Source organism: Lactuca saligna, chromosome 4, assembly GCF_052625555.1.
Source record: "Lactuca saligna cultivar CGN05327 chromosome 4, ASM5262555v1, whole genome shotgun sequence".
NCBI lineage: Eukaryota > Viridiplantae > Streptophyta > Magnoliopsida > Asterales > Asteraceae > Lactuca > Lactuca saligna.
The window spans coordinates 51,290,375-51,362,463 of NC_136420.1; the positions used below are offsets into that span (position 1 = coordinate 51,290,375).

General features: G+C 36.1%; 1 protein-coding gene and 4 pseudogenes across 1 annotated transcript; all 5 read left to right on the forward strand.

Annotated features, from left to right (window-relative positions):
• The first annotated feature begins 20,395 nt into the window (after positions 1-20,395).
• On the forward strand, positions 20,396-20,851 carry LOC145039599 (uncharacterized). The gene has a single exon (XM_078987635.1). It carries the CDS (start codon positions 20,396-20,398, stop codon positions 20,849-20,851), a length of 456 nt encoding a protein of 151 aa, XP_078843761.1.
• Positions 20,852-28,172: 7,321 nt separating this feature from the next.
• LOC145039600 (kiwellin-1-like) lies at positions 28,173-47,484 on the forward strand (annotated as a pseudogene).
• Positions 47,485-56,430: 8,946 nt separating this feature from the next.
• On the forward strand, positions 56,431-56,982 carry LOC145038482 (kiwellin-1 pseudogene; annotated as a pseudogene).
• A 5,928-nt stretch (positions 56,983-62,910) lies between these two features.
• LOC145038484 (kiwellin-1 pseudogene) lies at positions 62,911-63,462 on the forward strand (annotated as a pseudogene).
• A 5,657-nt stretch (positions 63,463-69,119) lies between these two features.
• On the forward strand, positions 69,120-69,668 carry LOC145038485 (kiwellin-1 pseudogene; annotated as a pseudogene).
• The last annotated feature ends 2,421 nt before the right edge of the window (positions 69,669-72,089 follow it).

Consider the following 72,089-nt stretch of genomic DNA (forward strand, 5'->3'; position numbering starts at 1 on the left):
AATATATACCAGCCATGATGTTCAATGTCGATAGGGCATCCTCTGCTATCAGCTGAAATGCTCTCCTTCAAGACCTCGGAGCCTCGCCCTTCCCCTGCCGACCATCAATAATATGCAAAGGAGTTGGAGTAGGAGCCTGAAACTATCCTCAATAGAATGTAAGGAAAATCGAACCTTAAATGACCTGTCTAGTTGAAATTAAAGAAAACCCAAAATCCCTAGGAGCAATCCTTTTCCATATGCCCCTCCTTGCCACAAGGTCCCTGGCCGACAAGGTCCTTCATGCCCATTCTTCCACTTGCTGTAAATCCAACCCTTCTAGACTCCAGTTCTCGAGTCTCTGGGGTTGAGTCGATCAGTTTCCTATTGCAACAACATTGGCCTCATATCTCTCCCCTGAGCCCCCCTCTCCTCTCTCACCTGAGTCTCCATCTCAATCTCCCTCCTCAAGAATTGTTTAGCAACTCAACCGATGTCTGATATGAAGTGTTCTCCACGAACTCATGGATATCCTTCCTTAGAATACTTAGATGTCGACTCATACGTGCCTTCTCTGAAGACACATGCTCAAGACAAAACAAGTTCCTTTCATGGAGCATCATGGTGATCTCAGTCACCATCTGTGTCTTCTACTTGAGAGACAGGAACTCCTAGTCCAACCTCTCTCTCTCTCTCTCTCTCTCTCTTTCTTTCTCTCTCACTCTCAGCCACTAGCATAAATTCATAACTGAACATCTCAGTAAATCTCTCCCATGTCATCACATAATGCTCCACAAGAGAATAGTCATCCATCACAAACTTCCACCAATCCTTCATTCCCAAGCTAAGTAGATTCAGATCAAAACAAACCCTCACATTCTCGAGACATTAGCAAGTATTGAAACAACCCCTACATCATAAATCCATTGTATTACCACAATCAAGTCCTGGGTCCATCAACCTCTGGTGGTTTCTTGTTGTTGAACTCCCGATACTACAACAAAACACCCATGTGGTCTCGCAATAACAATTATGGTAGTTGCGACCGTAATAGCCTCAGTGACAACAACATAGAGCACGTCGAAAGTCTCGATCAGTTTTTTTGAATAGATCTGAATATCTCTTGTATGGCCTCTCTAATCGTCGTAGCCACCTTGGCAACAATGATCCGACATGATCTCATCATCACTAGCACTCGGCCTCTCGGGGTCACTGGAGCCTGAACCTTTGGTAACCACATTATTGAAATACACAAGAAAGCTATCAGGAACAGACTAACGTGCATACACAAACACTTACACACTCCTTCAAGTTCCTCAGTACCCAAAGATTCCTTCTTGATTCACGTACAAATCTGGTGTTTTCAGTAGTACTGGCCCAATACTACATCCAACACCAATCCATTTTTTCCTCAAGTTGTCCTTTCAAGACTGTAAGTCACAAGATCCCTATTTCTCAAGGATATATCTAGACCCACCCTACAAGTTCCTCAGAACCACTAATAAGCATCTAGATATTCATCCTAGACTACTTCCCCACACCACTATGCCTTGCAAAGATCTACGTTATCCTTACCATTTTCTTACACATGCCAATCATACACAAGATAGGAATCGATAGAAAATCGAATAAATGATTCTACCTCAGGTCCACTACCAAAAAAGATACAAGAAGAATGGCTAAATCATGCATTCTAAAGCTATAAAATCCTAATTATGTATAATTATGCAACATACACTAAGAAAATATCAAAGACATGTTCAATCTTATGAAAGCAACCTACTAAGCTAAAGGCATGAAAAATCAGGAAAACCTAACACACTCTTCCTAAAGGATCCTTAGCCTATCACCTAGCATGAAGTTCTTGATGGGTTTTGTACAAACAATCCTATGTGTGCATGCAACCTTAGATTTGGATCTATGTTTTCTCTATTAGATATACAAGTTTATGAACACAATAAGAACCCTAGCTAGCAAGCATATATTTCAAAAAATTTATAGATGAGTAGATCACATACCTCTTGTTGTTATATTGCAATAACAACACTAATCTCCAATCTCTTATTCTTGAAAGCAAGTACCACAAGTGTAGTACCTCTAATGGCTCACAAACACCACAAGCAATTGGAGAGGCAAGAGAGAGAGAGAGAGAGAGAGAGAGAGAGAGAATAGAGGCTAGAAATCGGCTCCAGCAACCTTAGGGAATCAAGTGGCTGATTTCCTTAGGCTTAGGAGTCTTTATATAGGGTACAGATTAGGGTTTCAGTCCTTATCCTTATCTAGTTGCTTGCCCACCAAGTAACCATAAGATAAGCCTTGAAAGCCCTTATCCTTGGATGATTTCAAGGGCCTTATCCCCTTGAATTCATCCACCTCTCCCATAGGGCATCCATTACCCTAATTTGCAACTATCACGTAATTACAATTCAGCCCCTACAGTTTAATTAATTACATTTGATCACAAAATTAATTCTTAATTAATTATTGACAAATATTAATTAAAGAAATATGATTTCTCCAATTAATATATTATTCCTATAATATATTAATAAATCATAATAACCTCTTTCTCTATCATGTCTCCAATCAAGTTGCTTTGGTGAAGGCAACCCAAAAGGACCATGCACAACTTGGTCAAGTACTTACCAAATATCGTTAGGGGCTTAAACACTAATCCAAAAGTCTCCCACTTGGATAAGTCCAGTAACCACAAATGTAAGTATAACTCGATTAGCAATCATAGCTCTCAAAGACGTTGTCGAATTCTGATTTTATCAGTAACCTATCCTTTAGATAAGGCATCGTATAGTCCTCTGTTTTAGATATCGTGCGGACAATCTTATGGAACATAATCATACTTATTGTCCAGCAACTAGTTTCTCGATCTCAGATTCATTTGACATAGAACTTAATTGAACACATCAATTCAGTCCTGACCGGGCCCGAAAGATAAGTCAAATTAAAATCATTGAGGGGCCCTGATATTGCTTTTATCCTCCAAGGATAAAAGAAACAGATAAACTTTGACTTATATGCATTTACTACTCACTAATCAATTATACACAACAATGTGTTTTATGACATTATTTTACCGATGCGGTTTTGCATTATCAATGTACAATCAATTAGCAACCAATAAACCATATATCTTGGTTTTAAGACCATATGATATTATGTATAAGCACTCATGAATGTTGTAACAGACCTTTGTTATGTCTAATATCATTCAGACAATCTACACACCAATTCATGACAGTCTTCATTCATACCTACTTCCAACAGATGAACGACTGTGGATTGTTTGAATAATTCGATTATTCTTAATTAACTCAATTATTCAGGAAGTCAAAACATGCAAAGCAAAATAATAGTCAACCAATTAACATAAGACAGTAGCTATACTTATAAATAACACTCCTTTATTTAATCATTAATTGTCGATTACAATTATCTATTACTCAATTCTAAACTATCTAATCCAAACTAGCATCATCTTGCAGCCCAATGCTCCTAGCGTGATGCAAATGCTTAACCCTACTCAGTCCCTTCGTAAGCAGATATGTTGGGTTCTCCTCTGATCATATCCTCTTCACTACGAGGATTCCTTCTTCTACTCGATGTCTAATAAAGTGATATTTTCTGTCAATATGTCGAGATCTACCATGATCCCTCGGTTCCTTGGTCAAGGCAGCCGCTCCTTCATTATCACAAAAAATTTCCATAGGCTTCGTTATGGTAGGTACAACTCCAAGGTCTCCACTAAAGTTCTTCAGCCATATTGCCTCCTTTGATGCTTCACTCGCTGCAATGTACTCTGATTCGCACGTTGAATCAGCTATGGCTTCTTTCTTGGAACTTTTCCAAGTCACTGCTCCTCCATTAAGGGTAATGACCCAGCTCGATTGCGAACGGTAGTTGTCCCTGTCGGTTTGGAAACAGGCATCACTATACCCTCGCACCTTTAAGTCATCACTCCCTCTGATAAACAGAAACCATTCCTTGGTCCTCCGAAGGTACTTAAGGATATTCTTGACTGCAGTCCAATGTGCTATGTCGGGGTTCCCTTGATATCTACTAACCATGCTCAAAGCGCAGGCCACATCAGGGCGAGTACAAGTCATAGAATACATGATTGAGCCAACTGCGGAAGCGTAAGTTACTTGGCTCATCTCTGCTATCTCGGCTTTGGTACTCGGACTTTGAGTCTTACTTAACTTGGCAGTACTTTGGATTGGTAAATCTCCATTCTTCGAGTTCTCCATACTAAAAGGTTTTAGTACCTTATCTGAGTAAGTATTTTGACTAAGTCCTATTAGTCTCTTACTTTGGTCTCTCACTATCCTTATTCCTAAAATATAGGAAGCCTCTTCGAGGTATTTCATAGCAAAACACTTCCCGAGCTAGGACTTAACTTCCTGCAGTGTCGGGATGTCGTTTCCTATGAGTAATATGTCATCAACATATAACACGAGAAAGCTAACTATACTCCTACTGGCTTTAACATATACACATGATGCATCTTCGCTTCGTACAAATCCAAACTCTTTGACTTTCTCATCAAAGCAAAGATTCCATCTGCGAGATGCTTGTTTAAGTCCATAAATGGACTTCTCAAGCTTGTACACTCTATTGGGATGCTTCGCATTGACAATACCCTCTGGCTGAGCCATGTACACATCCTCAGCCAACTTCCCATTAAGGAAAGCAGTTTTGGCATCCATTTCCCATATTTCATAATCATGAAATATAGCAATGGCTAGCATCACCCTAATAGACTTAATTTTAGCAACTGGTGAGAAGGTCTCGTCATAGTCAACTCCGGGAGTTTGAGTAAAGCCCTTCGCAATCAATCGTGACTTATACGTATGCACATTCCCATCCATGTCCGTCTTCTTCTTGAAGATCCACTTGCACCCAACCGTCTTACGTCCGGGCACATTGTCAACCAAATTCCAAACTTGGTTGTCATACATGGACTGAATCTCTCTGTCCATCGCCTCTTTCCATTTCGCAGACTCCGGGCCTGCCATGGCTTCCTTATAGTTGTTAGCTTCATCTAGATTTACTAGTTTACTATCACTAATATACGTGTCCCCTTCAGTAGTAATATGAAAACCATACAACATGGGTTGAACTCTAACTCTTTCGGAACGTCTAAGAGGTAAGGATTCGTCAATCGGTTCAACCGAAGTTTCCTACTTGGGTTGAGCGCCAGCGTTAGAGGTTCCTTCATTACTCGACTCTTGAATCTCTTCAAGATCGATTTGCCTCCCACTATCTCCTTGGTCTATGAGTTCTCGCTCTCGGAAACCCCTCTCCTCGCAACAAAGACAACATTGTCACTCGGTCTATAGAAGAGATACCCAAAGGATTTATGTGGGTAGCCGATGAAAATACATTGCTCAATATGAGGTTGGAGCTTGTTGTGAGTCTCTCGTCTTATGAAAGCCTCACAACCCCAAACCTTGATATGTGCCAATGAGGGATCTTTCCATATCCACATCTCGTGAGGTGTTTTGGTAACCTTCTTTGTAGGGACTAAGTTAAGGATATGGGCGACAGTCTCTAAGGCATACCCCCATAATGAGATAGGTAATGAAGCACGACTCGTCATGGAACGAACCATATCCAACAAGGTTCGATTACGCCTCTCAGCCACACCATTCAACTGCGGTGTCCTATGCGGCGTCAATTGCGAAACTATTCCACATTCCTTGAGATAGCCGTGGAATTCAAGACTTAGGTACTCTCCTCCTCGATCGGATCAAAGCATATTTATTTTCCTGCCCAATTGATTCTCCACTTCTTGTTTAAACTCTTTGAACTTTTCAAATCTTTCCGACTTGTGCTTGATTACGTAAATATACCCATATCTACTATAATCATTGGTGAAAGTTAGATAGAAGCGGTTCCCGTCCCTTGTGGTGGATCTAAAGGGTCCACATACATTGGTATGTATGAGATCCAATAAACCCTCACCCCTTTCACAAGTTCCAGTGAAGGGTGACTTCATCATCTTTCCAAGTAAACAAGACTCGCACACGTCATCGTACCTAAGGTCGAATGACTCCAACACTCCATCCTTTTGGAGTTGGGATATGCGTTTCTTGTTGACATATCCAAGATGACAATGCCACAAGCTGCTTTATCCAAACCATTGGAAGAATCCACACACAACACATCATTTCATAAGTTATCTACAACCATAACAATTTCATAAATTCCATTACAAGGCAACACTTCAAAATATAAGACACCATTTAGATAAGCATAAATTGAACCTTTCTTATTATCAAACGAATATCTAAATCCCTTTCTAAATAAACCATGAAATGAAATGATGATTCTTGTCATATCTAGCGAATAACAACAATTATCTATATCTAAACCTAATCCATTACTAAGCGCTAAAGAAAACACTCCAATCTTGGTGACAAGTGATGATCTTCTCTTTCCCATGATTAGATTTATTCTTCCACACTCCACCTCTCTATTTCTTCTTAGTCCCTACAAATCAGAACATATGTGAAAACCACATCCTGTATCAAGAACCCAAGAAATAGTACGTGATGGATCATTAGATTTAATTGTCTAGATACCTGCGAAAAATGGCTTGATCTTCCCATCCTTGATGGCTTGCAGATATTCTAGGCAGCTTCTCTTCCAGTGCCCTATTTTGTGGCAGTGGTGACATTCTACCTCCTTAGGGTTTGATTTGGGCTTAGCGGGACCGACTTTCGTTCCACTAGTAGAGGAACCATCTTGGGGCTTTCCCTTGTGGTGGCTCTTTGAAGGAGCCTTCCTCTTTTTGCCCTTCCCTTGCCCAATGGCCAAAACAGATGCAGCGGGTGGAGTGGAGTTGGTGCAACAGATTTATCCTTGAGGTTACTCTCAGTAGTGCTTAGGAGTCCTTGGAGTTTGCTTAGGGTGACTTCTTCTTTGTTCATGTGGTAGGTCATCCTAAATTGGTTGTAGCAAGAGGGCAAAGACTGGAGAATGATCTTGATAGCCAAGTCTTCCCCAAAGTTAACATTTAACTTGCAAAGACGATCAACATACCTTTTCATCTTTTGTAAACACGAGGTTAAGTATTCTCCATTTCCCATCTTAGCGGTGATCATGTTGGTGATGATCTCATAGCGCTCTTGCCTTGCGCTTTGGTGTACCTCTCCAGCAAATCTTGGTGCATTTCATAGGGATACATGTCCTCATAGGACTTTTGGAGTTCAAGATTCATAGTGGCCAGCATAATGCAATGGACTTTCGTTGCATCACGCTCATGGGTTTCAAAGACAGCCATTTCTTCGAGAGTAGCGATTTCCGGATTGATCTTTTCAAGCTTCTCGTTGGGGACATATTATTTGTCCTCATAGTGGGCAATCATGCGAATGTATCTTATCCATTCGTTGAAATTCGATCCGTCGAATGTCACCTTTTGAAATAGGCTCATTAGCGAGAATGAACCAACAACAGTGTTGTTTGCGTTTGCGTTAGACATCTGCAAATAGAAAGGAAAAAAGTTTTATTAGAATTGAATCCCTAATTAAACACCCAAAATGAGAAATTAGGGCTAGGATCCAACAACATTATTTACACATTAGAAAAGGGATGTCGTAATCCAACATGCAAATGATTTGGAGGTAACTGAATGACGATTCACTAATTCTTCACCATGAAAAACATAAGTCTTAGGTTTTAAATGTATTGAGAATTCCTAGATTTCTTGAGATTCATTGAAGTTTTCAATGGCATGTTTAAATCTCGATATGCCCCTCTTGTTTGTGACTGGGATGCCGAGGATCACAAAGCGGGTGTGAATAACCATGCAAATATACATGATTCCCTCATTGTTACAGTCACCTATTCGATGTGTCGGTTAGCCACAGATGCTCAATCGGACTATGACAAACAATGAGTCACCCTTTGCCACCATTGCTTAGAACCAATTAGTGTGCCGGTTAACCACACACGCTCTACCAACTTCTTAGCAAGGGTGCAAAGTGTAATTTCATGGGATTGCATCAATTCACTTTTGCTTGAAGTAATTAGGATAGGGAATTTTGTAAAAAAACGTTTAGTTACTTTATATATATTTTCATTATACTTATTAATGAAGAGAGGATTGCTCTATCCTACCCGTTCAGCTAACAACCCTCCACCAATCAAGGAAACGGTGGGTAACAGTGGATACCCATTAAACGACCATTTTATAGGCCATAACCTTATACCCCACTTATAGATCGGCTTCATGAATGAGGCCTACTAACGTTAAGACTAGAATTTTAGTTATACATACATACATATATACATATATATATATATATATATATATATATATATATATATATATATATATATATATATTAATCTTGTAATAATATAATAGTATAGGGTGTATTTAAAACATTTTAAAAATACTAGGGTTTTAATCTCAATTTAAAATTTTCAAAATTTATAACTTTTAAATTAAAATTTTAAATATTAAAACTCTTGATTTATTAATTATCTAAATTAATCAATTAATTTTAATTACTAAATCATAAAGGATTATTATAAATTAAACAATTAAATTTATCCTAATCCCTTATATCTTTCTAAATTTCGAAAATTATGGAGGGATAATTCAAAATCTTTAATTACCATATTTAACAATTAAAAGATAATTACAAGATATTTGATTATCCAAATCCTTAGATTTTAGGAACTTATCTTGGGGAGGAGGAAAATTTCGAAAAACAAGGGTTTGCAAACCCTAGATCTCAAAATCTTGGGCAACAAGGAAAGGGTTTGAAAAACCCTTCAAAATTTCGAACACAAGGGTTCAAGAACCCTAAAATCGAAATCCTAGTATCCTAGGGTTTATTGGTCATAAACCCTAAAGTGTCAAATTCATACAATTATATAATACTAATTGAAAACAATTCAACCAAAGGCTCTGATACCACTGATGGGTTTTGTACAAAAATTCCTATGTGTGTATGCAACCCTAGATTTAGATCTATGTTTTCTCTATTAGATACACAACTTTATGAACACAATAAGAACCCTAGCTAGCAGGTATATATTTCGAAATTTGTATATATGAGTAGATCACACACCTCTTGTTGTTATATTGCAATAACAACACTAATCTTCAATCTCTTAGTCTTGAAAGCAAGTACCACAAGTGTAGTACCTTTAATGGCTCACAAACACCATAAGCAATTGGAGAGGCAAGAGAAAGAGAGAGAGAGAGAGAGAGAGAGAATAGAGGCTAGAAATCGGCTCTAGCAACCTTAGGGAATCAAGTGGCTGATTTCCTTAGGCTTAGGGGTCTTTATATAGGGTACAAATTAGGGTTTTAGTCCTTATCCTTATCTAGTTGCTTGCCCACCAAGTAACCATAAGATAAGCCTTGAAAGCTCTTATCCTTGGAAGATTTCAAGGGCCTTATCCCCTTTAATTCGTCCACCTCTCCCATAGGGTATCCATTACCCTAATTTGCAACTATCACATAATTACAATTCAGCCCCTGCAGTTTAATTAATTATATTTGATCACAAAATTAATTATTAATTAATTATTCACCAAAATTAATTAAACAAATATGATTTCTCCTATTAATATATTATTCATATAATATATTAATAAATCATAATAACCTCTTTCTCTATTATTTCTCCAAAAGGACCATGCACAATCGGGTCATGTATTTACCAAATATGGTTACGAGCTTAGACACTAATCCAAAAGTTCTAACAATTAATAAGACAGCAGCTCAACACCACACATAAAATATGTAACATCCTAAGTTTTGTCATTTGAAGTCCCTGGGGATGGAAAGGTAAAACGATGAAGAGCCTAAGGGCTAAATTGTAATTTTGGGAATAGGAGGAGTATGTTGTGCGTACATAAGGGTACGCTGAGCGTACTAGGGCATGCCCCAGTACATTGGGCGTACACTTGTGTATGCTGGGCGTACTCATAAATGATGAAAACCGTAATATCTCGGGTCGGGGGCTATGTAAACATCCTTATGGCTCATTATCTCTCCTCCTTCTCATCCTCCATCTTCTAGAAACGTTCCCAAACCCTAGTTCTTGTGTGTGAGAGTGAGTTGGTGGGTATTTTGAGCTCTTGAAGGTGAAGCCATTGCAACAAATAGTTGAAGAAGGAAATTTGCTTGTAGATATGAGGTTGTGTTGTGCCCTAGAAGCTCCAAGAGGTAAAAAGCTTCAAACTTTCTGCTTGTAGGTCATAGATCTAGCCTTTCTAGCATTATGGAACTATTTCTTGTCCCAAAAACCCCAATATGCTGCATGGTGCATTTTGGACGAGATAAGTTGTCCTTTCTGGACCTTGAAGAGGTCTCAAGTGATAAAAATAATGTCCCAATGGCTTATGATGTCCCATACATGATGTATAAGGGTCTTAATGGATTAACATCTTTATTGTAACGACGTAAATCTTAAAACCAATTTTTCATTTTTTTCTGCAAACATCAAAACATCGATTAATATTTTAAATTCAACGTAAACAATATTGTCACAACCGAATACATCACAAAGACCATAAAATAGTTTTTCCGGATAATGTGTACGATCACGCCGGCGCCTTCCCCATTCCTCTCTAGTACCTGAAATACATAACACAACAACTGTAAGCATAAATGCTTAGTGAGTTCCCCAAAATACAACCTACGCACATACGCCTTTCCAGGCCCTGACCTTCCGGTCCGTGTGTCTCAGGGGACTTCCGTCCCGACTGGGTAAACCTTCCGGTCCTACCCACGTCAACCTTACGGTCCATATTACAACGCCTTCCGGCCCATAACATATTCTCCTTCCGGCCCATAACCTAATGCCTTCCGGCCCATATCAAGCATATCATACATGGCACATATAACGATTAACTTATCACACATAATGCATATATTTCATATCCTATTCGACCTTCCGGTCACACAGTCAAACCCTTCCGGGTACAGTATAGTGAGAAGACTCACCTCGTATATCTCGATAACTCACGAATCCTGGAAATCACTCGTGCTCGAATCCCCGAGCTATAATCCTCCTATAACATCATATATCTCTAATTAATACTTTTACCACTAAGGTTGACTACCCCTATCAAGTCAACACTGGTCAACTCTGGTCAACGGTCAACGGTCAATTTGACCAGACTCGGCGAGTGCACTAGAGTGACTCGGCGAGTCTAAGAGTTTTCACCAACTCTCTAGGATTCTCTTTTGACGCGTCGAGTACTCCCCTGACTCGACGAGTTCCACCTGGTCATGAATCGCAGGGCCACCGCGACTCAACTGCCGAGTCACAAGGACAACTCGGCGAGTTCCAGCTCGACTCAGTCCACCTGTCAATCCCTCTCTAACTCTCCGTGACTCACTAAGTCAACCATAACTCGGCAGGACCACGCACTGAGTGATTAAGGACAAACTTCATGCTACTCGCCGAGTCTGTTCTTTACACTCGGCGAGTCCATGCCATGCATCAACTCAATCTTGCTTCTGAGGTCAGATCCGCTCCATACACTCATAGATCTGGCCCTCCTAAGCTTATTTATCACGTAAAGTCACAGTCTTGCCTACCATGAAACACCCACAAGGATCTTTTTGGAGAAATGACCTCTAAGATGGCAACCCTAGTCTCCAACCCAAAAGGAAGGACATTAAACATAGCATTTGGGACTTTCTGGACCTGCTAAGGTCCAAATCTAGGTACCATATCTCCATGGGACCTCTCACACTTCAACTACAAAGCAAACAAGGCAAGAAGAAACCCTAGATTTGACCATATCAACAAAAACACGGAAATAAGCTCTGAAAGATACCTCAAGAAGCTTCCCCTGGCGAAATGGAAGTAGATCCAAGCTCCCTAACTCTTCTAGCTTGACTTTCCCCTTCCTTTCTTGCAAATACCCACAACTTTGGTGAACAATGGCCTCTTATCTCACTCACAGGAACCCTTAGCTGCTTTGGTGCTCTCCAGGATCTCACTAACCGCAATGAAGGGTGATAAGGTCCTTTAAATAGAGCTTAGGATCGGGAAATTAGGGTTTCATTAAACAGCGCAGACTCGCTGAGTCCATTCCTTGGACTCGCCGAGTCTAGGCGCGAACCCGCGTCTAGAACCGCAATCCTACTCGGCGAGTTTGAGCTCCAACTCGCCGAGTCCCCTCATAAAACACCAAAAATATATGAATAAAAGATACCTGGAAATCCGGGCTGTTACATTTATGGACGTCCAAAGTGATAAAGTTTGAGACTTTATGAGTCCTAGGCACATTTGGTCATTGGATATGGAGTTTGGGCTTATGTTCTTTAGCCATTAAGCACTTATTAAGGTTTTGGTGAAACCTTGTGTACGCCCAGCGTAAGGTTTTTTACACCCTGTGTACTAAGTCAATGGCCCTTTTTCCAGTCAATGTGAGACTCGCGTACGCCCGCGTAACCTTAGGGTACGCCCAACGTAGGTCTTCTGTAGACTTTTGGTGATTTGGGATTTGGGTTTGGGCTACTTTTTGGGCTAGTAAGGTTCGGTCCTTGCTGGACTTTCTAAGTAGATTGTATTGGGGCAGTTATAGTGATAGTGAATCATGGGGTTAAGCCTAATAAGGAAGTTGGGCCCAATTTAGTAAATTGGGCTAATAATGGGCATTGCATAAAGACTATCAAGGTTATGGACTTGGAATTGGGCCTTGGCCCATTAAAAGGGAATGAACATGATGGATTGAGTGGAACCTTTTGCCAATATTGTTATGTTGTGTAATGATTTGGTATTTATTATGTGATAGTTCGGGATTTCCAGTGAGATAGCGGTTTAGGAGTTCGTTTCTTCAGTTCAGATCGGCATTGTGAGGTGAGTTATCCTCACTATATCAATAGGGTCTAAGGCACCAAGGCCAACCTTTTCTTAGATTGTATACTGGTTTTGTTTGATATGCGTATTGGTCTATTAGATCTGCATCATGTTAGTTAGGATGGTATATTCTTACTGACCGGTTAGGTCGGTATCCCGGTTAGGATGTTGCTATGCTATATGATCTGTAAGATCGGTTTGTTTATCTATGGATTGTTATGTGATTACTTGTTATATGTGCACATGGTTGTTTGTTAGGGTTGGGTTGAGGCGGGTCCTGCTTTGTGCTGTATGCCAACATACCCAGGGCGGACCGGATAGACTTTAGACCCGGTAGGGAACATAGTCAGGTCGAAGGCCCAACGAGCGGTCAGATAGGCTGAAGGCCTCAAGAGGGCCGTCCAGAAGTTCCGAGCCTCGGAGAGTGGGCCAGACAGACTGAACACCTGGTGCGGGTGGTCCAATCATACTAAAGGCTCAGAGAGTGGACCAGGTGGACAAAAGGCCCAATGCGGGCGGACCAGTCACACTGTAGACTCGAGATGCATGGGTGTTCTGTATTTGTTGATATCATATGGTTATGGTATTGTTGAGGTTGGTATTTTAGGGGTAAATCACTAAGCTTTTGGGCTTCAGTTTCAGTTTATTGTTTCAGGTTCATAGGATGACTGTAGGAAGGCAAAGGCGTGACCGTACACTTCCTCGATTGATGATTATGACTTTTGGGAAATCTTATGTCTAAACTATTTTGAAAATAAATTTGTAATAACTGAATGGTTTTGTATGAATTAAAAAGTTTTAAATTGACACCACTTTTATGGATGTTATAAAATAAATAGATATATCTTGGGAAACTACAGCTCGAGCTCTGGCTGATTGTATACTTTGCTTCATCTGATTTTCTCCTTTGAAATTCTTCCTTTCTTTTAAAAAGTTTTATGAAAATCCTCAGATCCTTATTTTTTGTTTGGAATCCGCATGAGTGTTCATCCAAATCCCTCAAACCAAGGCTATAATACCAACTTGTAACATCCAAACTTTAAAAACAAAATTTTCATTTTTAAATTCATATAAAAACATTGTTCATAAAAACCATATCAAGAAAATCAAATTGTCAAATACAAATCATCATCAAAATATCAAAATCCAACAAAATACCTGGTATCATAAACTGCAGGCGGATGTATACAACCAAACCTTCGCTTTCCTGTGATCCTTAGAAGTGCCTGAAAGGCAATTAATCAACAGCTGTAAGCACGAAGCTTAGTGAGTTTTCAATAATATCACATATAACACAACACAAAATAAACAGCGATGGGTTATCACTAACACTAGAGACTACCTAAAGTCTCAGTGGGTAAACAAACACCTTGTGGGTTATTAGCAACCCTGGAGACAACCCGAAGTCTCAGCACAAACAGTAACATATATCACAGTAATAGCAAATAGACCCAGTTGGTCAACGCATAAATTCTACCACATAGGTAAGAATAGTGAGGAGACACACCTCGTACAGATGACTGATAGAACTCACACCAGAACTACAAGAACTAGACTCCGTCAAATAATTACACCAATTAACCCTTATTAATAATTAAGGTAATTTTTCGTACTCCACTAACCCCAAGACAAGTCTAATCCTCAATTAGGGCAAAATATCGTTTTCCTTTTAAAATACCCCACAAATCCTCATAAGGAACACTTGGTCAAAAGTCAATGAAAGTCAAAGTTGGTCGTACGTGCGGCGTATACAAATCTATGATGTGCATAGAGTGTAAAGAAGGAGGAATCAGGTACGCAACTGGCTATGCCATACATAGCCAGGATTACACTCAGCGTGCATGACGTTGACATAAATCCAAATTTTAAATGTCTTAGTCATTAAGAGATTTATTCCAACCTCTCATATGACCCTTAAATCATATCCTAATCCATAAAATATCCTACTTTATGCCTTTGCATGGCTAAAGACTTCTTGATCCCAAAACATTAACACTTCACATCACCAAAATCTCCATAACTCACGTATGGAAGAAAGGAAAGGACCAAGCTAACATTTTTATGATGCTAAACACCCTAAAAGGTCTGAAAGGACAACTCTTATGCTCTAGAGTATTCCATAGTGACAAAGATCAATGTTTATGAACACATTGAACTTAAATCCAAGTATAAACAAGATCTACCAAAACAAACTCCAAGGTTTGAAATTTAAAGCTTGAAAAGGTGAACAAGGAGTTGTATATTTTGGATCTGAAAGCTAGAATGCACCACCACCTCATGAATGATCTTCCTTCTCTAACAAGAACAACAAAGAAAACTATCAAGCTTTAAATCTCACTTACAAAGGCTAGGGTTTCAATTTTAGGGTTTGGAAGAAATGGAGGTTGGTCATGAGGAGGTCCAAGGGAATTAAGAAGCTTAAATATGGGACATAACCTAAATTTTAGGGTTTTAGAAGCTGAATGAGTACGCCCGACATACCCATATGTACGGCAAATGTACTCCTCCACCACCTCGATCCTTATCCTAGCTTACGCCCGACGTACAGCCTAACGTAAGGGCTTAAATGCTAAAATTAAAAAAATGCTAAGGGGTAAAAAGGAAATACTTGGAAATTGGTGTTACAACAGGGGGCTAGAGGACATGAACATTTAGCAAAACAATAGTATAATGTCCAAAAAATAAGACCCGGAAATTCTTCATTTTTGACTTAATAAAACAACAACCCAATACATTGTTATAAAACCAGGACTATCAAATGTATCAATGCATCCTCAATATCATAGTAAATCACAATGATGCGCAAAGGAGTGGTGTGTGCTCTACAATCATTCCGAGCTCCTCCATTTCGAACTAGAAGTACCTGAAACATAAACTAAAAACCGTAAGAACAAAGCTTAGTGATTTCTACAAGATATCACATACCATACATATTAAACACATAACAGGCCCCATCCGGCATCGGGCCCTACCCCACATCGGGCCATGCTCGGTATACAGATCGGGCATCGCCCGACATACAAATAAACATATAACATATAAACACATACACATGCCGTAATAAAAAATATACATAGCATACGAAATGGTCATCGGGACCTGCCTGGTAAGCATAAGAGTACATAACACATGAAAGAGACACGAAGACATCTAACATCCTAACGTAACAAAACCATGGCTTGTATTGGTGCCTTCGACCCGCTAAAAACAGTGAGGAAACTCATCCCACACTGTCGAATCTCAGAGAAAGGATCTCTAGTTGTTGGCCTTCTAAAATCCCCAGGCTATCAATTACAAAATAATATTCCAATCATTCATTGCATCCCAACTCACACAAAGAGTCTAAACTAGGGTAAAAGACATTTTTACCCTTCCTTATGTTTGGCCTAAGGACAAAGCCTAAATTTTCCAAAAGCCTAAAATTTCAAAATAATCATTCCAAGACCAATTATGGCCTAATTTTCCAAATTGGGCCCAAATCTCTTTCATGGGACTTTTCCAAGCAAACACAAAACAAGTATCATCCCAAAAACCTGATGGCCCAACAAGGACCTAAGTATCCAAGCCCAAAAATGGCCCAAACCAAAGCCCAAACATCTAAAGCGCAATCTGTTGAGTATGTGGGGTGTACTTAGCACGTACGCGCAACGTACTTACTTTAGGCATGTGCGCTAAGCGTACCTACTTGCACGCTCAATGTACTCCCCCATTTGTTCAACTTCCATTTTTCCAGTTCTTAGTTGATTAACACCTCCATCCAAACTCATATCTGACTTCCTTAAGATAGTTTATCACGTAAACTTGCCAAATTTACATGCATGCATGGATTAATGAGGCTCTTAGAGCTCTAAAGAGCTTAATAAATGACTTAATGCATGCATGAGACCATAAACACCATAAATTTTGCACATTTAAGCATAAGGAACCCTCGAAACTTCTAGATCTACAATATTTAGCTTCTAAAACGACCTAAACCCATAAAGACCAATCAAAAAGGAACAAAGAAGCATAAAATCATAACATGAAGAGATCTAAGCAAAGAGTAGACAAGGTATAAGCTTTATACCTCAAAAGACATACAAAATGAGTGACGATTTTGGATCAGTAATCTTCATAGTATGCAATGTACCTTCAACCTTCTGATATCCCTTCAAAATGAGCTAATAAGCACCAACTTCTTCTCAAGAGCTCAAAGACAAAAATGATGGCTAAGGGTCAACATTTAGGGTTTAGAAGGTATGCAAGCTTTTAAAGAGGCCAACCCTAGGGACTCAAGGAGTTTATATATAGTGAAACCCCTAAAATTAGGGTTTCATTAAACCATCGTACGCCCGGCGTACGAGGCTTCGGTCCTGCGATCAACTCTACTTAGTACGCTAAGCGTATCATGTGGTACACCCCATGTAGTAGCTTCTCATCTAGTTCAATAAGTGTAGCTAATGGTACGCCCCACGTACTAACCCCAAGGATGAAATTGCAATAATTAAATACAAAGGGGCTAAAAAGGAATATACTCAAATTGAAGTATTAAAATTCTCCCCCACTTGAATCAGACTTCGTCCTCAAAGGCCGCTGGCCTAAATAACTCCAGATAGTGCTCTCTCATCTTATCTTTTGGCTCCAAATTCCACTTAGAACCCTTTTGGTGCTGCGGGAATGAAATATTTTCTTCCAAAAATCTCAAGACTATATATAGAATTTTGAGCCATAACGATTAATTTGTTGCATTTCCAACTAGAGAAAATCCATTTCTCTCTCACGGATCTTCGGGTTTTCATCCCAAATCGAGAGCACCTTTCTCTAGTTGTATTATATGGCTTATAATGTGCTTAATAACATCAATTTCATAACAAAACAACTAGATTCGGGAGTTTACCGCCCAAGAACACCTTGGGGAGTAAAGTCCTAAAAAGATGCCTAGTTCTTCCCCCGTGATTTGTAACTACCTTACGCTTGTATGCTAGTGTGTATATGACTTGAAATCACCCCAAGAACACCAAAGTTTAAGAGTTCCTGGCCTAAGAAGTTCTTGGACCGTGAACTCCAAAAAAGGACCAAAGAGTGCTTTTAACACTCCTAAAGCCTTGGACAGTTACCTATATTTACTCCTAGTTAATTTAAGCTCTTTAAAACATCAAAAACCCCTCCCAAAGTGAGATTACGGCCCTAATATGGTTCTTGGGTCGTGAACATCAAACAAGGGCACCAAAGTGTGCCTATGGCCTTCATTAGCCTTATGTAATTGTCTAGAACCTATCCTACATGATCTTGGGACTTGAAAGCATAAAAACACCCCTTCCATGTGAGTTTACGGCAGTAAACTCAAAAGGAATTGGCCTTGGGGCTGTAAACTCCTCAAAGGAGGTTATTAGTGCCCTATACCCTTCCAAGAATTAATCCACCAAGTTGGAATGCTTTTAGGGATAATTTAGAACCTCAAAACACAAAATAACACCAAGCTTGGGAGTTCACTGCCGTAAACACAAGGGTTTACGACCGTAAACTCCTTGTGTGATGTTTATGGGATAGTAAACTCATGTATAAGGTCCTTTGGAACCCTTAACCCAATTGTCTTGTCCCACAACAACTTAGATGCAATCCATAGGGCTTATAACACTTATATAAAGTGTTTATTATGTTCTAGGACGTCTTAAAATTTACAATTAGTAGTTTATGACTAATTGGGTGCATATATGTGTGATTATATGTTCATTAGGATCATAGTGTGTGTACAAGTCCTCACTTGACACCTAACAATCCGACACCGTTCAGTACATCCAAACCACCATCTACAGGTGAGTTCATACCCCTTAATCAATGTTTTAAATAATTTTAAATGCTTTAATCAGGGGGGGGGGGGGAATACAAGTAGAAAACAACATGTTATTAAATCACTCATATGTATTTTATAACTAGGTTTCCATCCAGCAGATTTCACATACTACAAAATGTGATGCATGAAATGGTTTTCTATCTTAAAAATACTTTGTTATCAAATGTATTACTTTTGAAATGCTTATTTAAAATGACATCAAGTCACTCTTTATTATTGTTCAAAACTCTTAGATGTCTTACAAAACCATTATTACCTTCTTGAACAAAACTATACTTATACACATATATTCTTATATATGTATTGAGGTTATAGTTTTCATCCTTCATTCAGTATTCCCACACTCTTGTGTAGAAAGGGTGTATTAACCAACTTGAACAACCAATTACCTTCCAATTAATTATCATAGGGATATTTAGAAGATACAAAACATTATTCCTATTACAAGGAATCACACAAGAGTTAGTTCATTCATGAGTCTATAACAGTACATTACATGATACACAAGTACATTTACGTATGCTTACATGATACATGAGTACGTTTACATATGCTTACATGATACATGGGTACGTTTACATATGCTTACATGATACATGAATACCTTACATGAATACTTGTATCTCGATTCACGAGGATGATTTATTAGTACCTTCTGTGTAAATTGTCCTGCTTATCCCAGTTCAACGGGATATTTAGACGGGACTAACCATTCCGAATCCCAGCTGATTAGCACCAGTGGTTGATGAACATCTACGGATGCCTATGGTTATTACTTATACTAGGAGTACCTATACTGGACTAACCATTCCTTGGGCCTTCTGTTCGCTATAGAGGTTGATGAACATCTACGGATGCCTACGGTTAATACTTATATTAGGAACATCGGTTACGAGACTAACCCTTCCTACCCCCTGCTGCTGCTACAGAGGAAAATTGGACAATCTTCGGATGTTCATTAGGTTATACATTTTGCTTACCTCGATGTTGTGTTAGTCCTAGTACCAAAGGATAACACTTACATTAGTACATTTTCCTATTTACTTTATTTTGTGATACATTCACATAAACGAGGAGTTAGACTAAGTACTTTTAGTACTAGTCAATAGAAAGGAAAAACTATCATTTTACGTACAAAACATTCGGGTCTTGGTACAAGACTACATTTCATACTAATAGGAAACAAGGGATTTTCTAGGGCTTTTCATACTTATATCAACTGTTTTACATAAAATATTTACATGGCATTCATAATAGCTTTTCAAAACAAGACAATGACACTTAAATACTTATGAATTCACCAGCTTTAGGGTGATACTCGCGTTCAAAATAACTTGTATTCTCAGGTCACCAGTAGACATGTATGATGGCCAGCTTTTAAGAAGACGGAGCACAGACAAGACTCATCTTTTATTTTGATTGTATATTTTGGTGTCTTATTACAATGAAAGAACACATATGTATTAAAACTTTACTTTTAATGCAATGGATGATGTTGTTGCTTGTTTACTACTTTACACTATTGTGATACTGTACACGACGTCCTCCACCCCGAAACATTTCCGCCGTTCTTAGTTTTTGGGTGTAATAATATTGGTGCAAGAAACCATAAGACTACAAAGACTAATATGATTCATTTTGAGGTTAAAAATCTTCAATACAGTTACGTATGCAACTTACAGAGTATCGGGATTGATTTAGTGAAACACACACCCAGTTACTATAATACATGGGTGCTTTGAGTCCTTGTGATTCATTTTCACAATTTGACAAATCAAAGTTGTTGAATTTGGCTAAGTTATACAAGTATGACTTTGATGATTTGGATATGATAGACCTTGAAGAACAACTTAAGATATTTTTTCACTCTTGCATCAAAGATGAGTGTTTCACTAGTTTGAAAGGAATTTCTGACCTTTCTCGTCTAATGGTTAGTACGAAGAAGCATCCGTCTTATCATTTGGCTTATAAGCTTTTAAAGTTGTCTTTGATATTACCTGTAGCGACCGCAAGTGTAGAAAGATGTTTTTTAAAGATGAAGCTCTTGAAGACCAATTTGTGTAACAAAATTGGCAATGAATTTTCGAATGACACATTGCTTTGTAATGTCGAGACTGAAGCACTTGCGAAAGTTGAAAATGACAAAGTAATGGAGCGGTTTCAAAAGATGTCTCCTCAAATATGACAAATTTAAATTGTACACTACTAGAATAACAGCCTTTTACGGCATGCAATGCGTGTTGTAAACCCTCAGACGACGCGCAAATGCATGTCAAGGAAGGCCCTGTCATAACAAGAGACGACACGCTTTTGCGCGTCGTCTATTTACGATGTGCATTTACGACACGCATTTTTGACACACATTTACGACGCGCAGTTATGACACACAATGCGTATCAAGGAAGGCCCTGTCATAAAGGAAGACAACACACATTTGTGTGTTGTAACCTTACGACGTGCGTGTTTATGACACGCAATGCGTATCAAGAAAGCCCCTGTCATAAATGAAGATGACACGCATTTGCGTGTCATAAAGTAACCATTTACGATATGCATTTGCGATGCATCTTTACCATACTCATTTACACATAATACAAAAATATGTAAGCTACCAAAACAATTAGTTTCATCCAATAACATCATGTCAAAAAATTGTAACACATTGATACTAAGGGGATCTAATTGTACATTGTTATTAAGAGGTTTTCCCTAACTATATAACCTAATACTACATTGATATTAAGGGACACCTTCTGCAATGTAATGCTATACAAACTAAAAAGATATACACAAAGATGATAAACATCAAATTCCAACTAAGTAGAGTTGCATCTTGTCTTTCAGAATTCTTTAAGACTAATATTGAACCCCTACTCTGATAATTCTTGTGACCTGATCAAATATAAGTCAAAAAATTAATATGCTAATATAATTATTACAAGAATCAAACATGGAATGTTAGTTATAAAAGACAAAATTACCCTTTTCTCCATCCAAAGAATGTGGGATTTGGAATAAATACACTACATTATGAAATACATGATATCAACAATGACAAGAATTTCCCCATACAAATGGTAAATATTACTTGGAAAGCTATCAACCATGACAATCCTTGATCCTATGAACTAGAGAGTATATCATCACAATTCCATCTAACACCACCCATGAGAACCCGTAAAGCTACTCAACCAACATATCATGTCATGTAATGTATTTTTTGTCAGTATTTTTTCGCGAAGAAAAAAATTGAAATAAATAAAAATAACAACGTTCTCATTTACTAAAATTGGATACTGTACAAATTTAGGGGAGACATTTTCAAGAATTACCATCCCTATTTACCTGAAATCATTCATGCGATTTTAACTAAAATAATTTATTTTTAGTAAAAAAAAATAAATATATATAATTAGAGTGTTTTGATTATATAATATATACTCATATGTCACTGACCTCTTTTCTTTGTTTTCGCATTGCAACATTGTGATAGAGCCTTCGATCATCCTCACGTTTAACAGCTACAATTGCAGCTCTTAAAGCTTTTCATAAAAACAAATAAAAAATAAAATTAATATAACATAAACATAGTTATGATTACAGTAAGAAATAAATATTTATAATTATAGTGTTTTGATGATAACTAGAATGAGAAGGGTCTCTAAGTATCCGAATTAAAGAATTTATAGCAACATGCAAAAGTAATAAATACAAATTAGACTAAAGGAGTAAAGGTACGACTTCTTTTTGTTTTTACTTTTTGATAAATAAAAAAAACTTAAAGTGGAGAAATAATCTTCTGATGTTGCAAATGATGGCCAAAATCCATTGGCAACTCATCACTAGAGTGGATATGTGGGCCCGCATCATTGGTTGTACGGGTCCCATCACCAAGAGGTCCTTGCAAGCTTTGTTGATTATGTTTATGAGCATGAGGATCCAAAGCACCCATTATTCCAAGAACCTAATCATTCATTGTTAACATAGATTTTTTCCAACATGAATCTATGTATATAACATCATAGAAACTAGAAAAGGGTCAAAAACATACCATAAGAACTTCATGGCTTGTAGACCATGCCAGCAAACCATTCAACAATTTTAAAAGTAATCCCAACTGTGGGTACTCATTATATGGAGCTATCACATAACTACAAACAAAAACCAACCGATTCTAGTAAAAAGGGTAAACTACATTGTAGTGTCACTTGTAATATTGGTAAAGATGAATACATACCATGTGCTCTGCACAACCTGACCAAGATTTGCAACAACAACCTCATGTTTAGTAGCAGCAGCTCCATCCAATAAAGCTTCAACAATTCTTGGCATAAGTTCAGGGATATATTCTCTCATAGCAAAACCACCCTAAACATATACAAGTAAGACTCAGCAAATCAAACATTTTACACTTAAGAGAACAAAAAAAATGTAACAATCTCCTACCACTCTAGCAAGATCTCCCACAGTTACAAGAACACCACTGATAATGCCATTGTTTGCATTCACTCCTACTGTTCCTTCACATAGTTTAGCCAAAAGCGCCTGAAATATGCCACGTCAGCTAATAGAATAACTATATATATATATATATATATATATATATATATATATATATATATATATATATATATATGAAAGGTTTGTAAATAGTAAGAGTGTAAGACCTTGTGTATTGGAGCAATATATGGAAGTATAAGTCATTAACAGCTGCAAATCAAGCAGCCTAACAACATTGCACTTTCTTCTCAGCATTTGCTATCAGCACTATTAAATTAAGAGCAATAAAAACAAGGTCTTTAAACTATATATTATTAAACATTTAAAAGCTAATGACAAGACAATTGAGTTCTCACCTTTGTGCAAGATATGTTAACAATTGAATAAGGTGACGCCGAAGTGCTGGAAAAACATATCCAGGGTTTTTTTTCCAGATAATTTACCAGCCACTGATATTGCATACATCCGAACTTGAAGATCCTACCACGTATAAAGATATTAAAAATAAATAAATAAGTAATTAAACATCATTCTCATTTTGAATTAGTTGAATGAATAATTTGTAATGTATACCTTGTCATTCAGAGCAGCAAATATAGCAGTCTAGTTATCAGCTTCAGGATTAATACCTATGCAACAATCAAAAGTTTTTTCAAAAGCAAAAAAGGAACACAAAATTTTATAGAATACAAATTTAAAGAACTGATACAACCTACGGGGAAGATGGAATTCATAGTAGTAGTAGATTAGAATAAGAAAGAAGCCGAAGATAAAAAGCTACAAAAGTTGGTCAATGATGTGTTGGTTTTCTAGAACAAAAACTAGAAACCATCATCTAAGGAAGATGATCATAAACCAGGTTTGCTTTCAGTTAAGGGCGAACATAAAGAAAAATGTAAATTACTAACAAGTGAATCTGCTTTGGAGAAGAAAACCTCATTCCATGTATCCAATTTAATATAAGAAGATTTGTCACAACTCGATCTGGCACCACATGTACATGCACTTTACCGACCAAGAAGGATGCCATTGGAGGAGCTTTGGCCAGGAGTTAGACGGACAACATGTAACAACCCGTTATTTCAGGTCAATGTAATGTCTAAAAATCGAGTCTTGTAATCTCTTTGTGAAATAATAATAATATCAACGAAAATGAAATGTTCAAAAAGCTCAGTTTGAGTACACTATGTGGTAGATATCAAGATAAGGTTTCCAAAATATAAAGAACACTAAAATCCAAGTTATAACGAAGGAGTTATGACCAATCAAAGATTTGTAACACTACCGGTAAAGTGTTGCTAAACATAAAATGAGAAATTTCAATAAAATACTCTTTAACCGTAGGTATCTAAATGAAAGTCCTAGATATCATTAAACCGTGAACATACATAAAAAGAACGCCCAAATCTGACTTCGTATGAGGAAGTTATGAATTTTCGAAGCTTCTGACCTAGCAGTCGACATCTAAAAACTCAAAATACAGATCGAGCGGTCTTTAGCCGACACAACCTAAATGAAAGTTGAAGGCGTCGACAATAGGAGTACAACAGTTAAAAATTTTGATGAAAATAGACAACAAATGAAGGAGTTATGGGATTTAAATGGACTTTTCTAGGACCGGCCTGTTAAAAGTAATATAATAAAAAAAATAAAGTCAAAATTAGCCAACAGAGTCTAAACAAGAGTTGTAGAGCCTTTTTCACACATACACGTACATATAAAGAACGTCGAAATCGGAGCTCGTACGTGAAAGTTACGGATTTTATAAGTTCGGGACACAAAACCCGACGCTGACTCAGCCTCACGACGTGAGCTCGTGATTGATGGGTTCCAGAGTGTCAGGCACGTCAACTCCTCGAACAGGATCATGCTGCCTAAGCCTCACGACGTGAGCAATCCAAAACTCACGACGTGAGACCCCAAATCAGCCCCTATAAATAGAAGCTTAAAGGTGTCGGGATTTGTGCTCATCTCTTTCCATCTAAGTGTTTTTAGTCTGCGTGATTACCTCGATAAGCCTTCCCGATACCCTAGTTTTTCATACTCGAGTTCCGAAAGAAGTTCTACACTCAAGAGATCCCCGAGAATCCCGAGATTTCAACTCTCGCGAGTCGAAGTTCTGCTCGATGCTTCTCTCGACTACTTCAAAACAACCACTTGAATCAAGTGAGTTCGTACCCCTTTTATACATCTTCAAATACTTTATAATGTTCTTTAATACATTTCCAGGAAGAATACAAGTAAACACCCGGTTAATCCCGAGTGAAAACGTGAAAACTCTTGTTATACCTTGCATGCATTAGATTTATACAAAATGCATAGTATCCAGAGTAGCCATCTTTGTTAAAGCATTTTATGAACTCAAAAGAACTTATGATTTTATGCTTTGTCAAACATTGTGAAAAGAATAAACACTGCATACAAAACTGTCACTTTAAATACAGTCTTAGTTGAGAATCCATGAGACGATTACATCTTCAATACTACCTTTTTGTTAAAAGGTACTACTTAAAGTCATGTCTATTATAACCAGAGTCTCCCGTTGGGAGAGCGTGTCAAATGTGTATAGATCTATACGGGAAGTCATGATCTCGCGCCCTGACTGTTAGCTACAGTCCTTTGGGTCATAGTTTGTCATAACGTTTCGACGCCTGAAGACCGTCGCCACAAGCATATTATGTTTAGTATGGTTATAAAACTCACCGGATAGACAATTATTATGGTAGTCTGATTTTATGAACGAGTACCTATTAAAACTATTCTTCATCTAACGAGTGAGATCTTCTTATAAATTTACTATATAAAACTATGCCTCAACCTTTAAGCATGTCAATTACTTGCAATTTTCGGTCTTGGACATTAGAGACTGCCTGTTACTTTAGGAAAATAAGGGATTTTCCTATATCCAAAACAATCAAATAATAGGAAAATAAGGGATTTTCCTGTTGCAACAATTTACAATTCATAACACGAACATTCATACGCATTTCATAATTTTATATGAAAATAAGGGATTTTCTTGGAAATCGCACGAACTTTGGAATGTCATACATTTTCTCAAAACCGCTTATGAACTCACCAACTTAATTGTTGACACTTTTTCTTTGAAATAACTTGTATTCTCAAGGAACCGCTAAGCAAGTTTATAAACCAAATTTTGGGGATTAACGCTCTTATGTTAATTACTTCTTTTGAAAGATGTTTATGTATTTATCTTTTGAACATGTAACAAATACAATTATGTAAACATTTTGAAACCTATATATGTATGGTGGTGTGTACTTTTCTTGCTATTAACTGTTATGATACTAAATATGATGTCGTCTGCCCCCGAATGTTTTCGCCGTTCTGGTTTGGGGTGTGACAGATTGCTATCAGAGCATAGTTTATAGTGAATTAAGTATATCAAAAACATTTTTGGTATACAACTATAAACACAACTGGGCAAAAACACTCTGAATAAGGGTCATACTTTTAAAATTACATTTATTTAATTTTTGTAAAGTAGGCATGCATTCATTTCATATTAATAACAGTGTCATAAATAGATCAATATAGAAGTATTCTAAATGAATTGTGCAGTGCAGGTGTGCCTTGGGACATGTAATCAGAACTGGGAAGAATATAGCCTGATCAACTATATTTGTCCGAGAGCCGACTAACGTATGCCAAGGAGTGTCTGCAGTGGACAAAAAATTTAAAACTTATCAAGAGCATATCATTAAGAATACTATGGGAGTATTTGGGTTCCTTCAACCATCAAACTTAAGGGTAAATTTTACGTGCTTTAGCATATAGTCAATTCTTAACCCTATTCTCGTATAGAATCAATGGCTGGATTCCATCACCCCGGTGACCCTTACTACCCCAACCAAGGTAATGGGGGATGGATTGAAGATGATCCCGAGGAGGAACCCATGGAAGATGAGGAGGAGGAAAGTTCAGATAGCTCAGCCTTAGAGCCTGAGATAATCAATCCACCAGCCTTCCGACCTCCTTTCAAGATGGGATTTCAAGGACCAACTCCCATCTGGGGAAACACATCCACCATTGGAGCCAACAATAAGGAATGCATCCTCCTTACAGTATGTGTCGGGACTTCTACGATGTCAGTGGAGGAAGTTCAGCTGATCGAGCATTCCCAGTTGTGTTAGGAAAACTTGCCAATTAGGCTTATCAATCCGGAGTCCAAGCAAACCGAATTCGCGAGGTTGACATAAGCATGGAAGATAACACAGCCGATATCCGTTTCCTAGACATGCTACAAGGGAATGCTCAACTCCACACCAACTCCCTCCAAGAGCAAATGACTGCATCTCTCTCCGAAATAAGGGATTTGAGGGAGCAACAAGTTGCCTTTGACAGGCGTCTCATGGGATCCAAGCAATTGGATGCGGAGTCAAGCTCCAAGCGTAATCCACGCAACAAGTAGTGCTCGCCTAACTCCCAAATTTTGATATAGAATAGGACCATTGGCTAAAAGGTCAAAATTTTCTAACTTCGGATGTAACGCAACCATATGTTTAATATATATATATATATATATATATATATATATATATATATATATATATATATATGTATATATATATATATATATATATATATATATATATATATAGGGCATATCTCTTTTGTGTGTTAACTCTTAACATTTCATTCGAGTTCATGAGTTCATTTATTGTTATTCAAACTCCATTTGTGAATCAAACTCAAAGCCCTGTGTTAGTCAAACCAAAATTTTGAGCTATTAAAGATAGTTAACTCATTATCATTCAACTCTCAACCACCAAAACTTATAATCTTTTATTTTTATTTCTTGGCAGCGCGATGCCTCCTCATCCAAACCTAAGACCCAGACTGGGCACGGTACCAACACCACCTCCACCACCAGCTTATGATCCGGCCATGGCACTGGTCATGGTCACGTAAGGGGATGCACTTACAAGGAGTTCTCCAACGCAAAGCCAAAAACTTTTAATGTCACTGGGGGAGTCATTGCACTGATGCAATGGTTCGAGAAGACCAAAACGGTCTTTGAGATCTGCTCTTGCAAAGAAGCGAAAAAATTCAAGTTTGCTGCTTGCACCCTCACTGATCGAGCCCTCATCTGGTGGAAAAGCCATGTGAATTCCGTGACTCTCACCATCGCCAACGCCATGAGTTGGGAGGATTTGAAGGTCCTAATACTGGATGAATACTGCCCAAGGGGCGAGATATAAAAGCTAGAGCAGGAGCTCTGGAACCTGAAGATGACTGGGTCTGACCTAGTCGCCTACACGGCCAGGTTCAACAACCTTGCTGCCTTGTGCCCTGCCATGGTCAACCTAGAACTGAAAAAGGTTGAGATGTACTGGGTTATCACCGCAGATTCAAGCTCATGTTTTGGCCTCCAACCCAATCACTTTCAACAGCGCTAAGCGGATGGCTCAGCGACTCACCGACCACAGGGTCAAACAGTGGATTGTCGCAGCTACTACCGATCCATCAAAGGAGGTACAGGGCTAGGGAAGGCCTTGGAACAAGAGAAGGGGACAAACCCTATAGGGGAACCCCAAGAAACAACAAGTGTCAACGGCTCATGCTGTTACTGTGCCTACCACCTCTGCACCTATAAGTTCATACTGTGGGAAACTTCCAAAGTGAAATTAATGCAACTTCCACCACCACAGTCTTTGCTGTGATCTCCAATGCACCAGGTGCAATAAGAAGGGGCATATGGCATGCTTCTTCAAGGAGCCAGCCCAATATGCTGCCCCCACTACTAATGTCGGAGTAAGCCACACCTGTTTTGAGTGCAGAGCCATGGAGCACTACCGCACGGACTGCCCACAAGCAAACAACAGGGATACTGACAAAAAGGGCTGAGTGTTCGCAATGGGACAAGATGAAGCCATTGCAGACCCCACTGTTGTTACGGGTACGTTTATTCTCGATAACTCGTATGCATGCGTTTTGTTTGATAGTGGAGCGGAGAGGAGTTTTATGAGTCATAATTGTAAAGGCCTACTGAAACAAACACCCCAGTCATTAATTGAACCGTATATAGTAGAAATGGCCAACAGTAAAACAAAAGGCACTAAGGAGATATACATAAACTGTACCCTAACTCTAAATGCTAACCCCTTTCCAATCAACCTCATGTTAATCTCGATTAAGAGTTTCGATGTCATCATAGGCATGAACTGGCTGAGTTCTCATCATGCAGACATTTTATGTTACGATAAGGTCGTTCGCCTTAATCTGCCAACCGGCGAAACCCTCATTATCTATGGCGACAAACCCAGTACCACTCTTCGTATTATCGCATGTGCCCAAGCTTGGAAGTACCTACGCAAGGAATGCCACGTGTTTTTAGCACATGTTGTGGATGTGAAACGCGAAGTCCAAGACATCAAGAGCGTTCCTGACGTATGCGAGTTTCCCGATGTTTTTCCCGAAGATCTTCTAGGAATACCACCCGCGAGACATGTCAAATTCAGAATCGATCTGATTCCCGGAGCTACCCCGGTAGCCAAAGCGCCCTATCGGTTAGCCCCAGTGGAGATGCAGTAGCTATGAAGCCAACTAAATGAACTACTCAGCAAAGGATTCATCAGGCCGAGTTTCTCGCCTTCGGGAGCACCAGTGTTGTTTGTGAAAAAGAAGGATGGATCATTTAGGATGTCCATCGACTACCGAGATCTCAACAAACTTACTATCAAGAACCGATATCCCCCACCACGAATCGACGACTTATTTGACCAACTCCAAAGAGCAAACTACTTCTCCAAGATCGATCTGAGATCGGAATATGACCAGTTGCGAGTCCTGGAGAGTGATATTCCCAAGACGGCCTTCCGAACAAGTTATGGGCATTTGTAGTGATGTCGTTCGGACTAACCAATGCCCCTGTCGTGTTCATGGACTTAATGAATAGGGTATGTCATCCATTCTTGGATAAATTTGTGATAGTATTCATAGATGACATACTCGTTTATTCAAAGAGTAAAGAAGAGCATGGTGAACACCTTAGACAAGTCTTAGAGACATTACGAGCTGAGAGACTTTATGCGAAGTTCTCAAAATGCGAGTTTTGGATTAGGAAAGTGGACTTCCTAGGTTATGTGGTCAGCGAAGAAGGAACCCATGTGGACCCATAAAAAATCAAGGCTATCAAAAATTGGTCGGCACCAACTACACCAACTGAGATTCGCCAATTTCTAGGCCTTGCTGGTTATTATCGAAGGTTCATTCAGAACTTCTCCAGCATCGCAAAACCTCTTACCTCCCTAACTCAAAAAGGTGTGACCTACAACTGGGGAGAAAAGCAAGATGCTGCATTTCAGACTTTGAAATAGGCCCTATGCAATGCACCCATTCTTTCTCTTCAAGAAGGAATCGAAGATTTTTAGGTGTATTGTGATGCCTGGAATCAAGGGTTGGGATGTGTGCTAATGCAGTGAGGAAAGGTTATTGCGTATGCCTCACGGCAACTAAAAACACATGAAGTCAACTACACCACTCATGACTTAGAACTTGGAGCCGTGGTCTTTGCTCTAAAAATCTGGAGGCACTACCTATACGGTACCAAGTGCATCATCTTCACAGACCACAAGAGCCTGCAACACATATTTAACCAGAAGGATTTAAACATGAGACAACGACATTGGGTCGAATTTCTCAACGACTATGAATGTGAGATTTGTTACCATTCGGGAAAGGCGAATGTAGTGGATGATGCCCTTAGCGTAAGGAGTACCCTGGTCAAAGAGTGAAGTTATTAACCATATCAATCCATTCACACCTATCAACACAAATCAAGGAAGCTCAAATAGAAGCCTTGAAACCCGAAAACGTGACATGTGAAACCCTTAGAGGGATGGACAAGAATCTAGATATCAAGAGTGATGGAGTGCGCTACCTTATGAACCGAATCTGGACACCAAAGTTTGGTGGGTTCAGAGAGATAGTTATGAATGAAGCACACAAGACTCCATACTCCGTACACCCAGGTTCAGATAAGATGTATATGGATCTTAAACAAATCTACTGGTGGCTAAACATGAAAGCAAAAATTGGTACCTATGTGAGAAAGTGCTTGACTTGCACCAAGATAAAAGTAGAACACCAGAAGCCCTCAGGTCTACTCCATCAACCCGAAATACCTGAGTGGAAATGGGAACAAATTTCCATGGACTTCATAACAAAACTACCCAAGACTCAGGGTGGACATGATACCATTTGGGTGATCATTGACAGACTAACCAAGTCTTCTTATTTCTTACGGATCTAGGAAACTAATAAGATAGAAAGGCTAACGAGAACCTACATCCGAGAGATCGTGGGACTTCATGGAGTGCCGATGTCTATCATCTCGGACAGGGACAGTAGATTCACTTCCAGATTCTAGAAATCATTGCAAAAATCCATGAGAACAAGGTTGGATATGAGTACAGCCTACTACCCACAAACTGACGGACAAACTAAGAGAACGATCCATACTCTAGAAGACATGTTGCGAGCATGTGTGATCGACTTTGTTAAAGCGTGGGATGTTCACATACCATTATTCATCTTCTCTTACAACAATAGTTATCATACTAGTATCAAGACTGCTCCATTTGAAGCCCTTTACGGTCGTAAGTGCAAATCACCTCTGTGCTGGATGGAAGTGGGAGACACGCAGTTGGGAAATGGTTTAGTCCATGATAGCACATTCACCGGTCCGGAGATCATTAGGGAAACAACTGAAAAGATCGTCCAGATTAGAGAACGTCTGAAAACCTCTAGCGACAGGTAAAAGAACTATGCTGACAAAAGACGAAAACTCTTGGAATTCCAAGTTGGTGACCGCGTTCTACTGAAGGTCTCACCCTGGAAGGGCATGATATACTTTGGGAAGCGTGGAAAACTAAATCCAACGTACATTGGACCCTTCGAAATTACTTCAACGATTGGTCCAGTGGCTTACAGACTTCAACTTCCAATCGAGCTTAACAAAGTACATCCAGTGTTCCACGTATCGAACCTGAAAAAGTGTTTGTCCGACAAAACTCTTGTGATTCCACAAGACGAAATCAAACTTAATGAAAATATTAACATTGTGGAAGGACCCGTCGAGATCGTGGATAGGGAAGTTAAACGAACTAAACATAGTCGCATACCAATAGTGAAGGTTCACTGGAACGCTAAGCGAGGACCTGAATTCACTTGGAAGTGAGCAGATCAAATGCAACAAAAGTACCTGCATCTCTTCCCTAGTCCATTGGCACTTATTTTGTAATTAATTTCGGGAAAAAATTCACTCTAACACGGGAATGATGTAACAACCCGTTATTTCAGGTCAATTTAATGTCTAAAAATCGAGTCTTGTAATTTCTTTGTGAAATAATAATAATATCATCGAAAATGAAATGTTCAAAAAGCTCTGTTTGAGTACACTATGTGGTAGATATTGTGATAAGGTTTCAAAAAATATAAAGAACACTAAAATCCGAGTTATAACGAAGGAGTTATGACCAATCAAAGGTTCGTAACACTACCGATAAAGCGTTGCTAAACATAAAACAAGAAATTTCAATAAAATACTTTTTAACCTTAGGTATCGAAATGAAAGTCGTAGATATCATTAAACCGAGAACATACATAAAAACAATGCCCAAATCTGACTTTGTATAAGGAAGTTATGAATTTTCGAAGCTTCTGACCTAGCAGTAGACAGCTAAAAACTCGAAATAGAGATCTAGCGGTCTTTAGCCGACACAACCTAAACGAAAGTTAAAGACCCCGACAATAGGAGTACAACAATAAAAAGTCTGACAAAAATAGACAACATATGAAGGAGTTATGGGATTTAATCAAACTTTTCCAGGTCCGGCCTATTAAAAGTAATATAATAAGAAAATAAAGTCAAAATTAGCCGACAGAGTCTAAACGAGAGTTGTAGAGCCTTTTCACACCTATGGGTGCATATAAAAGAACGTTGAAATCGGAGCTCGTATGTGAAAGTACGGATTTTACAAGTTTGGGACAGAAAACTCGAGGCTGACTCAACCTTACGACGTGAGGGAACCATGCTCACGACGTGAGCTTGTGATTGATGGGTTCCAGAGTGTTAGACACGTCAACTCGTCGAAGAGGATCATGCTGACTACGCCTCACGACGTGAGCAATCCAAAACTCACGATGTGAGACCCCAAATCAGCCCCTATAAATAGAAGCTTAAGGGTGCTGGGTTTTGTGCTCATCTCTTTACATCTAAGTGCTACTACTCTGCGTGATTACCTTGATAAGCCTTCCCAAAGCCCCGGTTTTTCATACTCAAGTTCCGAAGGAAGTTCTACACTCCTGAGATCCCCGAGAATCCCGAGATTTCAACTCTCTTGAGTCGAAGTTCTGCTCGATTCTTCTCACGACTACTTCAAAAAACCCACATCAATCAAGTGAGTCCGTACCCATTTTATACATATTCAAATACTTTATAATGCTCTTTAATACATTTCGGGGGAGAATACAAGTAAACACCCATTTAATCCCGAGTGAAAACGTGAAAAATCTTGTTATACCTTGCATGCATTAGATTTATATAAAATGCATAGTATCGAAAGTAGCAATCTTTGTTAAACCATTTTATGCACTCAAAATAACTTATCATTTTATGCTTTGTCAAACATTGTGAAAAAGAATAAACACTGCATACAAAACTGTCACTTTAAATACAGACTTAGTTGAGAATCCATGAGACGATTACATCTTCAATACTACCTTTTCGTTAAAAGGTACTACTTAAAGTCATGTCTATTATAACCAGAGTCTCCCGTTGGGAGAGCGTGTCAAATGTGTATAGATCTATACGGGAAGTCATGATCATGTGCCCTGACTGTTAGCTACAGTCCTTTGGGTGACAGTTTGTCATAACATTTCGATGCCTGAAGACCGTCGCCATAAGCATATTATGTTTAGTATGGTAATAAAACTCATCAAATAGACAATTATTATGGTAGTTTGATTTTATGAACGAGTAGCTATTAAAACTATTCTTCATCTAACGAGTGCGATCTTCTTATAGCTTTACTATATAAAACTACGCCTCAACCTTTAAGCGTGTCAGTTGCTTGCGATTTTCGATCTTGTGCATTAGAGACTGCCTGTTAATTTAGGAAAATAAGGGATTTTCCTGGTGCAACAATTTACAATTCACCACACGAACATTCATACACATTTCATACTTTTATAAGAAAATAAGGGATTTTCTTGGAAAACGCATGAACTTTGTAATGGCATACATTTTTCTCATAACCGCTTATGAACTCACCAACTTAATTGTTGACACTTTTTCTTTGAAATAACTTGTATTCTCAGGGAACCGCTAAGCAGGTTTGGAAACCAACTTTTGAGGATTAACGCTCCGACGTTAATTACTTCTTTTGAAAGATGTTTATGTATTTATCTTTTGAACATGTAACAAATACAATTATGTAAAATTTTTGAAACCTATATATGTATGGTGGTGTGTACTTTGCTTACTATTAACTGTTATGATACTGAATATGACGTCCTCCGTCCCTAAACGTTTTCGTCAATCTGGTTTGGGGGTGTGACACAACAATGCCATATTGATGAGAACCCAGTCCTCCTAGTTTAGGAAACTGATATGAACGAGAATGTAAGATCATGGAAACATAATACTATGTGCAACATATCCTTTTGGTGCAACTGGAAACCAAATGGAACAAATTTCTTCCCCATATTCAGGGACAAGCTCAAGGTTGCCATCACCTTGAGAATTAGAAGGGGACCAAACTAGTTTGAAGGCCTCGGGCTGTTGGTAACCAACCATTGAACCTAATCATGAGTCTCCAATTTTACATGAAACTACTTGTGCTCCAGGGGAAGCTCCATTCAGTAATAGCTCATGTAATGTAAATTGACAAGTTATCACATGTTACAAAAGAATAGTGAGATGAATTAGTTATAGAAGATTACGACGACGACAATTAATGGCATCGTTTAACTTGTACAAACTCAGACGACGGTGTAGATGTCAATTCACCAGTAAAAAGTGATTCACAAGAGTGGATTGAAACCCCTAGAAAGTACACATTCTATTGGTCTAGTGATGATAATAGTAACCACAACAGATTTGAACTCGCACAACTTACAAATAGGTAGATAAATCAAGTGATTTTGGACGATGGTGTAGATGTCATTCGTGTTTGTAGATGAACAATCTCTAATATTATTCAAAGAGATTTTGGTGTGAGACTGGAACAGCTACTAATGCAATCAAATACGAATCGACAAAATCAAGCAATTGAATCGCAAAATGAAGTTGTTTATTTGTCATTAGTTTTCATTTCCCAAACAGAGGAGGAAAGTGAGGTAATTAATGGGTTCGAACCGCCGTTAGAGGTGGTGGAGTTTCTGTTGAGCTGTCATCGCTATAGAGATGTAGCAAGGTACGAGGCGAGATCTAGGGTTCGAGCATGAGAAAGAACTGTTATAGAGTCGTCGGTGATTGGATTTCATTGGAGGGTGGAGATGTGGAAAAGAGAACGCGCAGTAGAGAAAGGCGGAGCAAGTTTTTCACAAAAATCCCTAGCTCCGATTGGATTCCGACATCTACGAGGCCTTTGATGCCGGTTTTTGTTTGGTCGAAAGCTTTGAGCTCTGATTATCGATCGTAGCTTGAGCTGACTCTAGCAATGGTGGCAGCCATTTTCCTGAAGTTGATCGTGTTATATATGCGAAGGTATTCTCTAGAAATGTGAGTGAAGATCCTTGCAAATGTGGCCTTATGATTGTAAAGTGTTCGATTTCCTGTGAGAAATGAAGCGATAGAGATCGATCTATGGAGGATGTGGTTCGTTCTTTGAGGGATGAAAAACCCTAGTTTCTTAGACTTTTTGAGGATGGGGTTTTCTAATTTTTATATTCCCGCGAGGTATCAAGGAGGGGACACGATGTTTGATGAGATCGATAAGGAGGTCAAGAGTGGCAGATAAGCGGATCGAAGAGGAGAGAGAAGGAGGGAGAGGGGAGAAGATGGAAGATAGAAAGAAGGTAGAAGACGAGTTTTCAAAATTTTGAGGATTTCATTTCCCACCTCTACTAAACGCATGTTTTCATTAAAATTATAAAGCAATAGGTATAGAGGACGTATCTTTAAAATAAAGCGCCCTCCGTGTTTATAATTTCTTTTCTTGAGACACTAATTTAAGGGCACAGAATAATGCATGACATAAATCCTTAGATTTTTTGAAGAGATGACACTTTTTTAATGTCACTCTCTTTTGCGTAACATAAATCAAAGAGTGCCATGGTTTGCGCATCGTAAAAGGGTCTTTTTTTGTAGTGGTAATAAATCCTTGTTATATTTTGTTTAACCAAAAAAAATTGTATCAGACGTTTTATATTATGTTTGACCGGATTTTTATTTGTTAATGTTTTATATTATGTTTGACTAGAAAAAAAATTGTGAAATCCTTACTACTAATTCCTGTGTCCGCCACTGGAAGAACCTATTAAAGGATTTATAAAAATTGATATGGGTTTTAGTCATAAAATTTTATATAGGCATAGCGGGTAAACCACTTGTTACAATACACCAAGGTTCTAAAAATCTTGTCACAGTTCCGCGATGGCGCGTCATGGCTCTAAGGCTGGTACTTGACGCCAAGCTTTGACAAAATATCGCCTTAAGTTGCATATATATATATATATATATATATATATATATATATATATATATATATATATATATATATATATGAATAATATTAGAAAATACATATAAAATTATTAATTACATAACAAATTGTCTCCTTAAATCACACTTTACAAACAACATAGATCGCCACGACTCAAAAAAGCTTGAGCCTTAACATTATCGTCAACTCACACCTTACGTTATTTAGAACCTTGCAAGACACTAGACTTATATATTACATTACATGGTTGTTGCAATCGACAATATGTGAGATGGATACTAGATGAATATATATATATATATATATATATATATATATATATATATATATATATATATATATATATATATATATATATATATATGACTTGTAATGGCTTTATATAAAGCATTACAATGAGTTCTATATAGCAATACCCAAAAACCTCTAATAAATATGAAGCATCCTCTCTAATAAATAAATGAAGGTATTTTATTATTATTATTATTATTATTATTATTATTATTATTATTTTGTCATTAGTCAAATTCTCAAGAGTTTTGGTCATTATAATTTTGTGGAAGTTTTAGAATTATTATTTTCCACTTGTAATTTTTTGGGAATTTTCATTTTTTAAAATAAAATTCCACATAATTCTAATAGCGAAAGGGAATTATTCTATTAATTTGATAATAAATTTTCATAAATGCGATTTCTTTTTTAAATGTTCCAAAAGATTATATTATTTTATATGAAAGTGTTATTTTATAAAATATTTAATGCTTAAATATTGATATTAAATTTTTTGTTTTAATAAATTTATATAGTACACGGTTTCCACCTAGTTATTAATAAGTAGCAAACTTTAAAACCAATCAAATAACTCCATAATAAATGTTAATTTCTGCCCATACATAAAAATGTAAACGTGCACCAACAAAGGATGCCAAAAATGGAAGTACTGTGTTGATGGAGCATTGTCTTCTAGATGGTTGCGCACTCGACATCAACGTATTACCATTAAGGTTTTGAGGCATTTTCAACAGTCTTGGTACATTATATTGTTGCAATTTTGGTTCTACTTATTTCTTTTCTTTTATAAAAACATGGACTCGTATTTTAAGATAAGAAATTTCTTTCCATGATGACGACATCTATTAGTAATTAGTTAGTAGGATATATGGACTTGTTTGTATTTTGGTCTATTTCAATGTAATCTCCTGGTGTTTTTACCAGCAAGAAATTTAGTTTTTCGGTTCTTATGTGTAATAAATATAGCATGCAGGTGGTGGTTCACCTCCCGTTAATTCATATATGAAGATTGTGGGAGATGGTAATGTTGAAGGAATAATTCCATGGAGTGATTTTTCAAGTATAATGTTGTTTCAGAGCTGCCATGGCCGTAAAAAATAGCGTAGAAGGAAATTGGAACTTGGAGTGGTCATTTTGACATATGATGCACTCATCTTAGTTTGCTTTGCGTGTGAGTTCCGATCGATGTTTATGTGAGACTTCTTGATCTCATGTTTGGTTGATCTTTTTTAGATATACTTTATAAATCAACAATGAGACCAAATTAGACACAACATGCACGTATTATGGACAAATTTGTAGTATGTCCGTGCACTCAAAATTACTTGGTTTTCTTAAAAGGGAAAGTGAATATCCAAAGGATTTTTATTGCCGTAGAAGAACATCTGTCACTTGAAAAAAAATACAACATAGTTGACTATTATTTTGGCTTTTTGTTAAGTAAAAGGCTATATTAGCACAACCCATTTGCCTTGCTACTCATCCAACAACATTGTAAACGGTAACTAGCAACATCTAAAAGGCAATGAAGAATTTCGGTTTGGTTCTCCTAGCAACAACTTCATTGGAGACAATGCTCGACTTGCAAACCTACAAGTGATGGGATCCGGTGAAGAAAACCGCCTCCAGGAGAATGCAACCGTGAGAACAACTCGGATTGTTGTGTCCAAGGTAAGTTTTACACCACATCACTACAACAATCGGTCCCTGTGAAGACGACAACTTCAGACCCTATGGAGACGACAAGTCGTCGGCATAGGGTATGGCGTCGACAAGTCGTCGGGAAAGAGTCGTAGGCACAGGCGTGTCGGCATAGGTCTATTAGGTCGTTGGCATTGACGTTGTCGTCGACACATATTTTGTCAACAACTTTTTCAGGGGAAAAAAATAAAGTTTTATTAAAATCCTTTGGCGATGACTAGTCGTCGGGATAGCTATAGAGACGACTAGTCGTCGGGACAAGTTGAAGCTATTACGACACCATGTTGTCGCTATAGGTTTTTATCAGTTTACGGTTATGGACCTATTGCGACGACTAGTCGTCGCTATAGCTACTCGTTGTTTTTTTTTTTTTTTTTTAGCTTTACAGGTTTTGTACATTATCATTCCTGCATTTTTAACAAATCCAAACAGCAATGCAGCATATATCAATTGAAATACGTTAACTAGGTACCATTGTTCAAATTCAAGTTTAACGTTAACTAGGTACCATTGTTCAAATTCAAGTTTAATATTACAATAAGTTGTTAACTAACATTGTTCATAATACTAAAAAAACATCAATCATCATTATCATAATCGTCTTCTTCTTCTTCTTCTTCTTCTTCTTCTTCTCCTTCTCCTTCTCCTTCTCCTTCTCCTTCTCCTTCTCCTTCTTCTTCCATCCTCTCGGAAAATTGTTGAGAGCTACTTGCTTGTGTGTTATAGTTGAATAGAAAGTTAGGAAATGGTGGTGGTTGGAAGTTCGAAATACAAGCCGCAAATGATGCATTATATTGTTGCAAATATTCTTGCATTTGTTGTGCATCGAATTGGGATACAGATTGGGGTTGAGATTTAGACGATTTGGAAGTGGAAGGCCGTTCATTTGGAATTAAACCGAAGTTGGTGGTTGGTCTCCTACCCACCCCGCGAGCATGTCCACGTCTCGTCCCAAAGGCACGTTCTAAACATTCTTCCTCGTTTACTTCTCCTCCTTCCCCAACCTCGTTTTGCATTTTCTCATATTCATTTTGAATTTTCTCCTAAAATAAAGAAAACAATTAATATACGTTAATTAAAACAAACAACTAAACTTAAACATTCAAAAAATAATAATATACCTTAAACAAGAAACTATAATTAATTATCATATATTTAAACAACATATTCATTTCGTTTATCACTTATCAGTCTTCTTCTGCTCGACTTGTACACCAACTCGAAACTTCTTTGTAGCGCATTTGTCTCCAACCCTCAATATGCTGCGGCTTGATTCCCATTTGTTCCTATAATAAGTGAAAAAACAATAAATATATTTATACAAATGTTAATAACAATTTTAAATAATACTAATGTATTTTATTACCTCTAAATAACGTCGTTGAGCATAGGGTCTACATCTGTGAGCACTTGTGTGTGGAAGTTTCGACCTAGTAACATTATTTTTTCCGACGTGCGTCTGTATTCCTCGGTCAAAAACAACAAATCAATCCACTGGATGTCTTCTTGCCCTTTCCACATTACGATATCCACCAACTCTTTCAAAATGTTTTTTTATCTGATACTTGCGCTCTCGATAAACTCTTTGCATATCTGCTTGGATACCCGCTCGAAGGGGTTCCCACTAATTTGTGCCCCGATACCTATTAATATCAAAATAAGTCTGCAAAAGGAAAAACATATTTGATTAGTAAAAAAATATTTAATAAGTGTAAAATTCAATACATATAAAATATATTGTATATTTACCTCTAGCTCGGGATATAAATCAGCTTTGTACTTGGTAGGAACACGACGCCAAGTATGATAATGCAACGGTACCATTGATCCCTCCTGATTTGAGATCATTCTGACAAACATTTTCCCGTTGTCCCTTATAAATCAATATGTCCGCCCGGAGATATCAATTCTCAAATCCAAAGGCCTACACTTGTTTTTTTCATACTCATCGTACAAATTTAAGTTTCTCCCTTTGCCACACACATTCACATTCACATTCTTCGCTTATGCTATATTTACATATATAATTGGAAATTTATAAATTTAAAACTTTAATATATCTAATAATTAAAATTTTCAAATAACTTACAAGATTGGCAACCCAATGGTACACCGCATGCAATCCCGTGTGGAGGTCTATCCCCACCGTCTCCTCCGTGTCCCCTCGCGACTTCTGCCATCTGTTTAACAAATACTATAAACATTCAGGAAATTTAATAAAACTACAAATAAGAAACATTTCTAAATCTAACAAATACTATAAGCAACCAGGACATATAATAACAATAACATACTGTCAATCAGATTCATCACTAGAACAATATACATGTACAACATCATCATCATTGTCATAGTTTTCATTATTTATTTCTTCATCTGAAGAGTACGTATCATCATCGTCATTTCCATCGTTAATGAAATCTTCATCGTTTATATTAGGAGCAACATTCCTCCTAGCAACCACACTTGATTCACTAACTTCACCTAAAGTCGTCTGCATATGTAAGGTGCCTAAGTCGACAACCAAGGTAAAATCAGTTGATTGAGTGTTGTTCACAACATCTATCTCATTCACAACTCCGATACTTGGATGATTTCAAAGTTTTCGATGATGAACCTCTTCCACAACTCTCCAGTTATTGTTTTGAGTGAGATCTTGGAGATAAAATACTTGTTTAGCTTGTGTAGCTAAGATGTATTGTTGATCATCAAACCACGTTTTACCGACATATCGTTCATGACTAGTATCGATAAGAATCATATTATTTATAGCTTTTAAACTTCCATTACGTAATGAGGCATTGAACCATTTACCACGAAAGAGTACAACTGATTTATCATATAAATAATGTAACTCTATGATCTCCTCTAATTGACCATAGAATGGTGTACCGTCGTCTTCTCCGAATGTAACAACACCACTATTTTGAGAAGTGCATCAGAGATCACGACTATTCATGACAAATCGGACACCATTTACTATGCATGCAGTGTATGAATATGCACGCAACGAACCATATACCAACCCCTTTAATTCGTCAGTACTGTCCGTAGGCACATCTTTTTGGAGACAATAAATTTGTAAGGAAATAGAAGATTGTATGTTTAAGTAATAATTTAGCTTTACATTATAAATATATAAAATACTTACCTTTTCTTTGAACCATGAAGGAAATTCCTTTTTGAAATCACTTTCAGGCAATTCTAATTTCAATTCACTGAATATGGGACAAAATAATTAGAATAGTTAAAACACTATCGAAAAGGTAGTTAATAGATTAGAAACTTACGATTTATAGCTTCTTATCTCATCCTCATCGCAATTGTTTACTACATACCAATGTAATGGTTTTTTGGCCTCGTTACAAAGTTCAACGATTTTCTTAGCCGACATTGTTCGACATTGTGATGAAAAGACAAAAAATTGCCTTTTTGGAAGGCCAGGATCATCATTTCTATCAGCACGGTTGAATTTAGTTTGCATACCCTCAAGATACATAGAGCAAAATGTCAAAGCTTCGTCTGCAACATAACCCTCTACTATTAAGCCTTTTGGTTTGGCTTTGTTTCTGACATAATTTTTAAGTTTTTTCATATATCTTTCAAAAGGATACATCCATCTCATGTGTACAGGCCCTCCAAGAACGGTTTCATCAGGTAAATGAAGAATAAGATGAATCATTATGTCGAAAAATGGTGGAGGATATATCAACTCAAGATTACATAAGATCTTCACCACTTCTATTCTGGCATTTCTCATGTCGTTAACATCCAATGACCGTGCACAAATTTTTTTAAAGAATGTACGCGGGTCAATGATTGTTCTTGAAACATTTGGTGGGAGACATATTCGAACCCCTATAGGTAGCAATCATTGCATGAGGACGTGATGATCGTGAGACTTCAACCCAATGAAATTTGATTCAGTATCATTAACCTTCTTCTTAAAGTTCGATCCAAAACCATCAGGTAGTCTCACTCCTTTAATGAATTGACAAAAACGTTGTCGATCAATTGGTTTGAAAGAGTATGAAGCATGTGGATGTGTTTCCTTCTTCTTGTTTTCTTCCTTGTTGTGTTTCTTCATCTTCTTAACTTTCTCTTTTGGCCATTGATCTGATCTAATGCCCATATTTTTCAAGTCAATTCTTGCTTCTTTTTTGTCTTTGCTTTTATCGTTCATCAGTGCAGTATTCAACACACTCTCATTCACATTCTTTGAAATATGAATAACATGGAAATTGTGCTTTAGGTCGACGGAAGACCAATACTCAAGCTCAAAGAAGATACTTTGTTTTGTCCAATTTAACTCTCTCTTTTTTCTTTCATCGTCGCACTTTCTTTTTTTATCCCTATAATTAGGATGTTTCCCTGGAATTCGATTGGAGAGATAATTTACTTTCTTTAATATAGTTGCATTACTGAATCTTCTAGCACGCGGTCTTGTCTCAGGTTGATCATCAAACAATAGACTCTCCCTCCAACTATGGTTTATATTCAAGAATCATCTGTGACCAACATAAGACATCTTGTTGGTCACATAAATGGAAGATGTGTCTTCGTTACAAGTAGGGCATGCTAAATAACCTTAACCACTCCATCTAGACAGACTACTAAGTGATGGGAAATCATTGATAGTCCATAACAACATCGCATACATATTGAATACAGTGTTGTTTGATGCATCTCTCATTTGGACTCCTTCGACCCACAACATTTTCAACTCATCCACCAAAGGCCTCAAGTAAACATCAATGCCCTTTGCGGGTGATCTAGGGCCAGGAATCAACAAATTTAGCATGAAAGAAGACTCTTTCATACATATCCATGGTGGTGTATTGTAGGTAGTCAATATAACCAGCCAAATACTACAATTGTTATTAAAGTTGTCGAATGGATTAAAGCCATCAGCAGCTAAACCTAGACAAAGATTTCTAGGTTCTGTGGAAAACTCTGGATATCTCTTATCAAATTCTTTCCATGACTTCCCATCTACCGGATGATACATCATACAATTCATTGATCTTCCAGCATTATGCCAAATCATATCATTAACTGTGAATCTGGAACTATACATCCGTCGAAGTCTTGGAGTTAAAGGAAAGTACCGCAACACTTTTTGTGGTACTCTCTTCCCCTTTGTGGTTGTGTCCACCCATCTACTCTCGTTACAAATCGGGCAATTCTGCATGGAATCATTCTCCTTCCAAAACAAAGCACAGTCATATTTGCAAGCATGGATGGACTCATATCCTAACCCTATCTTTCTCAACTTTTTCTTAGCTTCATAGTGTGAAGTTGGAATCTTGCTCTTCGGGAAAGCAACTCGTAGCAACTCTAAAAGTTGGTCAAATGAACTATTTGTCCATTTATTGATCACTTTAATATGCAACAACTTTGCCAAAAAGTTTAAAGAAGACATCTCACAATTAGGGTGTAACTTGGTATTGAGCTCCTCAAATAAAGCATCAAATTTTAGGTCCATGCCTCGTCCTTCATCATCTGTATTTTCTTCATTTGTATTTTGTTCCACCATAACATCATCAATTACATCAAACATCTCATTATTCGTTGGAATGTTTATTGGAGTCGAATTGTAGCTAAAATCTGAAACAGAATGCTTCTCACCGTGATAAATCCATATAGTATATGATTTTAGAAACACACGGTCATGAATATGGTCATAAACCGTACTCAACAACTGTCGATACATATTCACACACTTTATGCACGGACAATGCACTTTGTCTTCAGAGTCAACCTGTTTCCTAGCAATCTCCATAAAGTTTTTAAGAGCTTCCAAGAATTTTGGGGACGTTCGGTGTTCCCGAATCCAACTCTTATCGATCGTCATTACTGTTTAATTATAAAAAATTAGATTGTATGCATAATTAAAATAAATGTACTTTTATTAGTTTAAATATTTTAATATTTTGTTTACTCTCGATAAACATACTTTTATTATTTTAAATATTTTTATATTTTCTTTAATGTTGCTATTAGTAACGTTTGTTCTTAATGAAAATTTTTTATTAGTTTAAATATTTTTATATTTTCATGAATCCAACTCTTATCGACTGTCATTACTATTTCATTATTAAAAATAACATTGTATACATAGTTAAATTGTATGACTTTTTGTTTGAGAAAAAAAAACGGACGGAATGGATAGATATTGACAAGTATATAAAAAAATATATACCCTGGAAGTAGGAATCGGAATGAATTGATAGAGTATTCATAAGGGTACACTTCTAAACACATTTTATAGCAATGTACTATTATTAGTTTGTTTAAAACATTCTATTTTTCACTTCTCTTTCATATTTATTGTATGTATACATTTTATCCTTTTCAATTACAGCATTGTACTTTTAATATTATTTTTTTTTTATAACACCATAAACAAGATAAGAAATACTTTTAATATTACTTTTAATAACAACGTAATTTTATTATTTTGTTTTCTGTTATAACTTTCAAATAGAAATGAAAATAAAATACTTTAATTAACAAGATAAAAAAAAGTATGTTCGTATTAATAACTTTTATAGTTTAAATATTTTTGACTTAATAAACATATTTTTATTAGTTTAATATTATTTTGTTATTTATTTTTATTTTTTTTATCTTGTATATTGATATTAAAGTTTATTAGTTTGTTTAAAACATTAAGATGGTTCAAACATATATGGTCGAAAGATCAATCATGGAGAATACTAAAGATAAAAAATACTTTTAATATATATATATATATATATATATATATATATATATATATATTATAGCACCATAAACAAGATAAAAAATACTTTTAATATTACTTTTAATAACAACATAATTTTATTATTTTGTTTTATGTTATAACTTTCAAATAGAAATGAAAATATAATACTTTTGTTAAAAAGAAAAAAAAAGTATGTTGCTATTAATAACTAAACAAATTAAACACAATTCATACATATTTTACATTTTATACATAAACTTTTATACCAACCTAAATAAAGATCACAATCATACAAAATTTCATACCAACCTAAACAAAGATCACATAAAATTTCATATCAACCTAAACAATTTCAATTTCATATACCAACCTAAACAACATCAATTTCATACAATTTCATATACCAACCTAAACAATATCAATTTCATACAATTTAATATACCAACATAAACAATATCAATTTCATACAAATTCATATACCAACCTAAACAATATCAATTTCATACAGTTAGTTTGTTTAAAGTATAAACCTAAACAAACAACAACACAATCACACACACACATACATATATATATATATATACACACACACACACACACACACACACACAACACAATCACATATATATACAAACAACAAACAATTTCAACACAATTCAAATTCAATTTCAATAAAAATTAGAAAAAAAAAAACTAACCTTTTGTTCTTGTGATGTTCAGTTTTTCTGGCTAGTCAAAGATGCAGGTAATACTCCGGTGGTGGCTGGTGGTGGCCACAGGCGGCAACACTAGGCGGTGGAAGGTTGAGGCAGTCACTAGGTCAATGGAGCTTCACCACCGGTTCCTACACACCAAAAAAAACCCCAAATTAGGGGTAAAAATCAATGCCAAACAACATTAAAATAACAAATTAGGGGTAGAAACAACCTTGGATTTGGTTAATCATCAGATATTGTCGTTGAGTAGCCGATTTCGTCGCCTGGGAGGAAACAATGCAGAAAGAAGTCGTTGTGTGCCAATGAAAGAAGGATGCGTAACTGTTTTAGGGTATACCCCTATGTCGACAACATATCGTCTGTATAGGGTCAACATAATCGACGACGTATCATTTATTCCATATATATATATATATATATATATATATATATATATATATATATATATATATATATATATATATATATATATAAATTAAAAACCTTGTGCCAACGACTTGTTGTCGGCATAGGGTATCCCAAAACTACGTCGTTCACTTTTTCTGGCACTTGGAATAAAAATAAATGGAAAATAATTTTTTTTTTACCTATACCGACGACACGTCGTCGATATAGATTTTCATATTACCGCCAACATTTTCGTCGTTCCTGCCAGACCTATCGCGACGACTTGTCGTCGGCACATATATAGTGGTCAAAGGAAATTGGTCAAAAGTTTCAAAAGCTATGGCGACAAAGTGTCGTTGGCATAGGGTACCTGTAGCGACGACATTTTTCGTCGGGATACGCATCGTCGCCTTAGTTTAATATTCTTGTAGTGCGTATACATGCTCGCCTCCGGTGACAGGCGATACTAAAGCAACACTAACAATAAATAGTTTCCAAAAGGGAGGTGTGGTGGTGGTCCATCGGAGTGTTAAAACGAGTTGTGGCGCTGTCAACTGGATGTGGCGCTGTCAATTGGATGGTATAAGGGAGGGGATAGGTGCCACAAATATATTACCATCAATGGAAATGGGAGGAGTGTAAAGGCAATGGTTGTGAATGAGTGTGACTCTACTATGGGGTGCGATGGTGATCATGACTATCAACCTCCTTGCCCTAATAATATTGTTGATGCTTCCAAAGCAGTGTGGAAGGCCTTAGGGGTATCCGAGGATAACTGGGGATAGATATTACTTGGACAGAGTGATTTTAGTGTAGCTGTCCTTTTAAAACATCAAACATATTTATGTTTCTGTTTCTTGTGGATATTGTAATCTGTAAGGTATTGACATAACTATATATTCTAATGACTAGAGGTTCACACCAAACTTATCGGCATATAAAGATATATTATGTTATATGAACGTTAACTTACCTTTAGATGTATATATGGATTCAAACAACAATTGATATGACAAAAACCATTCAGTTCTATAATCTTTCATGGTAGAATCAATTCCATAACAAAATTTTAGACTACTTTTTCTAACTCATCTGACGCAGCCCTATAAATAGACTATACCACAAAAACAATAATCTTTCATGGTAGAATTAATTCCACTACAAAATTTTAGACTACTTTTTCCAACTCATATGAGGCAACCCTACAAATAGACCTTACTACAAACACAATGATAATAAAATTTATGTATTTTCACATTCTAATTCACTTTATGCAATCAGACAACACCCTGCACCATAATCACGGGCCACCTGAACCGGTAACCGACTCGACCTGATTATTATCAAAACAAAACCACAATAGCGGTAGAATTATCACCCATATGAAGTCAACACCGACAGCTGCTGGATTTGATACCACCAACACATCTGATAATCATAAACTCATCATCTTCGCTCAACACTATTTATCTAACATCTTGTTTTCTAAGAAGCGATGATTTTCTAACCGATTGGTAACTCCATATGCCAGCCTCCTAGGGCCCGCATGACTGCCAGCTCACAATTGAGACACCCATATTCTGTATACCCACATAATTCTTCCACTGTCTTCTTCTCAGCTAAAAACACGACATATCTTCTTGTGAAAATGGAATTGCGATTCCATTCCGACACAAGATGGCACAAGATTGACGGAGACAAAACGAAAGCTAGTCGACCAAGCTTAAGAAGACTCCTAGTTATGGTTTTCCGGTAAGCGTGTGAATCTCGCCGTAGAATATCACGATAGATTCATGCTTGTTTTACAAAAACACTATTTCATGTTTTCTTTGTTGTTCTCTTAAGAGATTCACGGGAGAGCATCACTAATGATTGATGCTTTTCCAATTAAAGCAATATTTATTTTACTCCTATATCATGGAAAGAGGTGCTAAATGTTAAAAGAGAACAATATCAACTTGGTCAACCAGTCACATGCAAGCCTTCTGTTATTCTTCAGTTATTTTGTTTATGTTTCAGTAATTGCTTTGTTGAGTTATTTTGTTTTTGTTTCAGTAATTGCTTTGTTGAGTTAGTAATTGCTTTGTTGAGTTAGTGGGTAGTTTGTTTTCATAGCCTTATTCCTATTTTCTAGGTAGCAGCAGTTTTCTTTTTCAGTTTTACTTATGTTTTTATGTTGTGTAGCTTTCGTTACTTTTGATATATACAGAAAACACTTTTGTGTGTCAGTTACTCTTTCTTCTAAAACTTGCTTTACTTGAAACCTATTGTATCAAAAGGTGTTTTGTCTTTGCTAAAAGCTAACAAAAGTGGTATCAGAGCCTCATCGTCAATGGCTGATTTACAAGTTGTTGGTGGAGTAATGAAGCTTAACAATCAGAACTATAACACATGGTTAACTTGCATCATGTCCTATATGCAAGGATAGGATCTGTGGGAAGTTGTGAAAGGGACCGAACCAAAACAACCTGAGGCAGAAGATAACAATGGAAACCTACGAAAGTGGAAGATCAAGGTAGGAAAGGCAATGTTCGTCTTAAAGACAACCGTTGAAGAAGATATACTCGAGCATATCAGGGATAAGTCGACACCAAAAGAGGCATGGGATACGTTGTTATCCCTATTCTCTAAGAAGAACGATACAAAGCTATAATTACTCGAGAATGAACTCTTGTCTGTGTCACAACGAGACATGACAATTCCTCAATTTTTCCACAAGGTGAAGTCTACTTGTAGAGATATTACGGAGCTTGATCCTCAGTCTCAAATCAGTGAGACGAGGATGAAAAGGATCATTATACATGGTCCCAAACCAGAGTTTAGAAGCTTCGTAACTGCAATTCAAGGTTGGGCAACTCAACCCTCATTAGTTGAGTTTGAGAATCTCTTGGCAGGACAGGAAGCCTTAGTGAAGCAGATAGGAGGTGCCACGGTTAGGACTAATGATGAAGCACTTTACGCAGAGAAAAGTAAAGGGAAGTATAAATAACAGTCTAAAAAGAATTCAGACAAGAGTAAACACCATGAACAAAGAAAGACGAGTCGTAAGTTTGATAAAAGAGAATCGTCTGAAGATAAGACAAAGAGTAACCGTTCACACAAACGGTTTCCTTTCAGGTGTAATAATTGTGGGCGTAGGGGTCACATGGCACGTGATTGTCATTCAGAAAATATTGAGGAAGGAAATGCTGCAACTTCTCAAGTAGAAGAAACATGGGATGCAGAAGCTTTTTATGCTCAAGACCAAGAAGAGGTGGCATTTAACGCAACAATATAGAGTCATGGCAACAAATTTGAAGAATGGATAGTAGATTTTGGATGCTCTAATCACATGACTAGAGAGAATGAAAAGTTGAAAGAATCCAGAAATTATGAAGGCAGTAAAGTAGCAGTGATAGCTGATAATTCAAAGTTGTCGATTGCTCACATTGGCAATGTTGTGTTTTGCCCAGAAGACAATAACAAGGAACTAAAACTTGAAGGTGTGTACCATGTACTAGGTATGAAAAAGAATATTCATTCTGTCTCTCAACTTGCTTCTGTTGGCTACTATGTATTGTTTAGCCCTGATAATGTGAAGATTTACAAAGAATTTGTGACTCTATCAAAGCCAATTCTAAAAGGACGATGATCAGACTCAATTTATGTGATGTCTGCCGAAACAACTTATGTAGAGAAGACAAAATGGAATGAAAATGTGGATCTTTGGCACATGCGGTTGAGTCATGTTAGCTATGACAAGCTTGATTTGATGATCAAAAAGCAGATGGTGAAAGGTCTCCTTCAATTTGAAGTCAAAAAGGGTTTAGTGTGTGTTGGGTGTCAATTTGGAAAGGCTCATCAACAACCATTCGAACACTCAAAGTATAAGTCTAAGTTTCCTCTACAACTTGTACATTCTGATGTATTTGGACCTGTTAAGAAACCATCTATCAAAGGTTTGAAATACATGGTGACCTTTATAGATTATTATACAAGATACATATGGGTGTATTTCATGAAGGAGAAGTCTGAAGTGTTCTCCAAGTTTCAAGAATTCAAGAATGAAGTTGAAAGAGAGACTGAGTATAATATTGGTTGCTTAAGATCAGATAATGGTGGGGAATATCTGACCTCTGAATTCAGTAACTTTCTTAAGGTACACAAGATCAAGCGTCAACTTACATGTCCAAACACTCCGCAACAGAATGGAGTATTTGAAAGAAAGAATAGACACCTGGGCGAGATTTGTAGAAGCATGATTCATGACAAGAATGTACCAGTTCAATTTTAGGAAGAAGCTATGAAGACAGCAACTTATGTAATTAACCGAATTCCTCAACAAAGTCTTGGTTATTTGTCTCCTTTTGAAAAGCTTAAGAGGTTGAAGCCAAATGTTAGTCATCTTCGTTTCTTTGGGCGTGTGTGTGTTATGTGTTCATACCCAACCATCTACACAACAAGATGGATAAAAAGCTTGTTCGGTGTATCTCTGTGGGTTATGACCAGGAAAAGAAGGGCTGGAAGTGTTGTGACCCTACCTATGGTAGATGCTATGTATCAAGGAATGTGGTATTTGATGAAACTTCATCATGGTGGTAAACTGATCACAAAGCTCTTCCTGATTGTAAAACCCTAAAAGATGAAGTAGAATCCTCTAAAGTAAGAGTACACCTGAATAATGATGAACTCATTATTGATAATGAAGATATCCAAGACAATGCTAACAATGAAATCAACAATGATAATGAGAACCATGAAGCCACAAGAGTCAGAAAGTCTACAAGACTTAGAAAACCTAATCACAGATATGTCAATGCTACTTTAGTAAAAGAAGATGTGTTTGAACAAGAAACTTATGACCAAGATGCCACTAAACGAGAATGGGTTATAGCAATGGAAGAAGAAGTAGTTGCCTTAATGAGGAACCAGACGTGGGAACTAGTTCCAAAACCTACTGAAGTGAAACTCGTCTCATGTAAATGGGTGTATAAAGTGAAACGTAATGCAGATGGGTCAGTCGAAAGATTTAAGGCCCGTTTGGTAGCTCGTGGCTTCTCACAGCAATATGGGCTGGACTACGAGGACACTTTTAGCCCAGTGGCGAAGTTAACTACAATCACGGTTTTGTTGGCTTTGGCAGCTAGCAAGGGATGGAAACTTTGGCAAATGGATGTAAGTAATGCATTCCTATATGGAAACTTGGATCATGTCATTCACATGGAACAACCTCTTGGATCCAAAAGCAAATAGCATCCTAATTATGTATGTAAGCTCAAGAAGGCGTTGTACGGGCTTAAACAGTCTCCAAGGGCGTGGTTTGTGAAAATTGGTGAATTTCTTGAACACAATGGATACACAAGAACATCTGCAGATGCTAGCCTGTTTGTGAAGAAATTTGGAAGAAAAGTAGTGATGGTGCTTGTATATGTCGATGACTTAATAATTACAGGTGATTTGGATGACATGATAGCTCAGCTCAAACATAACTTGTGCACTCGGTTCTTCATGAAGGACCTAGGGAAATTGAAACACTTTCTGGGGTTAGAAATCAACTATGATGATGATAGTTTAATTCTGCACCAACATAAGTACTATACTGATCTATTAAAGAGGTTCAAAATGGTTGATTGCAAGGGAGTTGTAACACCCATGGATAACAATGCTAAGTTGTGTGCTAACATGGGTAAGGAGTTAGATGATGCAACAATATATAGAAAGTTGGTGGGTAGTCTTATATATCTCACTTTAATGAGACCAGACATTGCATTTGTAGTTGGTGTGTTAAGTTGTTACATGCAGAGTTCAAGAAGCCCCCACCTTGGGGTTGCTAGAAGGTTATTAAGGTATATTAAGACTACTCTCAATTATGGAATCCAGTTTAAGAGGGAATCTGAATGTAAGCTGATGGGATTTTGTGACTCTAATTATGTTGGTGATTTGAACACTCGAAGGTCAACTACAGGTTATATCTTCATGCTTGGATCCAGTATAGTATCTAGGTGTAGCAAGAGTTAACCCACAGTCTCTCTTTCCACAACTGAAGCCAAATAAAGAGATGCTGCAGTACCATCTCAGGAATGTGTGTGGCTTGTGAAAATTTTAAAGGATTTGAACCAAGAAGTTAACTATAGTATTTCGCTGCTTTGTGATAATATGTCATCAATCAAGCTTGCTCAAAATCCTACTTTTCATGAACGTACCAAGCACATTGAAGTTCATTATCATTTTATCAGAGAAAAGGTCTTAAAAGGGGAAATTGACCTTATATATGTAAACACTGCTGATCAGGTTGCAGACTTGCTCACAAAGAGTTTATCAAGTGCAAAACTGGTTGATTTTGGCGACAAGATGGGTATGGTAGAAGTTGATGTTGAGAGGGAATGTTAAAAGAGAACAATATCAACTTGGTCAACCAGTCACGTGCAAGCCTTCTGTTATTCTTCAGTTATTTTATTTATGTTTCAGTAATTGCTTTGTTGAATTAGTCAAGCTAGTGGGTAGTTTGTTTTCATAGCCTTATTCCTGTTTTCTAGGTAGCAGCATGTCACACCCCAAAACCGAAGGCAGAAACGTTCCGGGGTGGAGGACGTCATGAATATCGCAACCAATGTACATAGTAAGCATAGTAAACACAAAACAATACATTACATAGAAATATTTAGATTATTTGCAAACAAAGAGTTACAAAGGTTATACATATATATCATATGAACAAAAGTTAATACGAGACTTCTGTACTCTCCGTCTTCTCCAAAAGATCGCGAGTACCTGTCTAATATGGACCTGAGAATACAAGCAGTTTGAAAATTAGCATAAAGCTGGTGAGTTCATAAGAGGTTTGTTTTCTGAAAATATACAAGTTTCCTTGGTTTTTCGAAAAAAGTTTGTTATCCAAGAAAATCCCACATTTTCTTATAAGTTTAGTTGAGTTATCCGTTTATTATACGATCCGGTTATGTACAGTTTGTTATCCTAGGAAAAACCCTTATTTTCCTAAAAGTAAAGTTTAGCTGTTGAATTCAAATGTGATGTACAATTATCTAACAAACTTGTTTTATTAGCTAGGTATTCTGATATTCTAGTTATTCTACACTCGAATGTATCCAGATGCGTACTTTCGTATTCGTATTCCTATTCGTATCCGTATTCGTATTCGTATTTATATTTGTATTCGTATTCCTATTCCTATTTGTATTCGTATTCGTATACGCATTCATATTCGCATTCATATTCGTATTCATATTCGTATTCCTATTCCTATTTGTATTCGTATTCGTATTCGTATTCGTATTCGTATTCGTATTCGCATTCGTACTCATATTATTCCTAGCTGAACTTTCGTATTCGCTCTGTTCCTAGCTGTACTTTCATATTCCCTCTGTTCCAAGTTGTACTTTCGTATTTGCTCCGTTCCTAGCTGTACCTTCGTGTTCGCTCTGTTCCTAGCTGGACTTTCGTATTCGCTCTGTTCCTAGCTATACTTTCGTATTCGCTCTGTTCATAGTTGTACTTTCGTATTCGTTCTGTTTCCTAGATGTACTTTCGTATTCGTATTTGTATTAATCCTAATTGATGATTAGTATGAATTATTCATAAATTATGAAATATAACATAGATTATAACACTTTATAAAGAAATCTACATTTAGTCTGAAAGTTTACTCTGCAGTTCGAACCATTGGTTAATACGATTATTGATAATAAAAGCATACAATTTATGAAACATTTGAACTGAAAGTAATAAGTTTAAGTACAAGATTTTCTTGTACTTTTGCTTGTATTCCCCCCTGAAAACATGTGAACAACAGGGAAAAGGGTAGGGGTATGAACTCACCGGTCGAGAAGCGTGTCAGATTGGGTGCTAATCGTCAGTTCGGGGATTGATAACGCGTGAGGTTCCTATATAATGTGAAATGATATACAAATGTATCTAATTAGATATGATTATACACTCTAAGACGCAAAAACACTTCAAATCAAGTGTTTAGAGTGACTTGGGTGATATCTACGGACGTATATGGCTTACCGAAATAAGTTGTCATATGTGAACAAATCAGAAAATACATGTGAAAATAAGTAAATTTTAAAAATCTATTAAAATGCCATGTGTCCAAATCAATGAGGACATGACATGTGGTAGAAAATGGGTTTTATTTATTAGTGTAGATAACATGAAAGTGTTCTTTTCCCTTAAACACCAGCCTACAACTTAAATCGAATAAAAACTAATGAAATACTCATCTAAAGAGAAAAAAAGCCACGGCCCTATTCAATCAAATATAGTTTATTCTGGTGAATTAATCAAAAATAATAACAGAACTTGACGTACTGTAGGGTTTGAACTACTGATGTAACCAGCGATTCTAAAAATTGGATTTGTTTACCATCTCTTATGCAGGTCCTTATCTTTTGTGTGTCTATATATATATATATATATATATATATATATATATATATATATATATATATATATATATATATATATATATATATATATATATATATATATATTAAATTTGTACAGGAAGATGGTTCTTTTGCAAGTAGTAATTGTGATTCCCTTGATTTTCAAAGAACAAATGGACAATCAAGAATGTGCGTTTTATAAACCAATAATCAAGCTTATTGCTATTAAAGAAGGTATTCACATCAAAACTATAAATTTCATTTGCTTTAATTCTTGGAAACAAGTATGACCCTCAAAATGATCTGGTACAATTCCATATTCATAGATGAAAACAGACGCTACATGGAATTTCAAATAAGTCCACTGAATCAAGAAGTTTACCCAATACATCGCATGAAGCACCATTAGTGAATATGATACTCATCTTTGTTATAATTAAGTATTGTTATTATATGTTTTAGTTCAATAAGATAGCTAACTTGTTTTTTTCAACACTTTCAGACTCAAGGCCTAGAATCCAGTGCAGATAAACTTTATGATACGTGTATCCAAAGAAGCAAGCAAGACAAGTCCTTTATTTGTATTTTCATTTTTGATAATTAATGGGCTAGGCAAATGTAATGAAATTTGTTTTTTTATAGGTTAAATGTATTAAATTTGTATTATTATAGGTTTAATGTATTGAGTTTTTTCTTCAATATGGGCAGAGAAAAAAAAAAAAAAAAAAAAAAAAAAAAACTGGATTTCTTACAACTTTTACTATTTTTTTGTTTTTTTTAATTAAATTCAACATTCCCTTGGAAATAGGTAGGAAACTTGTTCTGTTGGTATTTTGTAGGAAAACAGCGTTTCAATACATTTTGTTTTATCAGAAATTTCGTTGGAAGTTTGTATAGGAACCATGTTTCCTACGGCCCTTTTCCAGCAAACTAATTGCCTCGGAACTTTGTTGGTATATGATGTTTCCTGTTAGCTTGTAGGAAACCTTTCAATTTTCTAGTAGTGTATTATTTTTATAGACTCAATGGAAAATATTTTCCCCAAATAAAAGAATAGTGGCTGTAGTTTAAGATATAATTTATAAATCAACAATGAGACCAAATTAGACACAACATGCACCATAATGGACAAAATTGTAGTATGTCTCTGCACTCATAATTACTTGGATTTCTTAAAAGGGAAACTTAATATCCAAAGAATGTTTTATTGCCGTAGAGGAACATCTGTCACTTGAAAAAAAACTACATTATTGTTGACTGTTAACTTGGCTTTCTGTTAAGCAAAAGGCTATATTAGCACAACCCATTTGCCTTGCTACTCATCCAGCAGCATTGTAAGAGTAACTAGCAACATCTAAAAGGCAATGAAGAATTTCGGTTTTGTTCTGTTCTTGGTTCTCCTGGCAACAACTTCATTGGAGATCAATGCTCAGACTTGCAAACCAAGTGGTGGTATCCGGGGAAGAAAACCGCCTCCAGGAGAATGAAACCGTGAGAACAACTCGGATTGTTGTGTCCAAGGTAAGTTTTACACCACGTATACATGCTCGCCTCCGGTGACAGGCGATACTAAAGCAACACTGACAATAAACAGTTTCCAAAAGGGAGGTGATGGTGGTGGTCCATTGGAGTGTGACAACCAATACTACTCTGATGACACACCAGTTGTGGCGCTGTCAACTGGATGGTACAAAGGAGGGGATAGGTGCCACAAGTATATTACCATCAATGGAAATGGGAGAAGTGTAAAGGCAATGGTTGTGGATGAGTGTGACTCTACTATGGGGTGCGATGGTGATCACGACTATCAACCACCTTGCCCTAATAATATTGTTGACGCTTCCAAAGCAGTGTGGAAGGCCTTAGGGGTATCCGAGGATAACTGGGGAGATTTGGATATTACTTGGACAGAGTGATGTTAATCTAGCTCTCCTATTAAAACATCAAATACTATTTCTGTTTCTGTTTCTTGTGGATATTGTAATTTGTAAAGGTATTGATGTAACTATATATACTAATGACTAGAGGTTCACACCAAACTTATAGGCACCAATCCATTAAAACCCATATATAGATATATTATGTTATACACATATTAACATACCTTTAAATGTATATGGATTCAAACAACAGCTGATATGACACGCAGAGACGCACAAAAACCATTCAGCGCTATAATCAATTCCACTACAAAATTTTAGACTTCTTTTTCAAACTCTTATGAAGCAGCCCTACAAATAGACTTTACCACAAGCACAATAATAAATAATCATGTGTATTCACGTTCTAATTCCCTTTATGCAATCAAACAACACCCTAACCATAATCACAAGCGACCCGAACGCATAACAAACTCGAGCTGATTGTTATCAAAACAAAACCACAACATATAGCAGTGAAATTATCACCCATATGAAGTCACGACACCAACAGCTTCTTGATTTGATACCACATCCCAAATCCCAGCACATCCGAAAATCATAAACTCAATATCTTTGCTCGATACCATTTGTCTCACTTCTTGTTTTCTAAGAAGGGATGATTTTCTAACTGATTGGTAACTCCATATGCCAGCCTGGTAGGGCCTGCAGGACCGCCAACTCATAGTTGTGATGTCCATCTTCTGTATACTCACATAATTCTTTCACTCTCTTCTTCTCATCTAAATAACACGACATATCTTCTTGTGACAATGGAATTGTGATTCCATTCCGACACAAGACTGCACTAGATTGATGGAGACGAAACGAAAGCTAGTTGACCATACTTACAAAGACTCTCAGTAATGGTTTTCCGGCAAGCGTGTGATTCTCCCGTAGAATATCACGATCGATTCATGCTTGTCTTACAAAAACAGTATTTCCTGTTTTCTTTGTTGTTCTCGCAAGAGATTCTTGGGAGAGCATCACTAATGATTGATTCTTTTTTTACTAAAGCAATATGTGTTTCCACTTTCTTATTAAGCAGTGAGTGAGCGATTCTCCTATCTCTTGGAAAGAGGTGCTAAACGGCCATTTCTCTTTACTCAAACGCTTGGGAAATTTGTCTTCTAAGGTTTTAAAATCCCGAAAACTGGTATTAACGATTTACATTTGTTGTATGAGGATTAAACAATTAATGTGGTTCTCGCATAGTTAAGGGTGTTCACGGAGTGGTTCAGTTCGGATATTCATAAAATTGTGAACCGTAACCACAAAGCGGATATCTAATGTGCAGTAACCGAAACCGAACCGAATTGTGTAAAAACTGGAACCGGACCGAACCGTTTGAAGGTTGGTAACCACGGGTGAGTTTACGGGTACCCATTAAATATAACCAATCGAAAATATAATAAAAAATACAAACTACCAATATGTCAATTTGGAAGTAAGAAAACTTGTTGAAGTTCAAATTATACATTAGAATTTATATGATAACTATAATAATAAAAATAACTATAACTAGAATTTATATGATAACTAAAATAATAAAATTAACTATAAAACATGATGAATATAAAAAAAAATCTCTCAATTTTAGGGATACCAATATATGCACACAAAAAACATATACCATACAGTTTATAAGAAAACATAAAGACACACAATTTATGAAGCAGATATAAGCGATAAAAATCTAAAGTTCTAAGTTCTAATAGAAAAATACCATAGACATAAACGAGCATGTTAGATGAGAAAACATATATAATCCAGTTTCTTATTTTTTTAAGTTTATTTAATTTAATTACTTTTACATTAACTAATATATATATATATCACGGTTTGGTTCGGGTATCCGTAGATATTGAAATATCCAAACCGTAACCGACCCATTAATAGTTGGTTTCTTTGGTTTCGGTTTTTTGTCGGTTTCAGTTTGTCCGGTTTTGGATTGGCCGGATCGGTTCGGTTTTGCGGTTTTTTTGCACACCCCATCCCATAGTAATTGTTGATGCTACTTTTGTTAGTGAGGGTTTGGTTAGGTATTTGAAAGGCTTTTCAATGGGAATGTTTTAGATCCTTTAAAAATGATTAATTCACACGCCCGGTTTTTAGGTGGGTGGGGGGCAAGAGGGGCTGCCTCGCAGGGCCCCGAAAAAATAGGGCCCGAGTTTTAATTAAATTATATATTTAAAAACTAAATATTTATATGAATTTATTATAAATATTTCATAGAGTTTGGGTAGCACAATTGGAAAAGGCATGTCTTTTATTCTAAAGCAATGCTTGTTCTATCCTCTTTCATAGTTTTTTGATGTTTTATATTCAAGTTACACTTTTGACCATTTCTTTATACTATATATTTCATAATCAACCCCTCATGATATGTTTAACAAATCAGTTTTCAGAAGTTACATAATTAGCCATTGAACTTTACATAAAATTCAATATGATCCTTTTTAATTAATTAATTTACTTTTAAGTTTTCCGTAACGAAATTACCGTTTAAAATTTGTTTTCCTTATATATTAAAAAATTGTATTTAGGGGCTTCATTTTTCTTCTTAGCACAAGGCCCTTAAAATCATAGAATCAGCCCTGTTAATTCATATATGAAGATTGTGGCAGCTTGTAATCTGGAAAGAATAATTCCATGGAGCGATTTTTCAAGTATGATGTTGTTTCGGAGCTGCCATGGCCATCAAAAATAGCGTAGAAGGAAAATGGAACTTGGAGTGGTCATTTTGACATATGATCCACTCATCTTAGTTTGCTTTGCATGTGACTTCTGGTGTCTATGTGAGACTTTTTGATTTCATGTTCGAGTTGAATCATTTTATCGCGGGGGGGGGGGGGGGGGGGGGGGAGGGGAGTATGGTTTTGAAACTATCTGGATAGTTTACAATGTATTAAAAGATGAATACAAATGCATTAGTCCATGAGATAGATGTAAATGAAGCAAGATTCACTCTAAATATCACATCGAGTAGGCTAAACAAGATAGTAGGTGTGCAACAAGATCAACCAAACTAGCATGTGTAAACTCATTTCAAACTAGCATGTGTTTGTAAAAACAATTAACCTAGTGAGATCCCTTAATTTCTAGTGGTTTCGCAATGTTGAGGCCCAATTCAACAAAATTATTTAACATTCAACGGTAATGTATCAAATGCTCTACACAACAAGCCTTTCATTATGAGCCATAAAGATTTGAATACAACTTTTAAAAACGATATACATGATCTCTATAACCTAAATTAATTGTTCTATTGTCTGATTATATAAACTTCCATTCACATTTAAAATAAAAAACTTGATTGCCTATTTTTAATGAATGACCCTTAAGTTCACTCGTTACAGAGAAAATAACATGAAATTGTTCTTTACCTTCAAACACAAGCCTTCAACTTAAATCCAATCAAAACTCATGAAATACTCATATAAATAGAGAAAAGCCACATCCCTATTCAATCAAATATAGTTTATTATTATGAATTAATCAAAACTTACAATGGAACTTAATGTATTATAGGGTATTCAAAAACTTCACACATGGATGGTTGGGAATTGATATTGAAATTTGAACATAATCAGTTTAATGAAATCTAAATAAATCTAGAATCACACCGGAACATAATGTCGTGAAGGGTATCCCTAAATTTCACAGAGGATAGTTGGGATATTGATACTGAAATTCAAAAATAAAACAAACAAGACATGTGTATTAAGTAAGAATTTGTTTGATTGAAATTAGGGATCTGAGTCATCAAACAAAATTTAATGAAGTTAGAGTTTGTTGTGGGAATCTAGATCAGTGTAACTATGTATATATAAGTTAATGGTTTTGAGTGTATCATCAATATATATAGTTGAACTATATTAATTCGTTTGGTCAAAATTGCTACATTTGTAATTTGTTCATATATTTAATGTTTTTTGTTCTTTTGCATCTAGACTATCTTTTTGATATTCTATTATAACACTATACGTTCCTACAGAACAAAAAAAGAGAAGATTATCCTTAATAGATTATTTTGTATTTTTCTAATTTCTATTATTTTTCTTTTTAGATTCACCATCAACTCTACTCCCACTCTAGCAATCCACAACAATCCGTTGGCAACCATTTTGTTCTTCAGTCCGACACAATTCTACTATATATCAAATGTGGTTATTAAACAAATTAATACAATTTATTTGTGTCACACTCATCCACAACTTATTCTTATATTTCGAATGTAATTATTTTATTTATCAATTGTCATTTTAAAAGATTAAAATAATTTGAAGTAATAATGTAGCCGGTTATATTTTATTAAGCTTATATAACACAAAAAATGTAAATAGATATATTGAAAGCTAATAATCCGAATGATACTTTTGACAATCTATATAAATCCAAAAAATGGAATTTGCTAGGGGATATAGTTTTAGTGCAAAAAAATTGTGTAAGGTAAGGTGAAATAGTATCAGGACAAGTTTTTACACTATTTTCGTATAAAAAGTTAGAATCGAACCGTGATATTTAAAGACACTCAAATATATGAATTCACTAGCACAAACATAGATGCTAGAGATAGAAAGATAATTACAAGGTAATTAAGAAGTTGGAATCAATGTCTAAAAACCGGTTTTGTAGTAGAACCAGTGCGGTGTCCGGTTTCAATTCAACCGGTTCGACCGCCGGGTTAACTGGTTTCTATAGTTTTGTTTTTCCAATTTTTCTATTCGAACATTCATATATAAATACTAAATTTGACGTTTACAAGTTCAAACATTATATATATATATATATATATATATATATATATATATATATATATATATATAAGTTTGAGTGTTTTACATCAATCCATATAGGTAATAACAAAAAAATATAATACCGAAACAAAATATAGTTTTAGATAAATATATACGCATCAAAAACTTTATAACATCTACCATATATTTTATTTAGAGAAAACTAAATAAATTTGAAAAAAATAACCACCGTTTATTGTGCAAATGGTTCTTTTCCATGTAATTTTATTCGTTTTAACCGGTTCAATCAATTTATTTTGAACCGTTCAACCGAGTTTTTCTACAAACCGACCGTTCAATCCGGTTCAGAAATTCACATAAAATCGGTGATAGTTGAACCATTCTCTCCCATGGTTCTCGGTCCAACCGGTTCAACCGGGCGGTTCAAAACAGTTTTTAAAACATACGTTGGAATCAAATTTTCAAATATTGTAAATTGATTAGTAAACCGGACCATGTCAACGGCACGTATCAACTTGCATCGAATCCTACGTACGTGGTTAATTGCGGAATAATAGCCAAAGGATTCTTAATGTCAATTGTTCTACTATATTTGTACCAAATGTATACGTACAGCTTGATATATAGTGATGAATAACCAAAGCGTTAAAACTTAATATGATAAGGTCATGATTAATTATGTGGAATGATGAATAATGATACGTACTAATTAAGTAATATGGAGTATCAATTATACTAACATGCTTTTACCTGCATGTGTAGTATACAAGACAAATATGCGGCTATATTAGTACAAGTTTGAAACTATTATTTTTACAGTATCAATGTAAAATATTTTCCCCAAATAAAAGAATAGTGGCTGTAATTTTAGATATAATTTATAAATCAACAATGAGACCAAATTAGACTCAACATGCACCATAATAGACAAAGTTGTACTATGTCTGTGCACTCATAATTACTTGGATTTCTTAAAACGGAAAGTTAATATCCAAAGAATGTTTTATTGCCGTAGAGGAACATCTGTCACTTGAAAAAAAAACTAGATCATTGTTGACTGTTAACTTGGCTTTCTGTTAAGCAAAAGGCTATATTAGCACAACCCATTTGCCTTGCTACTCATCCAGCAACATTGTAAAGAGTAACTAGCAACATCTAAAAGGCAATGAAGAATTTCAGTTTTGTTCTGTTCTTGGTTCTCCTGGCAACAACTTCATTGGAGATCAATGCTCAGACTTGCAAACCAAGTGGTGGTATCCGGGGAAGAAAACCACCACCAGGAGAATGCAACCGTGAGAACAACTCGGATTGTTGTGTCCAAGGTAAGTTTTACACCACGTATACATGCTCGCCTCCAGTGACAGGCGATACTAAAGCAACACTGACAATAAACAGTTTCCAAAAGGGTGGTGATGGTGGTGGTCCATCGGAGTGTGACAACCAATACCACTCTGATGACACACCAGTTGTGGCGTTGTCAACTGGATGGTACAAGGGAGGGGATAGGTGCCACAAGTATATTACCATCAATGGAAATGAGAGGAGTGTAAAGGCAATGGTTGTGGATGAGTGTGACTCTACTATGGGGTGCGATGGTGATCATGACTATCAACCACCTTGCCCTAATAATATTGTTGACGCTTCCAAAGCAGTTTGGAAGGCCTTAGGGGTATATGAGGATAACTGGGGAGATTTGGATATTACTTGGACAGAGTGATGCATGTTAATCTAGCTCTCCTATTAAAAATCAAACATATTTTTGTTTCTTTTTCTTGTGGATATTGTAATCTATAAAGGTATTGATGTAACTATATATACTAATGACTAGAGGTTCACACCAAACTTAATTTTAGACTACTTTTTCCAACTCATATGAGGCAACCCTACAAATAGACCTTACTACAAATACAATAATAAAAAAAATTATGTATTTTCACATTCTAATTCACTTTTTGCAATCAGACAACACCCCGCACGTACCATAATCACGGGCTACCCGAACCCGTAACCGACTCGACCTGATTATTATCAAAACAAAACCACAATAGTAGTAGAATTATGACACATATGCAGTAGCAACACTGACAGCTTCTCTAAGAAGCGATGATTTTCTAACCGATTAGTAACTCCATATGCCAGCCTCCTACCGCATGACCGCCAACTCACAGTTGAGATACCCATCTTCTGTATATGCACATAATTCATCCACTCTCTTCTTCTCATCTAAATAACACGACATATCTTCTTGTGACAATGGAACTGCGATTCCATTCCGACACAAGACTGCACAAGATTGATGGAGACAAAACGAAAGCTAGTCGACCAAGCTTAAGAAGACTCCCAGTTATGGTTTTCCGGTAAGTGTGTGATTCTTCCGGTAGAATATCACGATTGATTCATGATTGTTTTACAAAAACACTATTTCCTGTTTTCTTTGTTGTTCTCATAAGAGATTCATGGGAGAGCATCACTAGTGATTGATGATTAAAGCAATATGTGTTTCCACTTTCTTATTAAGTAGTGAGTCAGCGATTCTCCTATCTCTTGGAAAGAGGTGCTAAAAGGCCATTTCTCTTTACTCAAACAATTGTGAAAGTTGTCTTCTAAGGGTTTAAAATCCCGAAAACCGGTATTAACGATTTACAATTGCTGTATGAGGATTAAAACAGTTAATTTGGTTATCCCATAGTTAGGGCGTTCATGGAGAGGTTCGTTTCGGATATTCATAAAATTGTGAATCGTAACCAAGGGGAGGATATCTAATGTGCACTAACCGAAACCGAACCGAATTGTGTAAAAGCCCGAACCGGACAGAACAATTTGAAGATGGGTAACCATGGTTCGGTACCCACTAAATATAACAAATCCAAAATATAATAAAAAATACAAACTACCAATATCTCAGTTTAGGAATATAAAAACAATTTCTCAATTTCATGGATAACTATATTGCACACCGAAAACATATACCATACAGTTTGTAAGAAAACATACAGAGACACAATTTATGAAGCAGATATAAGCGATGAAAATCTAAAGTTCTAAACTCTAATAGAAAAATACAATAGACATAAACAAGCATGTTAGATGAGAAAACATATATCATCCAGTTTCTTATTTTATTATGTCAATTTAATTTAATTACTTTTACATTAGCTTTTATATATATATATATATATATATATATATATATATATATATATATATATATATATATATATATATATATATATATTACTGTTCAGTTTGGGTATCCGCGGATATTGAAATATCCAAACATTAATCGACCCATTGATAGTTGGTTTCTTCAGTTTCAGTTTTTTTCGGTTTTGGCTATTTTCGGTTTCAGTTTTTAAGGTTTCAGATTGGCCGGATCGGCTCGGATTTTAAGTTTTTTTGCACACTCCTTACATAATAACTGTTGATGCTACTTTTGTTAGTGAGGGTTTGGTCAGCTAGTAGAAAGGCTTTGCAATGGGAATGTTTTAGATTCTTTAAAAATGATTAATTCAAAGGGCCGGTTTTAGGGGGAGGGGGGGGGGGGGGGGGGGAGCAACAGGGGCAACCGCACAGGACCCCGAAAAAAATAGGGCCTGAGTTTTAATTAAATTATATATTTAAAAACTAAATATATATGAATTTATTCAAAATATTCCTTAGAGTTTGGGTAGACCAAATGGAAAAGCCATGTCTTTTATTCAAAACCAATGTTGGTTCTATCCTCTTTCATAGCTTTTTGATATTTTAAATTCAAGTTACACATTTGACCATTTCTTTATGCTATATATTTCATAATCAACCCCTCATTCTAATATGTTTAACAAATCAGTTTTAAGAAGTTACATAATTAGCCATTAAACATTTTATAAAATTCCATATCTTCCTTTTTAATTAATTTATGAACTTTAAAGTTTTCTGTAACGGAAATTCACCATCTTAAATTTGTTTTCCTTATATATTAAAAAATTGTATTTAGGACCCCATTTTTCTTTTTAGCATAGAAACCTTAAAATCATAGAGTCGGCGTTTTTAATTCATATATGAAGATTGTGGGAGTTGGTAATGTTGAAGGAATAATTCCATGGAGTGATTTTTCAAGCATAATGTTGTTTTGGAGCTGCCATGGCCGTCAAAAATAGCGTAGAAGGAAAATGGAACTTGGAGTGGTCATTTTGACATATGATGCACTCATCTTAGTTTGCTTTGCGTGTGAGTTCCGATTTCTGTGTGAGACTTCTTGATCTCATGTTTGGGTTGAATGGGAGGAGTATGGTTTTGAGACTATCTGGACAGTTTACAATGTATAAAAAGGTGAATACAAATGCATTAGTCCATGAGATAGATGCAAATGAAGCATGATTCACTGTACATATCACGTCTAATTGGCTAAACAAGATACTAGTTATGCAACTAGAACAACCAAAATTGCATGTGTAAACTCATTTCAAAGATATTAATTGTGTTTGTAAAAACAATTAACCTAGTGAGATCCCTTAATTTCGAATGGTTTCGCAATGTTGAGGCCTAATTCAACAAAATTATCTAACATTCTACCGTAATGTATCAAATGCTCTACACAACAAGCCTTCCATTATAATCCATAAAGATTTAAATACAACTTTTAACAAAGATACATATGATCTCTATAACCTAAATTAATTCTTCTATTGTCTAATTATATAAACTTCCATTTACATTTAAAATAGAAAACTTGATTGCCTATTTTTAATGAATTACTCTTAAGTTCACTTCGTTATATAGAAAATAACATGAAAGTGTTCCTTACCTTCAAACACAAGTCTTCAACTTAAATCCAATCAAAACTAATGAAATACTCATCCAAAGAGAGAAAAGTCAAGGCCCTATTCAATCAAATATAGTTTGTTATTATGAATTAATCAAAAATAATAATGGAACTTAATGTATTGTAGGGTATTAAAAAATTTCAATCATGGATTGTAGGGAATTGATATTTAAATTTGAACATAATCAGTTAAATGAAATTTGAATAAATCGAGAATCACACCGGAACATAAAGTCTTGAAGGGTATCCCTAAATTTCAGAGAGGATAGTTGGGATATTGATATTGAAATTGGAAAACAAAACAAAACAAGACATATGTATTAAGTAAGAATTTGTTTGATTGAAACTAGGGATTTGAATCATATTAAACAAAATTTAATGAAGTTAGAGTTTGTTGTGGGAGTGTAGATCAGTGTAATTATGTATATATAAGTTAACGGTTTTGACTGTATCATGCATATATAGTTATATTATATTAATTCGTTTGGTCAAAATTGCTCCATTTGTAATATGTTCATATATTTTATGGTTTTTATTCTTTTGCATCTAGACTATCTTTTTGATATTCTATTATAACACTATACGTTTCTACAAAACATGAAAAGAGTATATTTCCCTTAATAGATTATTTTGTACTTTTCTAATTTCTATTTTTTTTTTGTTCTTTTTAGATTTCTCATCAACTCTACTCCCAGTTTGGCATCCACAACAATTCGTTGGCAACCATTTTGTTCTTTACCCCGACACAATTCTTCTATATATCAAATGTCGTTATTAAACATATTAATGTAATTTATTTGTGTCCACTCATCCACAACTTATTCTAATGTTTCGAATGTAATTATTTTATTTATTAATTTTCATTTTAAAAGATTAAAATAATTCGAAGTAATAATGTAATTGGTTATATTTTATTAATAATATATTTTACTAATTTTATATAACACAAAAGATGTAAGTACATATATTGAAAGCTAATAATCCAAATGATATATATAAATCGAAAAAAGGAACTTGCTATGAGATATATTTTTAGTGTAAAAAATGGTGTACCGTAAGGTGAAATAGTATCAGGACAAGTTTTTACACGATTTTGATATAAAAACTTAGAATCGGATTGTGGTATTTAAAGACACTCAAATATATGAATTCGCTAGCACAAACATAGATGATAGAGATATAAAGATAATTACAAGTTAACTAAGAAGTTGGAATCAACATTTAAAAAACGGTTTTATAGTAGAACCAGTATGGTGTCCAGTTTCGGTTCAACCGGTTCGACCGCCGGGTTAACCGGTTTCTAAAACTTTTATATTTTTCCTATTTTTCTAAACATGCATACATATATAAATAATAAACTTGACGTTTACAAGTTTAAACATTATATATATATATATATATATATATATATATATATATATATATATATATATATATATATAATAAGTTTTGAATGATTCCAAATACATTAAAATAACACATAACTATAAGTTGTAGTGTTTTTACGTGAATCTATATAAGTAAAAAAAAGTATAATACTGAAACAAAATATAGTTTTAATTGAATATATACGCATCAAAAAACTTTATAACATTACCATATATTTTATTTAGAGAAAAACAAAATAGATTTGAAATAAATAACTAAAGTTTATTATGCAAATGGTTCCGTTGAATGTATTTTTATTTGGTTTAAGCGGTTCAACAGAGTTTTTCTACAAACCGGCAGTTAAATCCCGTTCAAAAATTCACATAAAACCGGTGATAATTGAACCGTTCTCTCCCTTGATTCCCGGTCCAACCGGTTCGACCGGCCGGTTGAAAACAGTTTTTAAAACATTAGTTGGAATCAAATTTTCAAATATTGTAAGTTGATTAGTAAACTGTACCATGTCAACGGCAAGTATCAACCCGCATCGAAGCCTACGTACGTGGAACACTAATTGCGGAATAATAGCCAAAGGATTCTTAATGTCAATTGTTTTACTATATTTGTACCAAATGTATATGTCGAGCTTGATATATAGTACATTTACTGTGATGCAAGAACCAAAGGGTTAAAACGTAATATGATAAGGTCATGATTAATTATGTGGAATGATGAATAATGTTAAGTACTAATTAAGCGATATATGCAATTATAGCAACGTGATTTTACCTGCATATGTAATATACAAGAGAAATATGCGGCTAGAATGGTAAAAGTTTGAATCTATTATTTTTACAGAATCAATGGAAAATAATTTCCCCTAATAAAAGAATAGTGGCTGTAATTTTAGATATACTTTATAAATCAACAATGAGACCAAATTAGACTCAACATGCACTTATTATGGACAAAATTGTAGTATGTCCGTGCACTCAAAATTACTTGGTTTTATTAAAAGGGAAAGTGAATATCCAAAGGATTTTTATTGCCGTAGAAGAATATCTGTCACCTGAAAAAAAATACAACATAGTTGACTATTATTTTGGCTTTTTGTTAATCAAATGGCTACATTAGCACAACCCATTTGCCCTGCTACTCATCCAACAACATTGTAAACAGTAACTAGCAACATCTAAAAGGCAATGAAGAATTTCGGTTTTGTTATGTTCTTGGTTCTCCTGGCAACAACTTCATTGGAGATCAATGCTCAGACTTGCAAACCAAGTGGTGGTATCCGGTGAAGAAAACCGCCTCCAGGAGAATGCAACCGTGAGAGCAACTCGGATTGTTGTGTCCAAGGTAAGTTTTACACCACGTATGCATGCTCGCCTCCAGTGACAGCGATACTAAAGCAACACTGACAATAAACAGTTTCCAAAAGGGAGGTGATGGTGGTGGGCCGTCGGAGTGTGACAACCAATACCACTCTGATGACCCCAGTTGTGGCGCTGTCAATTGGATGGTACAAGGGAGGGGATAGGTGCCACAAGTATATTACCATCAATGGAAATGGGAGGAGTGTAAAGGCAATGGTTGTGGATGAGTGTGACTCTACTATGGGGTGCGATGGTGATCATGACTATCAACCACCATGCCCTAATAATATTGTTGACGCTTCCAAAGCAGTGTGGAAGGCCTTAGGAGTATCCGAGGATAACTGGGGAGATTTAGATATTACTTGGACAGAGTGATTTTAATCTAGCTCTCCTTTTAAAACATCAAATATATTTCTGTTTCTGTTTCTTGTGGATATTGTAATCCGTAAGGTATTGATGTAACTATATATACTAATGACTAGAGGTTCACACCAAACTTAATTATCGGCATATAAAGATATATTATGTTATACAAATATTAACTTACCTTTAGATGTATATATGGATTCAAACAACAACTCATATGACAAAAACCATTCAGTTCTATAATCTTTTATGGCAGAATCAATTCGACTACAAAATTTTAGACTACTTTTTCTAACTCATCTGACGCAACCCTACAAATAGACTATACCAAAAAAACAATAATCATTCATTGTAGATTCAATTCCACTACAAATTTTAGACTACTTTTTCCAACTCATATGTGGCAGCCCTACAAATAGACCTTACTACAAACACAATAATACAAAAATTTATGTATTTTCACATTCTAATTCACTTTATGCAATCAGACAACACCCCACGTACCATAATCACGGGCCACCCGAACCCGTAACCGACTCGACCTGATTATTATCAAAACAAAACCACAATAGCAGTAGAATTATGACACATATGAAGTAGCAACACCGACAGCTGCTTGATTTGATACCACCAGCACATCTGATAATCATAATCTCATCATCTTCGCTCAACACTAGAGATGCACACAAAACGGATCGGCCTATAGGTTCCGATCCGATCCGAAAATCGGATTTGGTCAAAACCGGTTTTGACCGAACCGGTTCGGATTGAACCGGTCACCAGATTGAAACCGGTTCGACACTTCGGACAAGAAATTAGATTATACCCCGGATCAAGAACCGGATCTGATTGAAACCGGATCCAAAACCGGTTTGAAACTGTATTTTTTTGTTACCGTTAGAAAACGGGAAAATTTGAATTTTTTTTTCTAGCTAGCCGTTAGAACTTAAAAAAAAAACGGCTACTTTTACTTTTTTTTGACTTTTTGGCACTTCTAAACATCTATATATACCTTTCATTTGCTACATTTCAATTTTACACAAAAAATTTACTACTTATTTTCATAATGCTAAAAAAAATGAGCTCGAGAAATTCAACCGCGGGTCAAGATTCGGATGCAACGGTGGTTAAAATCATACCAACCACTCGGAGTAAAGAAGTGTGAGAACATTACGATTTGTGTTTGTTAACGAACGGGAAGCAAAAAGCGAGATGCATGAAGTGCGAAATGTTTTTGGGAAAAGATGGCAATAGCACATTAAGGAGTCATACAACAAAAACTTGTCCGGCTGTAAAAGGTCAAAGCGATCCAAGTCAACCAAATATTACTCCCGATGGGTCGATCTTCATTTAGAACAATGATGACCTTCATGAAAGCTTTTGCAAGTTCGTGATTCAAGAGGGCTCTCCTTTCAACCACTTCGACAACCTGCGATTAACAAGGATTTTGTGGGAAAAAATGCAACCGCAATACCGGCAAGTAAGTCGTACTTCTCTTAGAGGTGATGCTTTAAAGTATTTTGATATAGCCAAAAAAGATATGCAGTTGGGATTTTTAAATATAAAAACCGGTGTTTCTTTAACCTGTGACGTTTAGTCCTCCACCGGTAGTTGTCCCAAAAGCTATCTTTGTGTCACGGCACATTGGATAGATCCCTCTACTTGGGTAATGAACAAATGAGTTATTGCTTTTGAACTTTTTGCGCATCCTCACACGGGGGCAAGATTATTTTCAATTTTAGTAAGCGTTATAGAGACTTATAATTTACGCGACAAAATCTTCTCTGTTTCGTTTGACAATGCAAGTAACAATACCGTCGCGGCAAAAAGATTAATTGAAAAATATAAACCTATTTTGGATGGCTTGTTTTTTCATACTAGATGTGTTTGTCACATTATTAATCTTACGGTACAAAATGGTTTAAAAATGATAGATTCGACGATTGAAAAATTCAAAACTGTGTTAACTAGAGTTTTTGGAAAAAATAAAGCAACAATGGAAAAATATCGAAAGTTTGCCATTTCCATTAATGTAACTTCATATTGTCCTCATTGGGATTGTGACACTAGATGCAGTTCAACATGCATGATGTTTGAAAGTTTGACACGTCAAAGAATCGCTTTGCAATTATTTTACGACACAATTTCAAAAGGAAAAAACCCGGTTTCGGATTATGATTGAGATTTAATGGAAGAGTTTGTGGAAATGTTAAAAGTTTTTAAACAATCAACCACTTTTCTATCGGGTGTGTGTTACCCTACAAGTCCGTTGTTACTAAATGAATTATGGTTGATGTCCGCACAATTGGAATGTTTTGAACAAAGAAGTGAAATATTTGTTTTGGTTACGAGACCAATGAGACAAAAACTAGTCTAATATTTCAAAGAAATGCCACCACTTTTTACTTGCGCTGCAACATTAAACCCATG

What these genes read in the sequence shown, in the direction of transcription:
- LOC145039599 (XM_078987635.1), top strand. Translation starts at nt 20,396, where the DNA reads ATGGGTGCTTTGAGTCCTTGTGATTCATTTTCACAATTTGACAAATCA.